The 72,089-nt window shown below is 43.4% G+C and overlaps 2 protein-coding genes across 3 annotated transcripts in view; both read left to right on the top strand.

The window, feature by feature from the left end:
- Positions 1-24,072: 24,072 nt before the first annotated feature.
- LOC148900222 (retinal cone rhodopsin-sensitive cGMP 3',5'-cyclic phosphodiesterase subunit gamma-like) lies at positions 24,073-29,272 on the top strand. Its single transcript, XM_088991799.1, has 4 exons — positions 24,073-24,338; positions 28,626-28,734; positions 28,816-28,850; positions 28,928-29,272. The coding sequence occupies exons 2-4, from the start codon at positions 28,628-28,630 to the stop codon at positions 29,002-29,004; spliced, it is 219 nt and encodes a 72-aa protein (XP_088847925.1). The 5' UTR covers positions 24,073-24,338; positions 28,626-28,627; the 3' UTR covers positions 29,005-29,272.
- A 40,949-nt stretch (positions 29,273-70,221) lies between these two features.
- Positions 70,222-72,089, top strand: part of LOC148900221 (guanylyl cyclase-activating protein 2-like) — a 15,322-nt gene continuing 13,454 nt past the window's right edge. The window contains exons 1-2 of one of the 2 annotated variants that reach the window (XM_088991798.1): positions 70,222-70,719; positions 70,831-70,971. In XM_088991798.1, coding sequence (XP_088847924.1) covers positions 70,501-70,719; positions 70,831-70,971 — 360 coding nt within the window. In that variant the 5' untranslated portion in view covers positions 70,222-70,500. Of the gene's footprint in view, positions 70,720-70,826; positions 70,972-72,089 lie in introns of those variants that run through there. The other variant, XR_016114423.1, reaches the window with a different exon arrangement.

Below are 72,089 nucleotides of genomic sequence, written 5' to 3'. Positions count from 1 at the left end.
GTTGTCAGGGATCTCAGAGATGCCATGGCCAGAGATCACCGGCCTGATCAACCGTGGATCTTTGACGGGCTCTTTGGGGGCTCTTGGTATAAGACTTTGCTCAGAATGTTTATCCCATTCGCAATTGTGATTGTACTTATTTTCTTAGTCATTGGTTGTATTATTCCATGCTTAAGAACAATGCTAATGAATATGATAACTAATTCCCAGGTGAATTACGCAAAGGTTTTGTATCAACAAATGCGTGAAGGGGACCCAGTGTTGTAGCTAGGGATAGTACACCATGGCCAGAGAGTGGTTGCTCCAAAGAACAAAAGCAAAAAAGGAAACGGAGAGCCGAGAAGGAATTTTCCTCATTAAAAACCCTCAAAAATGGAGAGGTTATATATCACAGCAGCAAAATTGTGATAGAGGTTTTTCGCCTTCTCCATGGTAAGTTAAATAATATTAGACGTTGGATAGATGAGATTAGAATGGTTCCCTGTGCAATTAGTATGACGTGCATGCATGAAAACTTTTGGAAATGTATGAACTGATGTTTAAATGTACAACAGGAGGGAATGATAGAGTGTTTATGCACATTAGTAAACATATTACGTTATTTCATGTTTAGATTAAGTAAACATATGTTTTTTCATGTTTAGCTTAGTATATATTATGAATTGTGCACGTTTAATTTCAGTCTAATTTAGTTAAATAAAACTATCAGTCTTATTAGTTCAATAGCCGTTGGAAGGAAAAGGCAGCGGCTCCAACTTCAATCTGAGACCCGCCCAACACTGAGTTGTTCGTAACCGATTGGACGGGAAAGGTCGACTTGTTCGCAACTGATTGGACAACAGATCGCCACTCTGTATGTTTAAAAACTTGTCAGAGCGGGAGCTCGCTCTCTTTTGCTCTTTTGCTCTTTGTCTCTTTGTTCTCTGTGCTCATGTCTTCGTCCCACCGAGACGAGAAGTGCTTTCTCTGTCTCATTAGAATAAAGTAGTTTTTTGTTCACCATCTATTGTACTTGCTGATATTTTTATCAAGTGAACTCCAGACAATACGCGAACCAGGAAAGACAAACGAAGTTTTAACAGAACAGAGTCTGTCTTGTGAGGCCTCAATTTTGTGTGTGTCTATCTCAATGACATTCTAGTGGCCAGCCTTTCACCAGAGGAACACCTGTCGCACTTAACGAGGGTTTTAAAGCGTCTTGATTGCCGTCGAGTGCCGTCGCCGAATTTTTAATTCTATTCATTCCCTCTCACACCCTGGCGTCCGGGCGTCAGTCAAGCTACTTGGGGCCAAGTTTTTCTGGCCCAGGTTACGAAAGGACGTCAGGAGGTGGGCAGCTGCATGTGTGGCATGTGAGCGCGCCAAAGTCCACAGGCACACCAGGATATTTGACCATGTCCATGTAGATCTGGTCGGGTCCCACCCTCCTTCGCAGGGTGGCTCGCATCTCCTCACTATGGTCGATCTGACCACTCGGTGGCCGGAAGCAGTCGCCGTCTTCCCTGACCTCGGCAGATATATAGCCCATGCGTTTTTGACGTCCTGGGTCGCATGTTTCGGCACGCCATCCGAAATCACTGTGGACAGTGGCCCCCAGTTTTTGTCCAAGCTCTGTTTGGCCATGGCACAGTCCCTGGGTGTGCAGGTACACCGCACTATGGCCTACCACCCATAGGCTAACGGGATCTGCGAACTTTTTCGCCGTTCGCTGAAATCTATCTATCGGACGGTAACTGGGTCGACCGTCTTCCGTGGGTCCTGCTCGGGCAACGTTCGGCCCCAAAAGAAGACCTTAACACCGCTCCGGCAGAGTTTGTGCTCAGTCAGCCACTTCGCGTTCCTGGTGAATTTCTGCCTGAAGCTTCAGGTGCACCTTCTTTCCCTTTTTTGCCAAGAGAGCCCCTGATTCCGGCACTATTTCACCATTGTGTCCCCAAAGTATTTGTTCTGTCTGCTCTCTTAGGTCAGCCCGGTTTGTCTTCGTGTGTCACGATGTCCACCGCGGTCCCCTCCAGCCGCCGTACGATGGACCGTTTAGAGTGCCTGAACACGGTGAAAAGAGTTTTGTGCTTGATTTGGGTGGGCAAAGGGAGGGCATTTCATTAGACAGGCTCAAACCAGCTCATTTAGTTGCGGCTGAGGACATTGTGCCGGCCCAGGTCCCACATTGCGGATGCCCTCCGAAACCTCCAGCCTCACTGCAGCATTCCAGGGTTGGGTGTCGTTCCCCCACTCGGGTCTCACCTGGGTTGCCTGCCAAAATAAATGAATGACTGACTCGTCGTTGTGCCAGGGTGGTCAAGCCCCCTGCAAAGTTTTTTATTTGTTGCTTTGTGTTGGTCTTCGAGTTCTTTCAATTGTCCTGTTAAGGTTTTATATAGTTTTTCTCTTGTCTTTTTACGATGTATTGCATGTGCTATAAATTTCCCTCTTATAAGTGCTTTCAGCGCACCCTACACCATATTTGGATTCACTTCTCCATTGCCATTTTCTTCCTTATATTTGATTATATCCCCTTTAGTTCCTTGTCATTCAATAACCCTGTGTTAAATCCAAATTGTGTTTTTCCTTCTCCTGTTCAATTTAACTCTCATATAAACGGTACTGTGGTCTGATAAATCTGTGACAGCAATCCTACATTCTTCCACTCTGTGTTTGTCTTTGATCTTCATCACAAAATAGTCTATTCTAGCATAGATTGCGTGTGGATGGGGGTAATGTGTGTAATCTCTATGCAACATGTGTGAGTCCCTCCATACATCTATTATCCCGAGTTGTTTTATTTCTGTGTTAATGTATTTGGTTATGTGTAATCTAGATTTATTTGTGCTTGTTGTATCGAAGTCATGGTTGAGCACCACGTTGAAGTCTCCTCCACATATCACGATCCCTATTCTATTTAGGGTGCAGAGTGCTAATCTGACACTTATATTAAGTGAAAACATGAAAATTCAGCCTTTTGTTTAGCTGTGAGGATCAGATGAACTTTTTATTGCCTTAAACGCATTTTCAGAGCATGAGAAACACGTTGTCTGAAAAAAATGTTTTCTTCATGGTTGTAAGTTTTATGATGAAATTAGAGTCTATTTAGGCTGCAGGGTGCTAATATGACACTTATACAAGTGAAAACATAAAGATTCAGCCTTTTGTTTAGCTGTGAGGATCATATGAACTTTTTATTGCCTGAAATGCATTTTCAGAGCAAGAGAAACACGTTTTCTGAACTTAATGTTTTCTTTTATGGTTTTAAGTTTTATGATGAAATTAGAGTGTATTCAGGCAGCAGAGTGCTAATTTGACACTCATACAAGTGAAAACATAAAGACTCAGCCTTTTGTTTAGCCGTGAGGATCATAGGAAGTTTTTATTGCCTTAAACGCATTTTTAGAGCAAGAGAAACACGTTTTCTGAACTTAATGTTTTCTGTCATGGGTTTAAGTTTTATGATGAAATTAGAGTGTATTCAGGCAGCAGAGTGCTAATGTGACACTTATACAAGTGAAAAGATAAAGATTCAGCCTTTTGTTTTGTTGTGAGGATCAGATGAACTTTTTATTGCCTTAAACGCATTTTCAGAGCAAGAGAAACACGTTTTCTGAATTTAATGTTTTCTTCTTGGTTTCAACTTTTATGATTAAATTAGTGTTTATTTAGGCTGCAGAGTTCTAATCTGATATTTATATAAGTGAAAACATGATGATTCAGCCTTTTGTTAGCCGTAAGGATCATATGAACTTTTTATTGCCTTAAACGCATTTTCAGAGCAAGAGAAAAACGTTTTAAATGTGTTCTTCATGGTTTTAAGTTTTATGATGAAATTAGACTATTTATTCTCCAGAGTGCTAATATGACACTTATACAAATGAAAACATAAAGACTCTGCCTTTTGTTTAGCCGTGAGGATCATAGGAACTTTTTATTGCCTTAAACGCATTTTCAGAGCAAGAGAAACACGTCTTCTGAAAAAAATGTTTTCTTATGGTTTTAACTTTTATGATGAAATTAGTGTCTATTTAGGCTGCAGGGAGCTAATATGACACTTATCCAAGTGAAAACATAAAGATTCAGTCTTTTGTTTAGCCGTGAGGATTGTAGCATATGTCACACTGCTACAGAATGTTGCGACAGGTCGTAAAGCAGCGGTGACGTCACGACCGCAGGTAGACTAAGATGGTGGCACAATAAACACGTTGACAAAGCAACTCTCCTCCTCTCATTCCTCCGGACACAACATTGGCGACGAAGATGGACTTCTACACAGCTCCCCTCCCCTCGTTTCTCGCGCTCCCCGGTGAGCCACCAGTCCCGTGGTCCCGCTGGTATGACTCGTTTACGACGTATCTGACGGCGACCGGACTAAACGAGGCAAGCGAAGCACGCCGAACGGCTGTGCTAATACACAGCTTAGGTAGTGAGGGGCAGCGCATTTGTCGCTCTCTTGGACCCGCGCAGACATACGGGGATTGTGTCAGTTTATTGGCCCGACATTTCGCCCCACCCCAGAGCGTCATTGTCCGCCGGATTGCCTTTCGTCAAAGACGGCAACGCACGGGCGAGCCAGTGCACCACTACGTGGCCGATTTGAGGTGTTTAGGGGCCCTCTGTAAATTCGGCCGCTTGGAGGAGGAAATGATAAGGGATCAACTAGCGGAGCACACAATTGATCCCAAGCTACGGGAAAAACTACTATTGTTGCCTGATGACCTCCCACTATCAAAGGCTGTGGAGATGGCGTTCCAATTGGAGAACGCAGCACAACTAACGGCTCGGCTTGTGAACCCACCCACACCTTCACACTCTCCCGCGTTGGCACAGATTGTTTCTCCAACCTCGCCACTCCCAGAAGCCACCGCCACCTACGACTCCACCTCTGCATACGACGGTGCAGAGATAAATGTGGCCAGACGTCAAGGGGCCGATGCACGCACGCCTTGTGCCAACTGTGGGTCAGCCTTGCACCCCACACGTGCGCCCACTTGCAGAGCCACCGGACAACGATGCCAACGCTGCGGGAAGATGAATCATTTTGCAAGGATGTGCCGCTCTGCTCCCACTTTCACTTACGACCGTACCGAGATAAATGTCGTCAGACATCAACGGGCCAACACACGCAGACCTTGTGCCAACTGTGGGTCTGCCTGGCACCCCACACACGCGCCAACTTGCAAAGCCATTGGACAGAGATGCCAGCACTGCGGAAGGAGGAACCACTTCGCCAGGATGTGCCGCTCTGCTCCCACGTCAACATACCCGCCACGCCGCTCACCAGACCAGCCGAGGCGAACCACCATCCACTGCGTGGGCGCGCGCCAAGCCATTCAAGTGGTGCACAGTGGAACTGGATGGAGTGAGCTTACCACTCCTGCTCGACACGGCAGCCTCCAGGTCACTGTTGAACGTGTCCACAGTTTGACGGCTATTTCCTCATCTCCAGATCGAGGCCAACGCTGAAGACTTGTTTGGCTATGGCCAAACTAAGATTGGTATGGTGGGCACTGCCACCTTCACAGTGCGCTATGGCTCGAGGACTCTCCCCCCCTTCACCTTCCAAATATCCCGTCATGGCGCCAACCTCTTGGGCTTGGACTTGTTTTGTGCACTCGGCTTTTCCATCTCTGACAATGCGGGTGCCACAATTCACCCCCAGGCCAACGGGGGTGGAGAAAGCTCCAACCAAGCAGACGGCCTGCCCTACTCTTCCTCAGCCAGCAGAGGGCCCAACGAGAAGCGCCGGACGAAGCAACGCACACTTACTGTGTCGGACTGGGTCCGCATTCGCCGGCCGTGCTGCTCTCACAAATTGGACTCATTCTGGACAGCACCAGTCCAGATTACCGCCCAAAGCGGACCGACCACCTTCTGTCTGGCTGACGGGTCGCGTTGGCATGCCAGCCGCCTAAGGAGAGTGGCGGCACCGACCCCCTCGAACGACTTCTCAGGCAAAAACTACTGACGCCTCGAAGAGCGTCGTGAACCAGCCGTGCCCGTGGGGCCATAGCCTCGGCCAGCTCGCTTTCGCCTTTGCCCTCGGTATTTGGACAATTATCACCGATTTTGAATGTCCCTAGCCAGTGCTTAGCCTATCGCGTGGCAGAATAACCCACACGGCTAAGCAGGGAAACCGGCAGTCTACCTGGTTTCCCTTGTTACAGAGTGTTTTTGGTTCCTTCAGGGAGGGGGGGTAAATGTAGCATATGTCACACTGCTACAGAATGTTGCGACAGGTCGTAAAGCAGCGGTGACGTCACGACCGCAGGTAGACTAAGATGGTGGCACAATAAACACGTTGACAAAGCAACTCTCCTCCTCTCATTCCTCCGGACACAACAAGGATCATATGAACTTTTTATTGCCTGAAATGCATTTTCAGAGCAAGAGAAACACGTTTTCTGAACTTAATGTTTTATTTCATGGGTTCAAGTTTTATGATGAAGAGTGTATTCAGTGTATGATAGAGTGTATTCAGGCTGCAGAGTGCTAATTTGACACTTATACAAGTGAAAAGATGGAGATTCAGCCTACTGTTTAGCTGTGAGGATCATATGAACTTAAACGCATTTTCAGAGCAAGAGAAACACGTTTTCTGAAGAAAAAAAATATCCTGGTTTTAAGTTTTATGATGAAATTAGTGTCTATTTAGGCTGCAGAGTGCTAATCTGACACTTATACCAGTGAAAACATGAAGATTCAGCCTTTTGTTTAGCTGTGAGGATCATATGAACTTTTTATTGCCTTAAACGCATTTTCAGAGCAAGAGAAACACGTTTTCTGAATTTAATGTTTTCTTCGTGGTTTCAACTTTTTTTTGTAACTTGCATCTTTATTATTTTACATTTAAAACCATTTGCAATTGAACATTTGAATACAGAAGGCCTTATGGCCAAATTGTATAACAACATCCTTTTGCAACTGAAAATTATTCAACAATGAAAACTAATTATTCAACAACGAAAACAAATTATTCGACAATGAAAACAACCAATCAACAAAATTAAAGCACAGCAATAACAATAAAGCAAAGAAAAAAAAGTGATCGATAATGACAAGTTTCCCCTATTTTGGATTTATATTCGTAAGCTGTCTTGCCTGTATGGTTTGTGGTGTCGTTCGTTCATTTGTTCAAACAATCATTTGTTTGACTGTTTTTATATTCATCCCATTGTTCCCCATCTTGTTTTATACTTCCCCGCTTGCACCCTCAATATGTGTGTGAACCTATCCAACTCAAATATCTCTTCCACTATTCCGATCCATTGGTTCTTTGTTGGTGGGTCAGCTTTGAACCATTTTCTTGTTATGGCTTTCTTGCTGGCTATCAGCAACACTTTTATCAAGTACTCGTCTCTTGTTTGCATGTTTTCTTGATTTAGGTCAGCTAGGTACATCACGTAGTCGGTTTTTGGTATTTCGTAACCAATTATCTTTTTCAGTTTCCTCCAGACTTCTTCCCAATAACCTTTAATCTTTTGACATTTCCAGAATATATGTGCGTGATCTACATTTTTTTCCTGTCCACAAAGCCGCCAGCACTCGTTCTGTCCCGATTTATATTTCCCGGTCATCACCGGGGTCGTAAAAAATCTTATGATATTCTTCCAACCAAATTCTCTCCAATGTCTTAAAGTTGTTGTTGATTGTTGTATTTTGCACATATTTGACCATTCTTCCTCTGTTATGTTGGTCTCAAGTTCCTTTTCCCATTTCTTTTTTATGGAAAGAGTGGAGTTGCCTCTGTTCTTCAGAAGCCCTTTGTAAAGGGACGAGATTACTTTATTTTTCCCTCCTTTATACGCATCCATCATTATCTGTATTATGTCATTTCTTTTAGCTGATGTATCCATTTTTATTACTTTTGTACAGTAATCCCTTATTTGTAGATATCGGTGGTGGTCGTTCCTTTCCAAATTAAACCTGTTTTATTTTTTGGAAGGTCGGAATTTCTCCTTTTTCTATTATCGTACTCATTGCTGTGATACCTCTCCTTTCCCATCTCTTGAAGCCCTAGTTTTTTCCTGGTTGAAAGTCCTCGTCATATTTTAGACACCTCAGAATTTTTGTCTCCTTTTCTAGTTTATTTTCTTTTATTATAGTATACCAAATATTCTCGGTGAATTTTGTTGAGTCCATTGAGTCCTCTATTTTCCGGAACAGTCGTCTGTCTCCCAGCAGCGTTTGAATTGGGTAACCCTCTTTTGTTTCTTCAATTGTTTTCCATTTGGCTTGATACTCGCCATTACACCATGTCACTGCTCTGAGCTGTGCTGCCCGGTACTAATCTCTAACATTTGGTATCCCCAATCCACCCTTTTCCTTTGGTAACTGTAGTGTCGTCAGTATAATCCTTGGTCGCTTACCTCCCCAGATAAATCTTGTGATCAGTTTGTCCCATTCCACAAATTGTTTTTGTGGTATGGGTATTGGTAGCGACTGGTAGAGATAGCAACCTCGGAAGAATATTCATTTTCACTATTTCAATCCTGGATCTTAAATCTAGAATGGGTGTTGACGATCTCCCCACGTCTGCCTTGATGACTTAGTTAATCTTTGATTCAAACAGTTTGTCTATGTGCTTTGTGATGTACACGCCGAGATACTTTACTCTTTCAGCATCCCACCTTAATTTGTATTTTCCCTTAATTGACTTTGATGGAGTGTAATTTAGTGCTAGGATTTGTGTTTTAGTCACATTCACTCTATTGATCATATTCCTCTAATTGTTGCATCAGTATCGGGAGGCTATCTTCCGGTTGTGTCAAATATATTATCAGATCATCAGCAAACAGGCTGAGTCTATGTTCCGAGTCTCTTCTTTCCACGCCCTTGATGTTGTGGTTGTCACAAAACTCGAGGCCATCTGGCCACTGTGGGTTTTCACTTGGCTCAAAAACCAATGTAATATCTTCCTTAAAGGGCTTAGCCCAGGGGTGGGCAAACTTTTTGACTCGCGGGCCGCATTGGGTTCTAAAATTTGACAGAGGGGCCGGAAATACTAAACCTAAAGCATTAAAGGACAACCGATGCCTCCGGACAAGTTATGTCCATAATTTATAAAATCACTTCAAATGACTTTGACTGAGCGTATTTTACAAAGATTCCACAGCATATAGCTATAGTTTACGTTTTAAGACTTGCGCTGAATATTCATGAAGTCTTGTTTTCGAGTTGATGACGATCCCCATGTGACGTCACGTTTGGACCGCCCCTGACCGAGAAAGCGACACACAATGCATTTTGGGTACAATGTTTGGTCTGAAAACTTCGTGTTGATCCGTGTCATTGACGGCTCGAATTGATATGGGAGGACTCCTTGAATCAATTGCAAACATTTATGATTTCCTCTTCAGCACTATTTGAATCATATTCATAACTGGATGAGTAAGAAGAAAACATCTTTTCCGAATCTGAAGCCATTGTTTTGATTCTCGAGCAAGGCGTGACGTCACGAACAAGGGGGTGAGACCTTCTGAAACTGGCCATTTCCGGATTCATTTTGAAGTCATTTTTATTGGTGTTTTTCATTTAACTAAAAATATCAGCCTGCCTGATTTGGGTATTTTAGATGCTATAAAACGTTTTTCTGATGTCAATGGGAAACAAAAAAAAATGGTGCAGGTTGTCCTTTAAATGCGTGTTTACAAACCTCATAGCACAGTAAGAACACTACAACCCAATTTATTAACTGTCTTTCAAATGTGAAAAATATCCTTAATCAGTTAATAAATTTGTCTCAAGGAATATGGCGTTTACATACTATTTCGCAGATACTTGGAGGAGGAAATGGAAATAGATTAAAATAACATATGCACTGTGATTTATCAAGATTGTGTCGGTTTTAAATAAGTTTTCATTGAAGGGGCAAAGTTAAAGAAATCAACATTTATTGAAAAATGGAATCACTTTCAACATTCAAAACATATTACACAACAAAATTTTCAAGCTCAAAAATACCTACTTGTGTTAAATTCCGCCAAATCATAGATGGTTTGTCCTGACGCGCGCTCAACAAACTCTCCACTAACGCCCTCGCCTTCACGCGCAAACAATACACGTGTACCGTCGCCGAGCACACAGACATAGGCTACCTGCAGTTGAAATTTGCATACACGGCGGCCAATCAGAAGCCTGTTTCTTTCTTCCGGACTTTCGCAAGCGTTATAAAGTCGTGCAATTGCATGTCATTTTCCAAAATAGATGCACAGAACCTCAGCCCAGAATAAAGATTCAAAGAAGCTAACAACATATGTGACGCTACAAAATGTAAATTTACATTAAACCGTGACTGTAAAGTGTACGTGAGTCTTATGAAAGGGGCTTAGTGGCTCGTATGAAGCATTGCGCACCTCAATGACAATTGACTACTGCAGCAAAATCTACAGCCATGCACATTTACCGTAAATTAAGTAGGTACATTCTTGATTTAAAACAACGTAATACTTTGTGCCAATGTTTTTTAATGTGGTATGTTGTCTCATTGTGCTTCAAGTTGTGAAAAATGGGGCAGGCAACGTTTCAGTTATCTGCCCTGTTGTCCGCTAACTTTTTGTCTTGAGTTTCAGACACTGTTTTTACTATAACTTGGGCAAATTTGGCGGGATTAAAAAGCCTAACGGGCTATATGTGGCCCGCGGGCCGTAGTTTGCCCATGTCTGATTTAGACATTACACCCCAATCACGCTGATGACCCGCTTGAGTTTTTTTTTTTTTTTTTTTTTTTTTTAACGTGGCGATATGGCTAACAATCTGAATCAAAATCAGAAACCCTTTAATTGTCCCACAATGGGGAAATTTGCAGTCCACAGCAGCAATTAGAAAGGGGATGGGGTGGGGGAGCTGAAAGGATAGAAAAACAAGATGTCAGCAAAAATGTCAGCAGACTGAGATGTATAATGTAAATGTGCAAAACCGTTTCATAAAAAAACATCATTCTACTCTGTGACTGCTACTTGAAACCATTAATCCAGACATCATCTCTCAGCACAAAAATCCGCACAAATTATTTTCAGTTTTTGTTTAGCAGGTGAACATTTTTTTCATATTGAGCTCCAGAGTTAATGTCGGTAATCAGTTTGATTGCATTATTATTTTTGATTTTATGTAGTTTTATTTTTTAGTAATGTATGGTTTGACATAGTCAAAAATGTTTAGAGTTTAATTAACAACTTAATTTCATTTTAGAATTTCAGTTGCACTTTATATCTCTTCTGTTATGATTGCTGACAATATTTTTTGTTAATTGGTCCATATATCTTTCTTTTTTATTCTCTTAGGTGTTTATAAGGATACAGTGTGATGCAAAGGTTTATAACAACAGGCAATTGATACTATTTATAGTCGTGAGGCGTGAGGCAAGTTTTCTTCTTGAGGTTGTCCAACTTTCATTTTAGGTTTGCTGCATGTTTTGCAGAGCAGACCTTTCTCACTCAAAAAAGAAAATGACCGGGTTTCACCACTCGTCCTGCTATTCGCACATGGGCCGACAGCCACTTCAACTTAAAGAATCTCAGTTCATTCTTATTTTGGTAGTCCACGTGTCACGTTCACTGCCCGGTCGTTTGGCAATCATAGAGGATGAGCATTAGCGCCACTTGTCTCCATGCAGAGAAGCAGAGAATATGCGCATGTACTGTCAGTGCCGTGATTGGCTGCAAAATGTCATTGCATTGTATCGTGTGATTGGCTGGACACCTTGCACTCACCGAATTATAGAGAAGAAAAAATATTATATCTAATTCATTTGCAGTGCTCTCACTGTGCTGGATAGTGTTTTTTTGTGCACTTAGAGTGTGAGACAGCAGTTGCGCAGTTGCGAATTTGAATCTTCAGTAAAAGTGAATCTAGATGAAAGATACTGGTAGGTTAGAATATTACAAGCTAATATTAGCGATAACAGTTACATTTAGTCTTGTAACAATTTTGAACGGAATTAAATATTTACCTCATTGCGCAATAAGCGCAATTAACCTAAGAATTGGCATGTTTGTTGTGAGAGGGATGACCAAAAACTTACTCACAGATAATTTATTCCTACCAATTTGATCTAATACAGATTTCTGGGTCTCAGCTACCTGACACAGAAAATATTTGTGTCCCCCAAATCAGTAAGAGACACGAAAGATTTAGATTGAGCAGCCCAGATTTAAAGGGGTACCACATGCATATTCAAATTTGGCCCACACAAAGAAATCAAGTTCCCATTTGTTACTTCCTGGGATCTGGTTCACGTCTCTGTCCCCAAGTTATTTCCTGACCTCGAGGCGGGATGGAAGGTGGATCAAAAGTTGTGTCCTGCTGAGTCAGTGTTTGGTCAGGTCCTTTCATCTGCATTGTCCAACTTTTGGCCATCAGAATCAGAATCAGAATCATCTTTATTGCCAAGTATGTAGAACACACAAGGAATTTGTTTCCGGTAGAACACGCTGCACTAGTATCGTCGTCAAAAAAACTGCTAAGTGGCACTATACAGTTCCATTTTGGCTACTGTTGAAAGAGTTCAAAGAGTTCAAAGAGTTAATGGCTTAGGGGAAGAAGCTGTTTAAATGTCTGCTGGATTTGGTGCGCATGGATCGGTAGCGCCTGCCTGAGGGGAGTAGCTGGAAAAGGTGGTGGGCAGGGTGCGGAGGGTCCAGTAGGATTTTCCGCGCCCTAGTTTGGATTCTTGCAGTGTGCAAGTACTCCAGAGTGGGTAGGACGGTGCCAATGATTTTTTTCCGCCGTCCTAACTGTCCGTTGAAGTCGGATTTTGTCCATTTTTGTGGCGGCCCCGAACCAAACGGTGATGGAAGAACACAGGATGGATTCGATGACAGCCGTGTAGAAATGTCGCAGCACCTCCTGTGGCAGGCCATGTTGTCATTTCACACTTCATTTGTGTCTGCCAGCCCTTAGATCTCCTGGCATCTGAAACATGTGTCTTCAACATTGTCACGGTTTGCGAGGTGGTGATGGGGGGTGCGGATCCCAAAAAGCAACAGGAGGGAGCAGGAGGTTGTTTGACAAATTGTATTAAAATAAAGACAGCAGGATCAAAATGTGAAACATCAAAATCATCTAAATGGAAAAAATACAAAGTAGCAAAAGACCAAAAGTAAAAGTCTGCCAAGGTTAAACAAACACATACACAATGCATGCAGCAAACAAGCAGCAAACAATGAACCGACAACGGATGGTCGTGCCGGGTGTCCTTTTAAGTGTCAGTGATTATAACGACCAGCACCTGTGCAGGTGCAGGCGGGGCCGACAGCGCCCCCCGTTGGTCGCCAACCAGATCATGACACACGGGAAGCAGACAAATCAAAAAGGACAATTGGAAAAAAAAATGACAATTTTTGGTCAATAATTAATCACGTTCAATGCAATAATTTGACACCTCTATGAATATTAGACATTTTATAAAACTTAACCGTGCCTTTTCTTGAAATCGAAGAGTTAAGAAAGAATTTACTGCAAATGTATGATTTTAATTCATGCAAATGTAAAAATCCAATGTTCTGTAGCCGTAGAAGAAGGAACACACACGACTGACTATAAACACATCCTTCTTCCTACTGCTAACAAGTGGATCTTAACCCTTTACAGTCGATGGGGTCATATTTGGTACACTAAAGATAAGTGCTTATAGATCGAAAAAATTAAAGGTAGTAGTTCAAGTTTCGATTGGAACTGATGCAGCACAAGTTACATGTCCCTTTAACACAGGTTATGTGCAGCTATGCCTTTAAGAGCGTCAGTGACATCATCTCCTTCTTGCGCAACACAACGTGCGCTCCTGCATCTTCAAAGCTCCTTCTACTTCTCGTCACGGATCAAATATCACGTAAGTATATGTTGTGACGATTTTATGAGCTATTCAGAAGAGGTTTACCTTGATACTGAAATGCATAAACTAACGCTAACTTATTTATTTACCAAGAAATATTAAAAATAAGTGGTGTCTAAAAGATGGAACATTCGGCGTGCTAACGCTAGTTTCATGATGATATTGTTGATCCTGACTGGGTACCCAATGCGTATAATTGTAAGTGAATGGTGCGTTTTACACTAATAGCTGTACCTCATAGCTTTGCATTCTCAATATAATTATTGAAACGGAGGTCCATATGTTTTTTTTGTTATATCCTAAACAGAAATTAGAAAACTTAAAACATTTTCATCATAATGTCTGGTACAAATTTAACACTTCCTATTTCCAAAAGACCGTGAAACAGGGTAGGAGCAGGTACAACACTTACAAGTTTCTGTGAAAAAAAAATACAGGAAAAGCTAAAAGTCTATATTTTATTTGGGACAAATCAAAGACAGCAAAATTACTTCTGAAGGTCTTGAGGACATTAGATTGGCATGTCAAGTAAAATCATCTGAGAGAAAGAATTTGTAATCAGAAAATGTAGAAATGATTGTTTTGAAGAACGTAATAGGTTGCATTTCCACTTGTGTTATGTAAGGTTTTGTTCCCACCTAGTGGACAAAATAGTCCCCACTACCGTATGTGTATTTCACATTCTCAAATACAGTACTTTGACTTGAAGATAAGGCATCTGAAAGGACTGAAATTCTGTTTGTGATGTAATGTAAGGAAAGAGATGCCCATTTCACGGTAAGATCAGAGCATTGAGATCAAATGGTTAGTTTTGTATAGTTTAGTTTTTGCTTTTTTGAATGTTGCTGTGCCCATATGTTTTTTCTAAAATACCCATGTACTGTATATCTTTCCAGATCCTGATGAGAATGAAATAGATGACCATGTTGATGAAGACATTTTGGCATCGAACACAGTCGTGACTGTTGCATTGATGAACTTCTATCACTATTCAAATATTTTCAAAGGATTTTCGATGAAAAAAATGATGGATATTATTGTTGAACAGTTGAAATTCTATGCAATGCAAAATAACATCAATAAGCCCCTGTGTCTCGCCAAAGAAGAGCTTGAGAAGTGGCTGGGATTGATATATTGTTTCTCAATCTCAAAATGACCAAACACTCGGATGCTTTGGGCTTGAAAGCTATCTCCACTAACTGATTATGCTGCAGAATGTACTGTATGTCAAGGGATCGCTTCGAAATTATTAAAAGGAACTTGCATATAGCAGACAACACAAAACAAGGAACTCGGGGAAACCCAAATTATAATCCCTTGCACCAAGTAAGGCCAATGATAAAAGTTTCAAGAATTACCCAAGTCACAGCGTTTGTCAATTGATGAACAAATTGTACTCTATGAAGGTAGATTTACACTCAAGCAGTATCTACCAAATAAACCAATGAACTGGGGGTTCAAGTTGTTTGTGCTGGCAGGTTATGATGGCTACATGTATGCATTCCATATACAGGAACGATAGATCCAGTCAGTGACTCCAAGGTTCCCGATCTGAAAGTGACCTCAAATGTTGTGCTCCATTTGGCTCAAAACATCCAACCAGGAAACAATCATCGATTGTATTTTGATAATTGGTTTACAACTATCCCCTTACTCCAACATTTGGCAACAAGAAAAATCTGGTGTTGTGGCACAGTGAGGCTCAATCGATTGTTCAGCTGAACCACAGCTAAAAGACATTGAGGTTCTTTTCCCGCTGATGATACAGTATTCGGTTTGACAACATAGCTCATGTTCCATATATTGCAAAGAACTGCAACAGGTGCAAGCATGGCACATGCTCGGTGAAAACTACTATTTACAGCAAAAAAAATGCAATGTAAATCTTTGTTTGAATCATCACAAGAACTGCTTTGCATTATTCCATGGTTATTAGCTAGTTTTCTATATGTTAAAAAACTCAAGGACATTTTAAAGGAACTATGTATTTTTATGTAAACATTTTATGTCAATATTTTATGTAAATTATGTATGTATTTTATGTAAATTATGTATGTATTTTATGTAAATATTTTATGTATTTTATTATTTTAATAAAAATATGTCATATGGGTAAAAGTCTAGTCTTTGAAGTTGCACTTGACATATGTTCCAAAAAGGCACCCTCTCAACATAGGCCTTTCATGATGATTGGGCCAAATTAGGAACACATTTTCTTAGGCTCAAATTTTCTACATTATTGAAAAATAATAAAAAGGGAAGCTACTAGTATGTTATTATATCCATCGGTGACCATAAACCTGAACAGATTTTTTTTTTCTAATTAGAACATAATTCAGGCAGTAAAGGGTTAACAAGCATTGGAAAGTGCTCTAAAACAAGCTTAACTTAAAGACGCCCCCTTCTGTATGCCTGCTGGGTGAGAGGCATGGTCCTAGTGCCAGCCACTAGCACTTGATCTGCTTCTTCTGCCAAACCTCGATCGTTGCTCCTTGGCCAACACATTGAGGGTGGGAGCTGGCAGGGGAAATGTGCGAGAAAAGGAATCCGCCTTCATCTGAGCCTAACAGAGACAGCATTTTGTCCATGACATCCACGGCCATGCCATCGCCTGGTCTGGAAAGGAAAAGGGGCCTGTCTGATATCTCAGAGTCCGATGAAGTGAACCTTCTGAGCAGCAGCTGTTTGAGCGTTTCGTATTTCCCGCTTTGTGGAGGTGCGCGACAAGCTGCATCAAATGTGGTCGGTTGGTTGATGGACGCCACGACCGTGTAGTACTTCGGCTCATCCGTCGTGATTCTCGGTATGTGGAAAACCACTTCCACATGCTGAAACCACTAAGGTGGCTCGGTGTGCCAGAACTCGGGCAGCCTTGCGGCGGAGGCGGCGGCTGCAAGTTGCGAAGGTCAGGGAGACATGGCGCCTTTTTGTCTGTTGCCAGGAATATTTCGAACGTCAGTGTCACCAGTGTAGCAGTACAGGAAGGAGCATACACATGACTGACTATAGACATCTCTGGACAACTGCTAACAACTGGATCTGAACAAGCATTGAAAAGTGTTGTAAAAAAACCTTAACTTAAAAACGCCCCCTGCTGTATGCCTGCTGGTGAGAGGCACGGTGCTAGTGCCCGCCACGATTCCCTTTTATTTAGAATGTACTGGAAATCGTACACACAATTAAAATCTAGTGAGGAAACAGCACACAATTACTGTCATTGCTAACTTTTTCAAGTGACTGTTTTTAAAGCATTTAAATATAGGTAATGCTGTATGTACAGTATGGGTTTAATTAAGTATGTAACTATGCAGAATACTTTCATACTACACCTTGTGTAATCCAATTAAAGACTTAGCAACATGTTCCATATTTACTGCTGTTCGTGATGCTGAAAATAGTCTGTCTTGCCATCTGTCATCGCCTACAATATGTTTACAAAGTGTCCTTGAGAGTTTTGAAAGGCGCTTAGAAATGAAATGGATTATTATTATTACAATCTTTAAGAATATTTTTTACACATCTGTTATTTAAATTTGGAAATTTTCATTTAAAAATTCATGAAAACTGTGCATTTATGGTTGAAAACATTCAGATGTTGTTTGATCGAATGATCTGTAATATAATACAATTATAATGCGTCAGGATAGTTTTTAGGGAAGTTGATGGCATTGAAAAATAGGGAAATTGAGGAATGAAAACATATTTTTCTTTTCCTTTAGCATTCAGAATTGTCACATCTCTTCGCCGTCCTGGGCGCGCCCTGCCCCTCCTGTCACCTCCTCCGCTGCTCCCTGGAGACGGCCCCTCCCATCATCACTCACCTGGGTTCCCACAGCTTGTCATTCATTTGATTGTGCCTTCTGACTATATTTGCCGATCGCACACTACCCTCTCCGTCGGAGTATTCTGGAAGTTACCCACGCCATTACCTTGCCGTCAGGTCTGCCATTATTTTGTTGTCTTCACTCGCCATTCCGTTTGTTATTTTTTGCTCGCATGTCTCAGTAAAGACTCTTGCTCCTCAACACCTGTCTTGCCGTGTATTTCGGATCCTACCTTCTCACCTTCTCCCCCGTCACTCGAGTCCTGCCTTTTAGTCCTGGAGTCCTGGAGGCGGCCCTCCGGTGCGTGTGCCTCCACAATCCGGCGTCATGGGCCCTTCACTTACCCTGGGTGGAGTACGCCCACAACTCCCTGGTCTCCACAGCCACAGGTCGGTCCCCGTTCATGTCCGCCTGTGGCTTTCAGCCCCCTCTGTTCCCCACCCAGGAGGGCCAGGTGGAAATCCCGTCTATCGAACATCATCTCAGATGGGCCCACCGAGTCTGGAAGGAGACCAGCGATGCCCTGTCATGCACGGCATCCCGGAACCAGCGGATTGCGGACCGTCATCGGCGACAGGCACCCAGCTACCAGGTCAGGCAGGAGGTTTGGCTGTCCACGAGGGACCTTCGGCTAGCAGGGACTCCAGCCAAACTGGGCCCACGCTTCACGGGTCCCTTCCCCATCGAGGCCATCCTCAGCCCGGTCTCGGTGAGGCTCCGGCTGCCACCCACCATGCGGATCCACCCCGTATTCCACGTTTCCCTCCTCAAGCCAGTGGAAATCAGCTCCTTAGCCCCCACGCCCCCCCCCCCCCCGGATGTTGGCCGACAGACCGGTCTACACCGTGCGGGAGATACTGGACTCCAGGCGCATGGGCAGGGGAGTGCAGTACCTGGTCCACTGGGAGGGCTATGGACCGGAGGAACGACAGTGGGTCCCACGTGCCTGGATCCTCGACCCGTCTCTCATCCGGGCGTTCCATGCGGCTCACCCATCCAAACCTGGTTGGTCGCTAAGAGCCGTCCGTTGAGGGGGGGGCACTGTCACATCTCGTCGCCGTCCTGGGCGCGCCCCGCCCCTCCTGTCACCTCCTCCGCTGCTCACTGTAGACGGCCCCTCCCATCATCACTCACCCGGGTTCCCACAGCTGTTTGTCATTCATTTGATTGTGCCTTCTGACTATATTTGCCGATCGCACACTACCGTCTCCGTCGGAGTATTCTGGAAGTTACCCACGCCATTACCTTGCCATCAGGTCTGCCATCAGATCAGAATACCTTTATTCGTCCCGCAATGGGGAAATTTGCAGTCCACAGCAGCAATTGAAGAGGGATGGGGTTGCGGTGGGAGTGAAAGGATAGAAAACAAGATATTCTAAGCATAACAAAATAAATAGCCTCAACTGTATACTGTGCAAATGTAGATGTGCAAAAACCGTTCTATAAACAAGACTGTACATAGTGCAGAATCAAGAAATGCATTTAGATATATTGCAACAACCCATATTTACAAGTGTCCAGTTTTTTTTTTTTTTTTTTTTTTTTTCACATGTGATCATTGGGAATTGTGAAGCCTGACAGCAGTCGGTAGGAACGAGCGGCGGTACCTCTCCTTCTTGCAGCGCGGGTGTAATAGTCTCTGGCTAAAGGAGCTACCCAGAGCTGTCAGGATGGGCAGGAGGGGGTGGGAGGGGCTGTCCGTCATAGCTTTTAGTTTAGCTAGCGTCCGTCTGTTGCCCACCTCCTCTAGAGAGTCCAGTGAGCAGCCCACGACAGAACTCCAGTCTTTTTCTGTCCCGGGTGGTGATGCTGCCTGACCAGCAGACAATGCCATAGTGGATGGCTGATGCCACCACAGAGTCATAGAAAGTCTTTAGGAGTGACCCCTGAACTCCAAAAGACCTCAGTTTCCTGAGGAGGAAGAGGCGACTCTGTCCCTTTTTGATTAGGGCATCCGTGTTTGTTGTCCAGTCCAGTTTATTGTTGAGAGTAACACCCAGGTACTTGTAGGAGGTCACCCTCTCAATGTCCGAACCCTGGATGTTCAATGGTGCAGGTGACGATTGTTTCCTGCAGAAATCCACCACCAGCTCCTTGGTTTTGCCGGTGTTGATCTGGAGGTGATTCTGCTGGCACCAGTCCACAAAGTCCTTTGTCAGTCCCCTGTACTCCCTATCGTCTCCCTCTGTAATGAGGCCGACAATAGCTGAGTCGTCAGAGAACTTCTGAAGGTGGCAGGTTGGGGTGTTGTAGTTGAAGTCCGAGGTGTAGAGGGTGAAGAGGAATGGAGCCAGGACTGTTCCCTGCGGCGCTCCGGTGCTGCAGAGAAGCCTGCCCGACTCACAGTTCTTTACTCTCACGTACTGTGGCCTGTTTGTGAGGTAATCTGTAATCTAGGATGTGAGGTGATGGTCGACTCCGGCATGCTGCAGCTTGTCCCCCAGTAGACTTGGCTGGATGGTGTTGAAGGCACTGGAGAAATCGAAGAATGTGATCCTCACCGTGCTCCCAGCATTCTCCAGGTGCAGCAACGCCGTATGGAGGAGGTAGATGATGGCATCCTCCACACCGATGCTGGGCTGGTAGGCAAACTGCAGCGGGTCCAGCGATGAGCTTGCCAGCGGTCGCAGGTGGGCGAGGACGAGTCTCTCCAGCGTCTTAATCAGGTGAGACGTCAGCGCCACCGGTCTGTAGCTGTTGAGCTCTTTGGGGTTGGCAATCTTGGGCACTGAGACCAGGCATGACGTTTTCCACAACTGTGGAACTCTGCCCAGCTTCAGGCTCAGGTTGAACAAGTGCTGGACAATGTCACACAGCTGGTCGGAGCAGGTCTTGAGGAGTCGGGAACTGATGTCATCCGGACCTGCTGCCTTCCTCACCTGCATCCTCCTCAGTTGGTTCCTCACCTGCGCAGTTGTGACAGACAGGCAGGAACCAGGAGGCAGAGTGGCGGCTGAGGGTGTGGCAACGGTTGGGAGGGCAGATGTCGGTTGTGGAAAGCTGGTCGTGAGAGGGGGCAGGGAGGGTAAGGCCACAGTGAGAGTTGGTGCAGTTGCAGCTACAGGTGAAGTTGACGGTGGGCCGGGGGCGGCTGGCGTCTTGTCAAACCGATTGAAAAAGCGGTTGAGTTCATCTGCCCAGTCCTTGTCTTTTTCGTTCAATGTCACTGGGCTTTTGTGGCCTGAGATGTTTTTCAGGCCCTTCCAGACACCAGCGACATTGCTGGCTTGCAGCTGCTCCTCCATTTTCATCCTGTAGGCCTTCTTCCCCTCTCTGATCTTCCTCCTCAGTTGGATCTGCACGGCCTTCAGTTCCTCTCTGTTGCCCGACACAAAAGCCCTTTTCTTCTCCTTCAGGAGGACTTTTATGTCGGGATTAATCCATGGTTTGTTGTTGGCAAAACACTGCACAGTCCTGGTGGGTACGGTGTTTTGTTCACAAAAGTTAATGTAGTCTGTGATGGTGTTGGTGAGTGAGTCAATGTCTTCCCCATGAATCTCAGTAAAGAGCTCCCACCTGGTTGAATCAAAACAGTCCCGCAGAGCTTCTTCAGCTTCTGTGGACCATCTTTTGATCGTGCGGGTCACAGCTGGTTGCCTTCGCACAAGGGGTTTGTACACAGGCTGGAGATAAACCATATTGTGGTCTGCTCTTCCGAGAGGGGGGAGGGGGAGGGTTTGTATGCATCCTTGGCGTTTGAATAAAATAGGTCCAATATGTTATTGCCTCTGGTGGCACAAGTTACATACTGTGTGAATGTTGGGAGGGAGAATTTCAGAGAAATGTGATTGAAGTCCCCTGAGATGATAAACAAGGCGTTGGGGGACTGGATTTGCAGCTTGTTTACAACAGATATGAGGGCATCGGAGGCAGCGCCGCCATTTGCCGTAGGGGGAATGTACGTCGTCACGGCTATGACGTGTGAGAATTCCCGTGGCAGGTAATGCGGCCGGAGGCTAACGGCTAGCAGCTCGATGTCCCGAGTGCAAAGTTTTTCCTTCACCGTGATGTGCCGCTGCACATTTGTCATTCACAAATACAGCAATCCCCCCTCCTTTCTGCTTACCGCTGCCTTCATTTCTGTCCGCTCGTACGAGTTGGAAGCCCTCCAACTCTGCGTGGGCGTCCGGAGTGATTGCCGAAAGCCATGTCTCCGTGACGAGTAGCAAGCTGGCTTCCCGGTACTCCCTCTGATGTCGCGTTAGCGCCGCCAGCTCGTCCATTTTATTTGGGAGCGATCTCACGTTCCCCATGATGACGGAATGGAGAACGTGTCGGTATTTCCTCGTTCTTTTGCGGCGATCTTTCCCGGCCCGACATCCTCGTTTCCTCCTCTTCAGTTCATCGGGGATGTCTGGTGCGGCGGCCGCTAGTCCGCTATTAGCCCGCCACGCTAGTAGCTGGTCTCGACTGTAAACAATGGGATTCCGCGTGCGCGTGGATTCCCCGTTCACAGGAGCGATGAAAAAGTAAAAAATAACGGCGATGAGCAAAAGAAAAGATGCCCATCTCCTCTCCGTAGGTTTATGGAACGAGATTAGGCAAAACAAAAACGGAAAAGTAAAGAAGTGAAAAAGTAGACAAGAAAGGGAAAGAGCTGCTGTGGAGGCAGCCACACAGGGGGGCGCCATCTTAGTAAAGATGTTTTGTTGTCTTCACTCGCCAACCCCAGTTTGTTATTTTTTGCTCGCATGTCTCAATAAAGACTCTTGCTCCTCAACACCTGTCTTGCCGTGTATTTCGGATCCTACCTTCAACCTTCCCCCCCATCACTCGAGTCCTGCCTTTTAGCCTCGAGCGACGTGATAAGAATGGGAGGAATCGACCAACCAATATATCCATGCGTTTTTTTTCTCTATATCGTTTCCTCACTTATGTCTGGAGCCTGGACTCGTCACCAGCCAATTGCAGGGTCTCCACCCTCAGAAAGATGAGGCAGGTGTGCTATTCCAAAACAATATAAACAATGAAAAGCAACATTTTTATGTTGCCAGAACCGAAATATAGCTAAAGACCACAGATGGGAAATTTAAATACTGGAGGAGGGCACCAGTTTCAATCAGTGCTGCTGGGGGCCACATCAAACCATTTTAAATGTGGACACAAATTAAAAATTGAGCAGCATTTCAAATAAGACATCTTGATCGATTTAATATGAGAGTTGTCAATTTACATTCCACCCCATTTACCCATAAACAATGGGATTGAAGAAAACTACAAAATAACCACATACCATGTACACATGCAAAGCACAAAGGGCTTCCTTGCAAAAAAATAAAATAAAATAAAATAAAAAAATACAAGAAGAAAAGAAAACATTCAAATATGGCACAAGATTGTAGACCGGCAAACCAACATTCGGAGTGCCATGGCTCAGTGTCAAAGTGTTCATCTCCCAATCTCGATGCTGGGGCTTCAATCCATGACCATTGTGGCATTGTTGATGTTGGGGTAATTCACTATACAAACATCTCTAAACATCGCTTCTTAATCTTTGTTTACGTTTGGACTTCCTGATACGTCATATCCTGCCTTCCTTTACATGATGTTGCATTTACATTACGTCACATCCTATCGCGTCACACACTGTGCGCCGTATCAATGCTCTCCCATTCTAGTTCATCTCTCCTCTCTCTTCCTCCTTCGCTGACCTCCCACAATGTCTCCGCTATCTTCATGATTAAACCAACTTTCTGTTCAACACCTGGCTTCCAGATGATTTAACCATCCTCTGCCATCAACGCCCGCAGAAGCAGTGAACCAGGGACGAACGATCAAAATAAACCCATCAGTTGATTTGTCCTTGAGTTGCGTACTGAAACCCCCATTTGCTCTTGATGAATAATAATTAATAATAATTAATAATACTAATACTAATACTAATACTAATACTAATACTAATACTAATACTACTACTACTACTACTACTACTACTACTACTACTAATAATAATAATAATAATAATAATAATAATAATAATAATAATAAGCATCTTTCAAACCTGTCAATGACACTTTACAGTCACAGACAAGCATAGGTACTATAGTAAATAAAATACAATCACAAAATAATATAAATAAAATACAGATATAAATAGAAACAAGAGAAAGAGCTATACAGAAAATGCAATTTTAAATAGGTGGGTTTTGAGATGGGATTTGAAGGTGAGAAGAGAATCGATGTTACGAATGTTGGGAGGAAGTGAGTTCCAGAGTTTGGGGGCAGAGCAGCTGAAAGCTCTGTCCCCCATCATGCTGAGACGGGCGGGGTCGGGGCGGTTGGGCATTGTCACGTTTTTGCAAGGTGGTGATGGCGGGTGTGGATCCCAAAAAGCAGGCAGGAGGGAGCAGGAGGTTGTATTTGAGATATTTTATTCAAAAAAAAGTCAGCAGGCTGCATTAACACATATACTGGTACATGAAGAAAAACACGATTGAACACATGAGCCACATGATGCAACACGGGCACATACTGTCCTCAAATTTTGAGATAAAGGTAATCCGGTTTGATAATTTCCTGCCTCAGATATATTAACGGCTTTGTCGATGACCAGTATATAAGGGGGCCGGCATAGTGAAGCACAGAACAGGAAGTGCAAAAAGAAAGAGAAACTTCTCTTTGTTTTTCATCTTTTTCTTCTGAGGGCTTCCAGACTGCGTACTCTTCTGTATTCAACCAAACCCCAAACTGACATACAGGTTAGGCTCCTGCTGGCACCACATATTATTTTATGAGCTGTATTGGAGTTTGTATCAGAATCAGAAAGCCTTTAATTGTCCCACAACGGGGAAATTTGCAATATTCAGCAGCAAACATATAAGGCGTGGATAATGCATAATAGAAATGTGAGAAGACTGACATGTCTAATAGTATAAACGTTGTGATTTTAAAACGTAATCACAGATCAATAACTGTCCTATCTGTCGTGCTCCAAATGAGGCGACGAGAGTCATGCCTTGTTCGGAGCAAAATAATTAGCTGGATCCCCAAAGTACCAGACAGAGACAGGCGTACCACACCAATGATTTAAAGTGGTATGTAAACACGCACAAAACAAAAATATAAACTACAGGCGCTGGTCAAATACGGACCAGGAGAATATGAATAAATTAAATACCAACTAAAACTAGAGCAAGGGGAGAAAATACAAGGGGAGAAACAAGCAAGGGGAGAAAAAAAGATACAAATGATTTAAGTTACTCAACAAGAGAGTGGAACAAGTAATACTCCAATGAGAGAATAAATCTCGTGGAGGGGCCTCGGACCGGGACACACAAGTAAAGCTGAGACGAAATAGTCAAACCCGTCAATGGCAGTGGTGAGGCAACATGAATTCACCGGCAATGCCATGACCGAATGATGCCCCTTAATTCCCTAGTGACATAATAAGGTGATTGGCAGCGAACCCGCCACATGCTGCCGAATCCGAATATGACACTATCCCAGTTGATTCATAGTGGAGGAGTGTCTGACTTATTTATGAATGGTCAATTCAACACTTTCGAAAATGCTAGGTTGTTTTCCTAACCCACAGATTGGATTATCTTTGTAAATGGTTGCATTTGTTATTTTTACACATTAGATAGAGTTGAAGATTGCATTTGGGCACCCTAAAGATGTGAAAGTGGTCGACCCTTTGGACAGGTTTGTAGAGTGAAGTATGTGCATTTAAGATTCTGATATCATTAAGAGCACACGTGTCCTTGGAATAAAAACGGGTGCTTCTAGATTTTTGTGGCAGGGAAAGTCGAGTTTAGTGTGTTTGAAAATGGCGGACAATGTTTTATTTCATATATATTGGAGATGTTTGGTGGTGAGGAGTTCCGGGATGATGGTGAAGAGTTGAGGTCCACAAATAGGATCATTGCGTAGGTTCATGTGTTCTCGCGGTGCTCGAGGATGTGGTGCAGCCCGACATTGAGTGCATCCTCCACAGACCTGTTTGCCCGGTAGGCAAACTGAAGAGGGTCCAGGGGAGGTCCGGTGATGTTCTTTAGGTGGTTCAGTACGAGGCGTTCAAAGGACTTCATGACCACAGATATCAGAACAACAAACGTCTATAGTCATTCAATCCCGATGTCCGTTTCTTTGGAACTGGGATGATGGTAGACTGTTTGAAGCAGGATGGGACTTCACAGCCTTCCAGGGATCTGTTCGAGATTTGCGTGAAGACTGGAGCCAGCTGGTCAGCGCAGACTTTCAGGCAGGAGGGGGACTCTGCTGCTTGAAGAGCCGTTTAACGTCCAGTTTGTGGATCTGTGGGGCAGAGGGCGGAGATACAGTAGTTTCTGAACGTTTGTATCTGTGCAGCGGTGGTTTGGTTCTGTGTATTTTAAGATCAGCTTTTTACTGGAATATACTGCAATAGTGGCCATACATGGGCATCAACTGTAAACATTTACTAATGTGTATTTACTTCGTCATATTTTAAGATAAGATAACCTCTATTAGTCTCATAGTGGAGAAATTCCTAATTCACAGCAGCAAAATTATGAAAGGAAGAGGAAAGGACAAAGAAGAAGTAGGAGAACAAATTATAGGAGCTGTTGTAAAGGCAGCCACTCTTGTGGTGCCATCTTTGTCTCGGTTTGCAAAGTGGTGGATGGTTGTGGATCCCAAAAATGCAGGAAGGAGTTGAGGAGCAGGGTGCATTTGACAAACTGTATAAAAATAAAGTCAGCAGGAACAAAATCTCAAACAACAAAGTAGCAAACAAAACTATGAGTAATGTTTGGCAAGATGAAACAAACTTGACAAGGTGAAACAAATACTTGACCCAACACCGAATGGTCGTGCCGGGAGTCCTTTTAACTGCCACTGAAACGACCAACACCTGTGCAGCTGCATATGGGGGGGGGGGGGGGGGGGGCGAAAGCTCCACCCGTTGGTTGCCAACCAGAACGTGACAGTATCCCCCATCAAGGGACTGATTCCAGAAGTCCTGACAGTCTGCAAAAAGGCCCGTCTCACCATGGAACGAGAAGGAGACGGCAACCCTTGCCTCTCCAAGAAATAAAAGGTGACGGCGTCCTTCGCGTCGCTGGGTAACGAGAATGAGACGGCAACCCTTGCCTCTCCATGACATAAAAGGCGACGGCATCCTTCAACTCGCCGCGGAACAGAAAGGAAACGGCAACCCTTGCCTTTTCAGGGAACATGAAATAAAAGGCAGCGGCGTCCTTCGCCTCGCCGGGGAACAGAAAGGTGACGGCCTGATGGGAATAGGACTCGGCCTGACGTGGACGTGGCACAGCATGTCGTGGATGTGAACGTGACTCAATTCATACAAACACACAGCGAAGCATAGCTCAACGTGGACATGATCTGTCAGGCGCAGAGTGGCACCCTGGACGGCCACATGGGAACATGTCTCGGCCTGACGTGGGCGTGGCATGCCTCGTCGTGGACGTGAATGTAACTCCATTCAAATAATAACACGACGATGCATGGCCCAACGTGGACGTGCCCTGCACAGGGTGGAAATGAGACCAGTCCTTTGCATCTGCGGGATCCAGCGGTGAATTGGGTCACGGTGTGACTTGGCCGTGGTACGGCTCGTCGTGGAGGTGAATGTGAATCAATTCAAACAAACACACGACGAAGCATGGCTGGACGTGGACGTGCACTGCCAGGCACCGAGTGGAACCCTGGGCGGCCACGTGGGAACAGGTCTCGGCCTGACGTGAGTGTGACTCCATTCACACAATGATGCGACAAACCATGCCTCCAAGCGGATGTTGTACCTACGGGATCCGGTTGGTGGTTGGGTCATTCTGTCAGGGTTTGCGAGGTGGTGGGTGGTGGGGGATCCCAAAAAAAGCAGGCAAGAGGGAGGATGAGGGTGTATTTGACACATTGTATTAAAGTAAAGTCAGCAGCAACAAAATCTAAAGCATCAAAGTCATCAGAACAGAAAAATCCAAAGTGTCAAAGAAAACCATGAGTAAACCATGACATTGATGAAACAAACCTAACAGGGTGAAACAAACACAATGCCCCGACACCGAATGCTCGTGCCGGGAGTCTTTTTAACTGCCACTGATTGATACAACCAACACCTGCGCCGCTGCAGGCGGGGCCGACAGCGCCACACATTGGTCGCCTACCAGAACGTGACACTCTTCAAGTCAAAATAACAGAATCACTTGACAACGCAAAAGACAAAGCCATTCAGACATCCATTCGTTCACTCTTCACACTCATCACTCATCCATTCGTTCACACAGCAGTTTCTTTGTTTATGGATCAATTACGGATGAAAGAAGAGAGGATCACATTTTTATTAAAATTGTATTTTTATTTTATATCAATGTTTATGTAATTTTATTTTATGACAAAACATGTTTCATTAGTGATGGAAAACATTTGACTGTATTTGTTGGAAATAATACAGTAATTTAATTGATTTATAGAAATGAATGTGACCGCAGAACCAGTTTCTGAACATTTGTATCTGTGCAGCGGTGGTCTGGTTCTGTGTATTTTAAGATCAGCTTTTTACTGGAATATACTGCAATAGTGGCGATACATGGGCATCGACTGTAAACATTTATTAATGTGTATTTACTTTGTCCTATTTTAAGATAAAATAACCTTTGTTAGTCTCATAGTGGAGAAATCGGGTCACGGCCTGAAACCGGTCACGCCGGGTGAAACAAATACTTGACCCAAATGGTCGTGCCGGGAGTCCTTTTAACTGCCACTGATTGAAACGCACCTGTGCAGCTGCAAGGGGGGGGGGGGGGGGGGGCGAAAGCGCCACCCGTTGTTTGCCAACCAGAACGTGACAGTACCCCCGCTCAAGGGACTGATTCCAGAAGTCTTAACAGTCTGCCCAAAGGCCCGCATCACCATGGAACGACAAGAAGAGGGCAACCCTGCCCTCTCCAGGAAATAAAAGGTGATGGTCAAATGTTTGCCATTAGTGATGGCAAACATTTGACTGTATTTGTCGGAAATAATGCTGTAATTTAATGTATTTATAGAAATGAATGTGACAGCAAAACCAGAGGGTGCCAATGCCAATCCACCCAATTCAAAGGAGAAGGAGACAAGACTGTTTAAAAGCAAAGCTCCCAAAGCTGGACAGAAGGAGTAAGTTGACCGTCAACACAAGTCACGTGTCATTAGTCATGTGCCATTATATCAAATAACATCATGACATCTTCTTGTTAGATTTGATGATATTCCTGGGATGGATGGCATCAGGGGTACGCATCACTGAAATAAGTAAGTAATGAGAAAGCCCGAACACTGTTTTAACATGTGTTTTCTTGTTTTGCTTTAGATACAGAAGTCATCTGCCCATGGGAGGCTTTTGGGGACATGGAGCTGAGTGATCTCGCCCAGTTTGGCACTGTCTAAACCAGGCATGGGCAAACTACAGCCCACGGGCCACATACGGCCCGTTAGGCTTTTTAATCCGGCCCGCCGAACCTGCCCAAATTATAGTAAAAACAGTGTCTGAAACTCATGACAAAAAATTAGCGGACAACAGGGCAGATAACTGAAAAGTTGCCTGCCTCATTTTTCACAATTTGAAGCACAATGAGACAACTAATCATATTAAAAAACATTGGCACAAAGTATAAAGTTTTTTTTTAATCTAGAAAGTACCTACGAGAAATGCTACCTTGCTTAATTTACACGAGAAATGCTACCTTGCTTAATTTACACGGTAAATGGACATGTTTTTAGATTTTGCTGCAGGAGTCGATTGTCATTGTGGTGCACAATGCAACGTTTACATTGCTTCCTACGAGCCACTAAGCCCCTTTCATATGTCTCAAGTACACTTTACAGTCACGGTTTAATGTAAATTTACGTTTTGTAGCGTCACATATGTTGTCAGCTTCTTTTGAATCTTTCTTCTGGGCTGAGGTTCTGTGCATTTATTTTGGAAAATTATATTCAATTGCACGACTTTATAACGCTTGCAAAAGTCCGGAAGAAAGAAGCAGGCTTCTGATTGGCTGCCGTGCCGACTATGCAAATTTCACTGCAGGTAGCCTATGTCTGTGTGCTCGGCGACGGTAAACGTATATTGTTTGCTTGTGAAGGCGAGGGCGTCAGTGAGGAGTTTGTTGAGCGCGCGGTCAGGACAAACCATCTATGATTTGGCGGAATTTAACACAAGTAGGTATTATTGAGCTTGACTATTTCGTTGTGGAATAATATGTTTTGAATGATGAAAGTGATTCCATTTTTCAATAAATGTTGATTTCTTTAACTTTGCCCCTTCAATGAAAACTTATTAAAACAGACGCAATCTTGATGAATCACAGTGCATATGTTATTTTAATCTATTTCCATTTCCTCCTCCAAGTATCTGCGAAATAGTATGTAAACGCCATATTCCTTGAGACAAATTTATTAACTGATCAGGGATATTTTTCACATTTGAAAGACAGTAAATAAATTGGGTTCTTACTGTGCTATGAGGATTGTACACACTACATTTAAAGGACAACAGGGACCATTTTTTTGGTGTTTCCCACTGACATCAGAAAAACGTTTTATAGCATCTAAAATACCCAAAACAGGCAGGCTGATATTTTTAGGTAAATGAAAAACACCAATAAAAATGACTTCAAAATGAATTATTTATTTACCTTGGTGATGGTAGTTGATGTAGTTGCCTCTTGATGATATCCAAGTGAATTTGTCGTCCTTTCTCGGCGATACTAACCTCACTCACACGGTGGTCAGTTTCAGAAGGTCCCACCCCCTTGTTCGTGACGTCACGCCAAGACATCTTGCCTTGCTCGAGAATCAAAACAATGGCTTCAGATTCGGAGATGTTTTCTTGTTACTCATCCAGTTATGAATATGATCCAAATAGTTCTGAAGAGGAAAGCATAAATGTTTGCAATTGATTCAAGGAGTCCTCCCATATCAATTCGAGTCGTCAATGACAGCAATGTAGCACCCAGAAAATGCAGAAGATTGCGCCCAAGCTCCGTTGGAAATGGGCTGATTTGTCAACTGGGAATTTGCGTTATATCATATTTGCGAATATCAAATAGTTGTCTTGGTGCAACACACAACGATTCACCATGGCGTTATTTATGTGTTTTCCTTCTAATTTCGCCATCAACACGGATCAACACAAAGTTTTCAGACCAAACAAAGTACCCAAAATGCATTGTGTGTCGCTTTCTCGGTCAGGGGCGGTCTAAACGTGATGTCACATGGGGATCGTCATCAACTCGAAAACAAGACTTCGTGAATATTCAGCGCAAGTCTTAGAACGTAAACTATAGCTATATGCTGTGAAATCTTTGTAAAATATGCTCAGCCAAAGTCATTTGAAGTGATTTTATAAATTATGGACATAACTTGTCCGGAGGCGTCGGTTGTCCTTTAATGCTTTAGATTTAGTATTCCCGGCCCTAACACTCCCTCCAAATGCTCCTCTGTCAAATTTTAGAACCCAATGCGGCCCGCGAGTCAAAAAGTTTGCCCACCCCTGGTCTAAACACTGTGCCACCAAAACACAATTAATTCTGATTTATTATTCACCTGAATGTTAGCCGTTAAACTGGTTTGGTTGTAAATGGAAAAAGCGGATGTTGTGAAATGGAGGAAGGTCTTGAGGCATATCATTTCACATTCTGGGCTGCTTGCTTCAGTGTCAACATTAAGCACCACTTTTTTTTCTAGAGTTAGTCTTAAGAAGTACAGTACAGTGATACCTCGGCTTACGAACTTAATTGGTTCCCAGAAAGTGTGTGTAAGGTGAAAAGTTCATCTGCCAAACATTTATTTCCCGTAAGAGACCATTAAAATGAGAATAATCCGTTCCTAGGTCCCCATAAAACATAATTTTCTACTAAATAAGCATTAAACGTACACATAATATACCTTATTTCATGTATAATGAATGTGCTATTGTATTGTAATTAAAGAAATAAACTGTACTGTATGATAAAGTCATTTTATTTACCTTTGTGATGGTAGTTGATGTAGTTGCCTCTTGATGATATCCAAGTGAATTTGTCGTCCTTTCTCGGCGATACTACCCTCACTCACACGGTCCACTGCTAGCTGATTTGCATTAATCCAAATCAACAGAAGTTTTTCAACCTCTTCTATTGCCTGAGAGCGTTGCTTGGACAACACAGAAACACCCTTAGCCACACGTAGCAATGGTCGACTTTGCATACTGGTACTGGGACGCGAAGTCATGCAAACGACGTGCTCTCCATCCAGTTCCACTGTATACCACTTGAATGGCCTGGCGCAGGAGCCCACGGAGTGTATGGTGTCCGCCACGGCCGGACAGGTGTGTGGGGTGAAACGTATGTTGACATGGTAGCAGAGTGGCACATCCTGACAAAGTAGTTTATCTTGCCGCAGTGCTGGCATTTTTGTCCGGTGGCTTTGCAAGTGGGTGCACGTGTGGGGTGCCAGACAGACCTGCAGTTTGCACAAGGCCTCCGTGTGTCTGCCCCTTGACGTCTGTCCACATTTATCTTGTCACCGTCGTAGGTGGAGGTGGAGTCTGGGAATTCAGGAGTCGGAGCAACGAACTGTGCCAATGCAGGAGAGTGTGAACGGGTGGGTGGGTTCGTGAGCCGAGCTGCGAATTGTGCTGCGTTCTCCAGTTGGAACACCAATTCCACAGCCTTTGGGAGTGGGAGGTCGTCAGACGAAAGTAACAGTGTCTCTCTTAGTTTGGGATCAATCCTGTGCTCCGCTAATTGATCCCAAATCATCTCATCTTCTAAACGGGCGAATTTACAGAGGCCTGCTGAACACCGCAGGTCGGCAATGAGGTGGTGTAGCAACTCGCCCGTGCGTTGCCATCACGCTCTGCGGGGGGGGGGGGGGGGGGGGGGGGGGATGTCTGGCCAATAAGGCCAGACATCTACCGGAAACAAATTCCTTGTGTGTTCTACATACTTGGCAATAAAGATGATTCTGATTCTGATTCTGACAATCCCCGTATGTCAGCGCAGGTCCGAGGGTATGAAAAATGCGCTGCCCCTCACTGCCCCAGCTGTCACGTCCGCACAAGGAGAGAGCAAACGACCTCGTCGGACAAAAGGGAGCTGGATCCAAAATACACGATGGAGACTGTAATGGGTTCAAAAGAGGCTTTTACTGAGACACGCAGGGGGAAAAGAAAATAACAAGACAAACGACGGTGCAGCAAATACCGAGCGATACCAACCTAGCGTACGGTGGTTGCCATAAGTCACAACGGGAAATATACCGTTGAATACCGAGACGAACCGGGTGACTTTTATAGTCAGAAAGCACATAAGTGAATGGAAATCAGGTGTGCGAGCCGGAGGAACAGGGAGGGGAGGGGCGCGCACCTGACGGCAATCAGGATGTGACATCAGCTGTGCACGAGCATAGCCGAACATAGTAGTTAGTTCAACGCAGAGCATAGTTCAACAGTAGCCAAAATGGAACTGGACAGTGCCACTTAGCAGTTTTTTTGACAACGATACTAGTGCAGCGTGTTCTACCGGAAACAAATTCCTTGTGTGTTCTACATACTTGGCAATAAAGATGATTGTGATTCTGATTCTGATTCTGATTCTGATTCTGATAGCCGCTTGCTTTGTTTGGTCCGATCTATGTCAGATATGTCGTGAAAGAGTCATACCAGCGGGACCACGGCACTGGCTGCTGACCGGGGGGAGCGTGATGTACTTCGTCGCCAATGTTATGTCCGAAGGAACAAGAGGACATTGCTTTGTCAACGTCTTTATTGTTCCGCTACCTGTTCATCTACCTGCGGGTGTGTCGTCACTGCCGCTTTACGACACTGTCACAATGTTACATAGCACTGTGACATATGCTACACCCGGTAGTCGAGTGGTTAGCGCACTGACTTCACAGTGCAGATGTATCTCCCACATTACAATAAACACGCATGGCAGGCTGATTGAACACTCCAAAGTGACCCTAGGTGTGGGTTGTTGTTGGGAGTCGCTGGCAGACGGTTCAGGGTGTTCCCTGCCGAGTGCCTCAAAACAGGTGGGATATGCTCCGCGACCCCAGTGAGGATAACGCACGCCAAAATATGACTACATGATTGAATGAATGCATGACAACAGTGAATCAATTTATGAAATTTCATAATCTACCATAAGTACTCCTGAGTTGGACCAAAAAATCTGTCCAAGGCCTCAAAAAATTAAATGGCGTATGTTGGATTGGATTAGCCTTTATTGGTCTCGCCTCATAAGCCTCAATATGAAGTCAGCACATGTGGTATGTACAGTATATCAGTTATATTAGCCTACTATCAAAATGACCAAGTGGTTTACAAATACTGTACATAATGAGCCTTCATGGTTAAATTAGATAATTAAATACACCACTCTGTTTTAGCCACCTCAAGTTTAACTTCATTTCAATATGAATGAATTACAGTATTTTCATTGCCTTGATATGATAAAAAAGCAATAAAGAAAACTGGGTTTGAATGTAATGTATCTATGTTATGAGGATTCGAGAAAAAAAAAACAACAACATGGAACTTGCAAAACGTGCGTGTGCATCTTCGAGCCAGATGACACTCGCTTTTGAGTCGTATTAGTCTTGTGCCGTGGGGTGTCAGAATAGAAAGACCATACACAGAGATCTAGTCTTTGGAATTACTGCTGGGAAACACCACGTTCAGAAAAGACAAACAGCAAAAATAATGGTGACAAGCTTTATGACGTGAGAATTGGGCGAAGGGTTGAATGCTTTTGTCGTTGCAAAGAACAGTGAGGTCAATATCTTGGAGCAATAGACGTATTGCTGCCAACTTTGGGAGAGGCATACTTCTGCTGGTACGTACCTTAGAAAAGGCCATTTTTAAATTAGCTGACTTCAAGAACCATGTCAGATTCAATCTTAGATGTAGACGGAGCCGGTTAATTCCTAAATGCTTGAAGCAAGCACCCCTGGAACTCGGATACTTAGCCGATAAAATGCAACAAAATTATACTAGGAAAATACTAAATTTGTGAATTAGGAGACTTAACATAGTGATAAAAAAACAAACAGTCAGAAATAGAAACTTATCAACGATTACAAAATGAACTTACCCACAAAATCTATCAGTAATTGTGCCAAATTTACCAAATCTGGATACATGAGGCACCACTGCAAAACCAAAGAGAGATAAAAGGGTAAATTTGAAAAAATATTTTTACACAAACAATCACAGCTACTTGTAAACACGGGAAAAATTAGGTATGAGCAGATTATTTTATTATTAAAAAATTGTCAGAGATCTCTCAGAGACAGAAAAGGTGGTACCAACAAAAGGTTTAAATTTCTCATTAACTCCTAAAACAATACCTACAATAGACTACATCACAGGTACTGAATCGGCTATTAAAAAAATTACAAACTTTCCTATGCAGAGGCAGGTGATCTGCACATTAAAATTCTTCTTCTTCTTCTGAGAAGTGCCAAACCACCTCCGCCCAACATAACATTAGAAGAGAGAAAGGCGTTAACTACTCTACAAAAAGATAAAAATATTACTATTTTGCCAGCAGACAAGGGTAGGTGTACAGTGCTTCTCAACACATCGGATTATGAAGACAAAATAAATAGGTCAATGAGTGATTCTTCCACTTATGAGCAACTAAAAAGGGACCCTTCCAATAGATACAAGAAAGAACTAATAGACTCCAAAAGTTAGAGAAAGATAAACATATAGACAAACAGATGCATTTTAGATTATACCCGGGAGAGGCCACGCCATGTATCTATGGCCTGCCAAAAGTACATATAGAAGGGTTCCCCCTCAGACCCATTTTTTGTAGCATTGACTCCTCTACATACAATGTAGCCAAATATTTAAAGACTGTCTTTAGAGGCGAGAGGCGGGGGGCTGCCCCGGGCAGGCGCCACAACCCCCCTCCTACCACTCCTTCTCTTCCCCCTCCTCCTTCTACCCCTCCTCCGCAGGGCTGAAGAAAGGGGAGGACGCCATTTGTTCAACCCCTGTGGGGCGGGTGGGCCCCCCTGTGTGGGCCCCCCCGGTGATGACTCCAAATGTCTGTTGGGCAGACCAGCAGAATGGAGCGCTTATGACCCCTACTGGAGGAATACGAGGATTACAACCTGATATGGCAAATCAGATTGCTGCTGATTGTGTCTCTTCGCGTACAAGGAGCAAAGCAAATTGTTCTGGACAATTGTATCCGTTTGAAGAGTTGAATGGAATTGAAATGAACAATGGAAGCGACTGTGACGCCTTACCACTTATTCAGGTAGCAAATCCTAATTCTTCAAGCATACATGATCAAACTATCTTGGTTTATCGGCCATGGGGCGACAGTGATGTCGCAGAGGTGTGTAAAGGACTAGGTAATGTTGTTGAAAATGCAGAAAGTTGGACTGAGAATTTTGAGGAATTGTGTGCTTCTTACCAGTTGAATGGACAAGAAACACTTAAGGTTCTCAGGAGATGCTTGGGACACCATTGGAATCGGGTGAAAGGTGACTTTACTGGGAAAACATCGACGGGAACGAACATGACGTACGAGGAAGCAACAACCCAACGGAGATTGATTTGTGAAAACATCCGAACATTATGGAAAAAAACACCAAACTTTGGCTTGATTCAGAATTGTAGACAGTTACGTGGGGAAGATATTAACATTTTTCGGGGACGCTTGGAAAATGTTTTTCGAAACCACTGCTGTATTCCTGAATCTGCTGATGAGAATTCCATATATGTCAACCAATTCAAGCAAACATTTTTGCAGAATTTGACGCCGGAAATTGGAGATTTCATTCGCAAACATTATGTCCAACACCGGACTGGAAGGTTGGTTGATCTCATGGAGTGGGCAATACACGCCCAAGAAGTGGTGAGAAAAAAGTGGGGAAATGGTGCAAATTCGCCGATGGAACATGTGATGGCATCTACCATGGGTAACATAATGGAGAACGTGTTATACCAGGATCGGATGAAGAGATGGATGCCGCACAATGATCGATGCTACAGTTGTGGCAGTGTAGGGCATATTGCTCGCCACTGCAAAAAGAAACCTATACCGAGAAGGAAACATGGGGAATCTTACAGACCTCCACCATATAATATGCGATATGGTGAAGGACAAAAAACAAAACATTCAGATTGACGCGAGGAACCCCATTTCAACACTGATGATAACAAGCACAACAGTGGGAAATGGGAATCAATAAAACCAGTTGAAATCTTGGATTTGACGTATTTGACGATTTGATGTATTTGCCTTGACCTTACCGGAAAACGAAAAACCTTATTATTGGCTAAAAATCGGGAAAAAGGATGTCAAATTTATTTGCGATAGTGGTGCATGCAGATCAGTGTTAAGAGACACCATTCCAGGTGTCACTCCGAGTCGACAACAAATTTCTGTGGTATCTGCAGATGGGAAAGTGACATTGTTACCGATTTCCAAACCAATAAAAATTTTAGATGAGGGACTAACTCCATACAAGGTCACTATGGTCTTGAGTGGAGAGTGTCCTATAAATTTGTTGGGGAGGGACCTGTTACAAAAATTACAAATAGCTTTAATACCAACAGAAGAAGGGTATAAACCCAAAAAAGTGAATTTTCTGGAGTCCTTCGTAGTTGACGCTATGGGGGATCCAGTAAAGGTCGATTCACTAGAATTATGACTGATGGCCACTTTAGGGGCGGAGGACTTTCCAGACGTCCCTGCCACCCTTTGGTCATCGGGAAAAACTGATGTGGGCTTACTTAAAACAGCAAAACCAGTTGAAGTATTGCCTAAAACGACTTATCGACCAAGACTTAAACAATATCCATTAAAACAGGATGCTATTATTGGCATCACCCCTGTAATACGGGATATGGTGAAAGCTGGTATTTTGATTGAAGACCCAACTTGTGAATGTAATACACCGATATTTCCTGTTAAAAAAGTGGAATCTGGAGTTTGGAGAATGGTGCATGATTTACGACAGATAAATAAATCCATACAATCACGTGCTCCGTGTGTGCCAGACCCGCACACATTATTGAACAGTTTAAAACCTGACAAAAAATGGTTTACAGTAATTGATTTGAGCAATGCCTTTTTCTCCATTCCGTTACACAAAAATTCACGTCATTGGTTCGGATTTACATTTAATGGGAAAAAATATACATATACAAGATTACCACAAGGGTTTACAGATAGTCCTACAATTTTTTCAAAGGAAATGTCTTCGTGTATTGCTGATTTTAAACATCCTGAATCTTCTCAGATTCTTTTGTATGTTGACGACATCTCAATTGCTTCACCGACTGAAGATGAGAACAAGACTGTATCAATAGCTTTGTTCCAATATTTAGCGAATACAGGTAACAAAGCTTCTTTGGATAAATTGCAGTTCTGTCAAGAAGAAGTAGTTTTCTTAGGACATCTTTTGTCAAGAAAGGGAAGAGAGTTGACAACTAAGAGAAAACAGACAATTTTGCAGGTTCCTCGACCTAAGACGAAAAAACAGATGATGACGTTTTTGGGACTGTGCAATTATTGCAGAACTTGGATTCCGCATTATGCACAAGTGACCCAACCATTATTGACACTTATATACCAAGACGAAATGGCACTGAAAGACTCTATTCAGTGGACCGAAGAGGGCAGTAAAGCATTTACAGAATTAAAAAATTTGATAGCAAACACTAGCGTCTTAGCCTTACCTGACTATGACAAACCTTTTGTTCAAACAGTTGACTGCAAAGACAAATACATGACTTCAGTCCTGTTACAAAAGCATGGACAAAAGCTGAGACCAGTTGCATTTTATTCTAAAAGACTGGATCCAGTAGCTGCAGCTATTCCAGCATGTGTTAGAGCAGTGTGTGCCGCAGCGTTGGCAGTTCAGTCGTCAGCTGAACTAGTACTTTTTCATCCCACAACGCTGATGGTACCACACTCAGTTGACTTATTGATTACAGGCACGAAAATGACCTTCTTGTCACCAGCACGACATTTGTCTATCATGACAACCCTGCTGGAACAACCACATATAACTGTTGAGAGGTGCAATAGCATTAACCCAGCGACACTTATACCTCTACCTGTGGACGGAGAACCACATTCATGCGTTGACAGAATAAATGAGAACTGCAAACCACGACCAGACTTAAAAGACATACCTTTACCTGACAGCATCTACCTGTACGTTGATGGCTCTGCGTCTAGGTCAGACGCAGGGGCTAACAGGGTAGGCTATGATGTTGTGACCGATGTTGAAATTGTTGCTGATGGCTCATTACCAAACACGTATTCAGCACAAGCAGCAGAAATTGTTGCATTGACTGAAGCGTGTAAATGGGCGGAAGGGAGAACGGTGACGATTTTTACGGACAGTCAATATGCGTTTTCCACACTTCACTGCTTTGCAGCTCAGTGGAACCGCAGAGGAATGACTACATCGAACGGAAAATCTGTCGAACATGCAGATTTATTGAGAGGCTTATTGAAAGCTATCCTCCTTCCAAAAAGTGTAGCTGTATGCAAATGTGCAGCGCACACGAGAGCTAAAGACAGAATTACCTCAGGCAATGCGAGAGCGGACACAGCAGCCAAGAACGCCGCTCAGATCTGGTCAATTTGGTCAATCAAGAAATGCGTGAATTAGTGCCTACACAAGTTTTAAAGGACATGCAAGCGTTAGCTACAAAATCCGAAAAAGATTTGTGGCTTGCCGATGGTGCTAAGCTCGTTGATGAGTTGTATAAAATAGACAACAAACCATGTTTACCGAGAAACATGTTCCCTATGGTGGCTCGATTGAGCCATGGTAGTTCACATATATCAACAGCGGGCATGGTGTTTATAGCAGGGAAAGTATTCCATTTAAGCAGAGGTTTCAATTCGTATGCAAAAAACTTTTGTCGGAGTTGTTTGATTTGCTGTAAACACAATCCACAAGGTAACATGCGACCAAAAAGAGGAACATTTCCACAAGGGTCACACCCCTTTGAAGTGGTCCACATGGATTTCATTGAACTAAGCACAAGTAATTCTTATAAATACTGTCTGGTGTTAATTGATTCATTCACCAAATGGGTGGAAATGGTGCCTTCAAAGAAATCCGATGCATTATCCGTTGCAAAAGCATTATGCAAACATATTATTCCAGAACATGGCATACCAAGAATAATTTGGAGTGATAATGGACCACATTTTGTTAATGACGTAATCACCAAAATCTCTGAACATTTAGGTATTAAATTAAAAAACCACTGTGCATATCATCCACAGAGTGCAGGATTGGTTGAAAGAACGAATGGCACAATAAAAAATCGACTCAGAAAAACCATGGAGGCAACAGGCAAACCATGGCCTGAATGTCTGTTTTTGGTTAAATTATATATGAGAATAACACCCACTAATAACGGCTTAAGGCCTTTTGAGATCTTGCATGGCAGACCTTTCATCCTCCCATTATGGGAAGGTGTGCCCTGGCAAGAAAATGAATCAGATCCAGGCGCTTTGTTGGCAAAATGGTTGTGTGAAATGTTTACAACAAAAGAGGTTCAGTCAGCCTGTGTACTGCCGCAGTCTGCCCTGTTGTCTCCACAGGAGCAAAAACTGCTTCGGCCCGGAGACCACGTGCTGATCAAATCAATTAAGAGGAAGTCCTGGTCGGCGCCAAAGTGGGAGGGGCCATTCACCGTGCTGATAACCACGCCAACTGCCATCAAGATCGCCGAGAGGTCCACCTGGGTGCATCAAAGCCACTGCAAAATCGTTCACCAACCAGATCCGGAGCAGGTGGAAGAGAGACGGAGCCAAACTACTCAATAGCCATGGGTTTGGTCCACATCATCTTGCTGTATGAATTAGTGGAGGCAATCCAGATGACGCACGTAAAGCCTCCCATTCCATCAGCCTGCCAAACTCCACCATTGCAACCAACGATGGCAGAAAAGTGCCCTAGCATGGCACATCCTGTAGCCTGCTTGCCACTACAAGATGCAGGAATCATCTCATTTCCCCTTAACATCCTCATGAACGAAGCACGACAAAATGGAAGTGATTACCCTCATGGTTCTTGGTACGCTCGTATCAAGTCAGGGAAGACTTGGACCACTGGTTGGGACTCCGTTGTGGTCCATTCTGAGCCCAAAACAGAATGGGTCCAAAATAGCTGTGCCCAAGAAGCAAAACGAATTGTCAGAAAGATAACTCGAGGGAACTGGTTAGGAACTGGAACTGGCACAATGACAGATATCCAACTCGTTATCGTAACCCACAAGGTTGCAGGATGCATGGACTTGAGACTCTGTCCTGATTTTCGTGAACATCACATTGGTTTTCCCGTAACTATATGCATGATGTCATCTGTGACATCACCAGTCGTAACATCGCCTTTCCAGCGCAAACCACACATCAAACTGACAGCCTGGATGGAAACACCTGACAAAAAAGCCCAAAATTCAGGTGTCATGGACGCATTATATCAACCATTTGCAGGAGAAAAACATGACAGGAATCCGTTGTTATCAAACACGTGGTATCGTTATGCTACATTAATTGCTAAACAAAATAGGAAAAGTAATTGCTTTGTTTGTTCTTTTATGCCACATTCTGTAACGCAACAAAGAGTGCATTCAAAGGTATTTGGAGATAAAATGGCTCGAGCTGCGTATATGTTAATATCTTCGCATAAACCTGATCAACATTTTCCAGTTCTTCGCAATGCTTCGAGAGGAGAGATTGTTCCAAGTTTGGATACCATTTTGGAAACTGAAAATCAGGTTATGACCGAGAGCGGATTGAGATTACCAGTATGCGTTGCAATGTACGGTACAGGTCAAAATTTAGGTTTTATAGATGAGAATAGATGTTTATACGTGCTACCGTTAAACACCAATGTCACCATTTTACCTGTATCTTCACATCTTTGGTGGTTATGTGGTTGGAAAGTGTATTCTTTTATTCCTCCGAAAGCCTACGGTATGTGCGCACCTGTTACTGTGACTGACAATACTTTCATCGTTACCAGTCGTCCAGCACACCATCATGTGAAAAGAAGAGTGTCGTTTAAGCCCCACGATTCGATCTGGGGAACTGATGTTCCAGAACAATTCAAACACCGTAGCACGGGAAGTAAGGTAATGTTAGCTCTTTTTCCACAAATTGGAGTAGCTAAAAACATGCTACGAATTGAAACAACTGACTACAGGTTTCAAGTGTTTGTAAACACCAGTTTGGAAGTAGATGAAATGCAAAAGACTGAAATTGCAGCAATTAGACAAATGGTGCTGCAAAATAGAATGGTTTTGGACCTTTTGACAGCCCCACAAGGGGGGCGTCTGTGCTATGGTGGGTGTATGGTGGGTGATACTTACTACGTACATACCCGAAGAAGCGAATTCCATAAACATGACTGATGCTCTGTCTGTTGTCAGGGATCTCAGAGATGCCATGGCCAAAGATCACCGGCCTGATCAACCGTGGATCTTTGACGGGCTCTTTGGCGGCTCTTGGTATAAGACTTTGCTCAGAATGTTTATCCCATTCGCAATTGTGATTGTACTTATTTTCTTAGTCATTGGTTGTATTATTCCATGCTTAAGAACAATGCTAATGAATATGATAACTAATTCCCAGGTGAATTACGCAAAGGTTTTGTATCAACAAATGCGTGAAGGGGACCCAGTGTTGTAGCTAGGGATAGTACACCATGGCCAGAGAGTGGTTGCTCCAAAGAACAAAAGCAAAAAAAGGAAACGGAGAGCCGAGAAGGAGTTTTCCTCATTAAAAACCCTCAAAAATGGAGAGGTTATATATCACAGCAGCAAAATTGTGATAGAGGTTTTTCGCCTTCTCCATGGTAAGTTAAATAATATTAGATGTTGGATAGATGAGATTAGTATGGTTCCCTGTGCAATTAGTATGACGTGCATGCATGAAAACTTCTGGAAATGTATGAACTGATGTTTAAATGTACAACAGGAGGGAATGATAGAGTGTTTATGCACATTAGTAAACATATTACGTTATTTCATGTTTAGATTAAGTAAACATATGTTTTTTCATGTTTAGCTTAGTATATATTATGAATTGTGCACGTTTAATTTCAGTCTAATTTAGTTAAATAAAACAATCAGTCTTATTAGTTCAATAGTCGTTGGAAAAAAAACAACAGCTCCAACTCCAATCTGAGACCCGCCCAACACTGAGTTGTTCGTAACCGATTGGACGGGAAAGGTCAACTTGTCCGCAACTGATTGGACAACAGATCGCCACTGTGTATGTTTAAAAACTTGTCAGAGCGGGAGCTCTGTCTCTTTGTCTTTTTGTTCTCTCTTTGCTCGTGTGCTCATATCTTCGTCCCACCGAGACGAGAAGTGCCTTTTCTGTCTCATTAGAATAAAGTAGTTTTTTGTTCACCATCTATCGTACTTGCTGATATTTTTATCAAGTGAACTCCCGACAATACCCGAACCAGGAAAGACAGACAATAAGTTTTAACCGAACAATTATTATTATTATTATTATTATTATTATTATTATTATTATTATTATTATTATAAGCCTGTTTCGTGCTTTGGACTATACCATGACTGTAAAGTGTACTTGAAAGGTTTGAAAGGCGCTTAGAAAGAGAAGTCCACGTGGCTTGTAAAGGTTTGCTCGTAGCTTTTGCTTTATTGAATGAAACAAACGTTTGATTTGAAAAAAAAACTTTTTTTTTTTTTTTTTTTTTTTAAGAAGTTGTCGGCCACCCGGGTCGAGACATTTTGAAAATTGTACGCCCAACGTAAAAGTTGTGCGCCCCGGGCCTCCAGGCAGACGTTATTTCAAACACTGCATATGCTCTTGCAATATTCTGATATTCAAGGGTTGAAATTCTGCATTGATTTGAAATAAAACCACCATGAGGAGGAAATTGTTGTTCATACAGTATTGTTCTGTCGACCAGTCAATTAGAATCAGAATCAGAATAATAAAAGCTTAAACCGTCACACAATGGGGAAAATTTGCAATCAAAGGACTTTCTCAATATGACGTTATGAAATCAGAAGCTTTTTTTGAACTGAAGTAATTTTTGTGCTTGTATCACACAGGTCAGATATCGTTTGCAGAGTTCATGGAAGGAGCTCAGAAGGATGAATGGGTAATGAACCTCTTCAAGTTGGATGTCAACGTCGCGAGCTGGGTGATCCAAAATTGTGGAAAACTTCCATGATGTGAACGATAGGATCATTAACTTTGGTTCAAGAGGGACAAAGGTGCTGTCCTCATACTTGGACTTTGTCTGCATTCTTTATTATTGAGCTTCTTGTCTTTTGAAGAAGAAGGGTAGTGCAGCTTTTTTTGGGGCTCAGTATTGTGGTAATTTGGGCTGCTGGTTTGAAGGTTACAATCTTTGCTCTCGTCTTGACCTTGCGGGGAGCTCTGCAGGCTGTTTTCTCAGAAGATATTTGCAGATGAATGTTGAGCAATGACCTGTCAGGTTTTGGAATTATAAATAATATGATTACGCCTACACGGACTTCAAAGTTGGTAAAAAGAAATCAACACTTGCTAAGGCACAGGAATTAGAAACCTAGTTACAGTCATCGTTATCTTATTTTAGTTTGCAAAATTAATTTAAAGTATGCTGTACTGTGAACTGCTTTAATTATTTTAATTACACAGTTACACATTTTTTTAACTATTGTATTACCGGGTTGCTCTGTGTTATTACACAAGGAGTTCAATTTTAACCCTTGCCCGTTGTTGTTTTCTTTGCACAATTTATTTTATTACAATTTATTGGATATGATTGCCTATTTTTTGTTTGGTTGTGTTGTCACTGTTTGGTTGACTTGGCACGTTCATTTTCCATTTTCCCAGCATACAGTATGTGTGCACTTTTTAAGGACTAGTACCTCCAATTGTAATTAGAACCAAATTACTTGGCACAATCTGTAGAGAAATTATTGCAGATAATATTGTGATTTCCTCATATTGTCAGCTGCACAGCTAAAAAGCAACGACAGAACATTGTTTCTTAAAGGACAACGGACACATTTTTTGTTTCCTAAGTGACATCAGAAAAAACGTTTTATAGCATCTAAAATGCCCAAAACACACAGGCTGATATTTTTAGTCAAATGCAAAATAATGGGTTTATTTTGATCGTTCGTCCCTGGTTCATTGCTTCTACGGGTGTTGATGGCAGATGATGGTTAAATCAGCAGGAAGCCAGGTGTGGGACAGAATAAGTTAGTTTAATCTTGATGACGGCAGAGACATCGCAGTGTCGGCTAACGAGGAAGCATGAAGAGAGAGAGAGAGAGAGAGAGAGAGAGAGAGAGAGAGAGAGAGAGAGAGAGAGAGAGAGAGAGAGAGAGAGAGAGAGAGAGAGAGAGAGACGGAATGGGAGAGCATTTATATGGCGCACAGGGTGTGACGCGATAGGATGTGATGTAATGTCGATGCGACATCATGTAAGGGAAGGCAGGATATGACGTATCAGGAAGTCCAAAACTTAAACAAAGATTAGAAAGCGATGTTTAAAGATGTTCATATAGCGAATTACCCCAACATGTCGCCCCTGACGAACATATCTAACATCAGTGGAGGTGAAGAGAAAGAAGAAAGGAAAAAGAAAAGAAAGTCACAAAATCGAACAATCACAATGGAAACAATCTCAAATTAAAGTCATGTCATTCGCTACAACAGTCAAATCTTCATGGCATCCTGTATGGTGATCACCAGGACGACGAGAAGGAACGAAATTGTTTGTAGCATTTGTCGCAAGCAGGCCCCAGGGTGCGATACGGATGACCCGGTAACTGGGAAAGAGGGTGTGATCTGTTGGCTCCAGTGACGTGCATCGAGAATCTTCTTGACGAACGATGTCCTCGCGAATCCAGACGAAGCTTGTGGCTGCTAAGACAGCTAGCAGCTCTGCAACCGGTCCATCCCACGTTGGTGTGGTCCACGTCATTCCATTAGAACGCAGCTCAATCCTGTGAAGAACAAAAGAAGACTTGTGCCAGGCATAGAAATAGATAGGTTTAGAAGTGGCGTTGATGGCAAACCCGGAAGTGACGGCACGAGTTGTAGCGTCCATAGTAACGTGGCTTGGTTTGGCATAGAAATAGGATAGTTTTGAGCGTATTTAGGTCTATTTAACGTATGGATGCTGTAAAAAGGAACAACAGTTGGGGGCCGCAATGTTTCGCTTACGGATGCTTTAACTACAAGCTCAAAGTCAAAGGAATTTCGTTCTTCAAGTGAGTGAAAATGAAATTTCTATAAAAAGAAAAAAAATAATTCGTTTTGCGATGTTTTAGCGACTAATTTTCGTCCTGTTTTCGATCTTCGACCGTGTATAAGTACGTTCTAGCTGTTCTTCATTCGTATGAAATTGAATTGGCTCTGCCTCCTCAAGCATGTAACTAATTCGACACTAAATTTGAACTGCAGGGGTGTGCGTTTCACTAAACATTACTAACTTAGCAATATTGCTAATATATTGCTAAGTTCATTGTTAACGCTAAAAACGTGTCTCACTAAACATCATTTAGCAATATTGTTAACGCTTAGCAATATTGCTAAATAGCAAAGTTTAGTGAAACGCGCCCCAGGTTAGCCGACTCTGCTCATACAACATACTAATAATTACTTCTTGATCTTTTTGATCCGTTGTAGATTTCACACATATATACACTATACACAGTGTTACCTAATCCTCTACAATTTCTGATTTAGTCCAATTCCGATCACCAATTAAGTATGATCATTCTTTATGAATGTTATTTTTTTCACGTTTGAAGATTGGTTACAATCACACTCAAAAGATAATTATACTATGTATTTGAATTTTCAATCTTAAAGAGCTGTCATTTCTATTATTCATAACATTTTTAGACTCTGAATAAATATACATCAATAGTAGTGTATTTAATTGCAATTGTATGTTTTGGATTATAAAAAAATTATAATCCAAAGCATATCTGATCTTGAAAGTTGAGGTTTTTGGACTTGTCCGACTTCACATCGCGCCGAAAGACGACATGAGAGTGAAGTAGTTGTCTTCTAAAACATATTTAGCCACAAAGAATTTCGTCGAATACCAGAAGAAAATCGATGAAAAACGAGCAAAAATTATTCATATGGTACGGAACTGTGTCAGAGGCTACAACTCGTGACGTCACCAGTGACATCACGACCTGGTGACCGCGGGCGCAATGCTATTGCCTCCTTTGGGCACTTCTAAACCTATCTATTTCTATGGTGCCAGGTCACATGTCGAAAGGATGGTTTCATTCTACACATCACACTTTCTTGGCGTTTCTTTCCCTATCAAAGTCTGTCTCATCGTTTAGGCTTTGCAATGCATTCTCTTACAGAAATGGCAGGAAATCATTGTTAGATGTTAGTTGGTTAGTACATGTTAGTGGATAGTGAGTCTGCATTTCTGGAGGGCACAACTTTCTTGGGGAATGACGTTGCAGCCAACATCATTCATTAGCAAAAGTGAACATTTTGGTAATGATGATCTGAGCTATCGTCACTCTCCCTGTTGAGACAAGAAAAGTCTCAATTTGCCAACTGGGAACGTGTTTGCGTGGAAAACACTGCTTGGACGCTGCTTTGAAATGTAAATTTCTCCACTGTGAGACTAATAAAGGCATATCCAATCCAATCCAATCCAATCCAAAACACGATCCATCTTTGACATTGCACAGATTATCAATTTGTATAATAATAATAAATTGACACTGTTCCAAAATTTGGAGGCCAAATCTTGGCATGTCTCTCAACACCTGAAAGGGAACCAATTCATGTGGCCTGTACCACGGAAATTTTGTACGTTGAGCACGGCTTTTCCTGCTGTTACTCCTCTGCTGGCACCCAAGCAAATCATATCTGGATTTTTTTTGTGGGGTAGACATTTGCATGTCACCACATTGTTTGGGTGGAGGACAGCCTTCTACAATGCTTTAGCACGAGTTGACATGGTCAGCAACATTATGGCAAACGGCGTAAATGGTCATCATACTCGCCTTTTGTCATTCAGTTGGAGGGCACCAGTTGACAGGCAGTTTCGCTTCTGCATTGGACATCCCTCCGCACAACCCAGCTTCATCTCCGGTCACCCTCGCACTGGTTCCCCAGGATTTCTCCCCTTCTGAAGAATCTCCTTCTCCCAATTCTGAAAGAAGCTGGTTAGCGTGGAATCCCTATACAATATAATATCTGATTCCGCCTGAATCTCTGACTGACATTGGTACCCACTGAACTTATCCGTCATTTTCACTCTTAACGGTGAGAAATTCCCTTAATGTGCACTGCATTCAATTCATAATAATAATGGTAATTCGTAATCAAATTAATCTCAACAGGTTACCCTGCCTTTTTAGTCGTAACTATAAACTGCTTTTTAACTGACAAATCATCACTGTACGCAAAGGCAGCTAGAAAATAAACTAGCATTTGCGGCTGTCTTAATAAACGTTGGATTTCCGCCATCGCATCTCCAACGTTGAATATTTTTCGTCTGATAAAACCCAATTGTCACAATTCGTTGCTGGCTAGATGGTTGGATGAGAAATATTTTAACAGCATCAAAAAATGTCTCTGAAAAATTAAGCGGAAAAAATATGTGCAAAATAAAAAAATTTAATAAATGCCAAAAACTATACTTTTGGAAATCAAAACTATTATCAACAGGGACTTTGTCATTGATCCCAAATCATCAGTTGGGTGTGCCAAACTCTTGATGTGTAAGTGAAGATATTTAGAAACCGTTGCGGCTTTCCTTTGTCGGATCTCCTCTGACAATTGAAACAGGGATTACATTTTCTTTCCAAAGACATCAAGAATCAAAATGCAGTTTGGATGCTACAATTGTGATTGAGCAGCGTCTGTGCCGAGTAAATCACAGGATGGGTGGATGCAAGTGGCTTGTGCATCTCACTGTTCATCAATTCGTCCTGCAAATTGAATAATTTCTCAACCACCATTGTAGCTCTGTTTGGACAAAGCATGAAGAGAGAGAGAGTGAGATAGACGGAATGGGAGAGCATTTATATGGCACACAGGGTGCGACGTGATAGGATGTGACGTAATGTAGATGCGACATCATGTAAGGGAAGGCAGGATATGACGTAGCACGAAGTCCAAAATGTAAACAAAGATTAGAAAGCGATGTTTAAAGATGTTCGTATAGTGAATTACCCCAACACAAAACACCAGTAAAAATGAGTTAAAGTGTCCCAAAACTACTTCAAAATGACCTCGGAAATTGTGGGTTTCAGAAGGTCCCGCCCCCTTGTTCGTGACATCACGCCAGGATCCTAGAATCAAAACAATGCCTAGAATCAAAACAATGGCTTCAGATTCCGAGAAGATGCTTTCTTGTTACTCATTCAGCTATGAATATGATTCAAATAGTTCTGAAGAGGAAAGCATACATGTTTGCAATCGATTAAAGAAGTACTTGTGTATCAATTCGAGCCATCAGGACTCCAATGTAGCGTCCCAGAAAATGTACAAGATGGCGCCCAAGCTCCATTGGAAATGGGCTGATTTTTCTGCTGGGAATTTGTGTAAACTAAAATCATATAGTCTTCGTGCAACACACAACGATTCCCCATCACATTATTTATGTGTTTTCCTTCTAATTTCACCATCAACACGGATCAACACAAAGTTTTCAGACCAAAAAAAGTACCCAAAATGCATTGTGTGTCGCTTTCTTGTTCAGATGCGTTCCAGACGTGACATCATGTCAGGCATCGTCATCAACTCGAAAACAAGCGTGATATTCAGCGCGAGTCTTAAAACGTAAAATATAGCTATATGCCATGAAATTTGTGTAAAGTACGCTCAGTAGAGGTCATTTGAAGTGATTTTACAAATTATGGACCAACTTGTTTGCAGGCGTTGGTTGTACTTTAAGTAACAACATTGTCACGGATTTGACAGTGTGAAATCCCCAAAAGATCATAATTTAAGGGTGATAAGAATTCATGCCTCACAGGTAAATGGTATAGCATAATGGTTAGGACTTCAGGCATCCTCTCACAGCTCTGAATCATACATTGAATGGTTGAGTCATTCTCAAGGCTCTAAAATTACCCCGAGGAGGAAATGGTCGTTCATATTGTTCTGTCAACCAGTCAATCACAGTACTCTCACCTTCAACCAGCTAACCTGCCCTGACTACACTGAACAGGACGGGTTGTATTGAAAGTGGAAAATGATGACCTGAATCTTGAACCTAGCAACAAAATGACATGAACTACTTGTACTTTGGAAACTACCTCAACAAAAATGTTTATTTTCTATTCTCAAGCAGTGTGATGACTGAAAATGTTGATTTTCCAAACAATCTAAACTTATTCCACATTTTGCATCATTATTTATTTATTTTTTAAATATCTGCAAGGTTAATCCTCCAAGCTGCCTCTGCGTTCTTCCTTCTGTAGACATGATATAAATGTTATAAATGACTTGTGACAAACTATAATATGATAACTCGTGTTCCTTTCTGTTGTTGTACACAACAAGTTAAGTGTAATGCATTCACATATCAATAAATATGTTCAACTGTTCACATATGCAAAGGTTGGAAAAAACTGAGATGGTTTGTTCAAGTAAAGGGTAACATTTGAAAATGTTTCAGTTCAAGAGTAAAACCAGGTGTTTTAAACACGGAATCACATTTTTGTGCTGCACATACAGTGTTTGCAATAAATATGCACGCCAACAAGAATATTTGTGCAAACATATGTTCAGTGGCAAAAACTCATATGGTAGTTTTGTGACAATTTGTATTTTAAGTTGTAGTCAATTTATAAATGTGTTGCATAATTGGATATACTATATGATATTAATAATAATAAACCATTTTTGTGTGTGTGTGAATAAATTAGTGAAAAAAAAGTTATCAAAGAAATGAAAGTAGAAAAGCAAAATACAGAAGCTGCTGGAAAGGCAGCCACTCTCGCGGCACCGTCTTGAAGTCAAAAGAACAAAAAAACTAAATAACAAATAACATGACAATTATAAAATAGATTGAAGAGAATCAAGTAAATTAACACTGCTCACGTTCCAATTTCAATGGCAGCTTGCGATTTTTTGAATAATTGAAATACATCAACCTGAAATTTCAAACATTCAATACATTGTGGGAAGAAAATAAATACAAATTGCTTTCATACAAATGTGTGAAAAACTTTCAAGACTGAAATAAATGTGCCGGATAAAATTGGTGTGTCCAGAAATTTAGTCGACAAATATTCAAGAAAAAAAAAAACACTCAATATGTTGACATAAAAGCTATTGTCTCTGTGTTGTATTGAAATGTGCCAGAAACAAGTGCACACGACACATATAACATACATAAAAACAATGCATTGTTCCAGGTGCCAAACCTAACCTTTCCTTAGTTTCAAACCTAACCTTAACTGTGTTTTGCAGACATTCTCATTAATTTATCAATGCGGTTTTTTCACGAAATATTTAGCTCCCTTCCAAGTTCTCCCTTTCAATTCTTCTGGTCAAGCCTTAATGCAGTTCATGCATTCGTCTTTGCCTGGAACCTTGAGAGACCTGATGTAGTCCATCAAGGTTTTCTCCACAACGTGGATTTCTTCTTCTTCATGTTTACTTCTTCCTTCCCTATATAAAATGTAAATTAATTCATTAATTCATTAATATTCCTCCAAAAGTTAAGACACAGGCCATTGCTGTCTAAAGTCATCATTGGTCTGTTTTGTAACAGTTTTGTAGATTTATACATAAAATGATAACACATTCACAAGCCACGAGATAACAGTTTACCTTCAGAGATATATTAGTACAAAACACAGAATAAATATATTGAGTTCAACAAACTCAGGAATATGTACTTCATTGCTATGTTCACGGAGCAGGTCTGAATGCAATCCAGATTTTTTTTTGGTGGGATCAATTTATTTTGTAAGGGTTCACATTACATGAAGAAATTCTTATCTATCTACTACTGAGGAAACATGATTTTAAAGATTCCATTCCGATTTCTATACACCCTCGACATTAACTTGAAGTTGTTCAATACTAAATATCCCATAGAATGTTATGAGGAGGAAGTGATATAAAGCAATTTTTTGTAGGGTAACAATACTTTATGGTAATCAAAAACAAAAATAATGTCTCTATAGACCAGACATGTGCAAACTACGGCCCGCGGGCCACATACGGCCAGTTCGGATTTTTAATCCGGCCCGCCGAACTTGTCCAAATTATAGTAAAAACAGTGTCTGAAAGTCTGAAAAAGTTAGCGGACAACAGGGCAAACAACTCTGAAAAGTTGCCTGCCCGGCCATAAAGAAAGACAAGGAATTGCAAAAAAAAAAACAACATTGTCACAAAGTGTATATATATATATATATATATATATATATATATATATATATATATATATATATATATATATATATATATACAGTAAAGTCTCGTAATATCGATATCGGTTATATCGATAGTCCCGCTTATTACGATACTATTTCTATGCACGCACGGAGAAAATTACATGCGCGCAGGGTCGGATATATCGATAGTCCCGGTTATATCGATATTTTTCGGACTCCCTAGAATATCGATATAGCTTGTAGGACAGCTTTATATTATATATATATATATATATAGCCTGCTTCGTGCTTCGGACTTTCCCAAGCGTTATAGGGTCATGCATTTGCATATCATTTTCCAAAGTAGGTGCACAGAAGCTCAGCCCCAGAAGATAAATTCAAAAGAAGCTAACAAAATGTGTGACAATACAAACTGTAAACTTACATTATACCGTGACTGTAAAGTGTAATTGAGAGTTATGAAAGGCGCTCAGTAGCTTGTCGGACAGCTTTAATTTTGCAATGACATGCAATTGCACGACTTTGTAACGCTTGCGAAAGTCCGAAGCATGAAGCAGGCTTCTGATTGGCTGCTGTACTGAGTATGCAAATTTCAACTGCAGGTAGTGTAGGGGGTTAGAAATGACCTCTGTTATTGTATGTTAGTCGATTAGACTACCAAGTCAGGAGAGGGCGCTACGCGCCTGTGAATGGAACAGAGGAAGGCGATGTAGGCTCAGCTCACGCATGTGCAGTTGTCATAAATGCCGTTGTGTGAAGCTGATTAACACGGTTGTCTCGCGTCGTCTTTCCTCGTCGTTCACAGGTATTCAAAATAATAAGTGTTAGACATTCTCAAGATGTTAAAGTAATTGGGGACTTATTGGGCGATGCTATATATGAAACCTTGTTTTGTGGCTTTGATGAATATTTTGTGGCTTTGATGAATTTTGATTTTTGGATGTCAATTGTAGTTCCCAGTACAACACACACGAGCGGGCAGACGTGCATAAGCATGTGCGAATGTGCAAGATATATACAATGTATAGATGTTGAATGTATAGATCTACACATGAATGTATTCTGATATTGAAATTGCTGAATTGATGTTTTGATGAGTAGATGGTCATAAATGCCGTTGTGTGAAGCTGATTAACACGGTTGTCTCGTGTCGTCTTTCCTCGTCGTTCACAGTGCTACCTGCCTGTGACGCATTTGGACCGACCCAGGTATCCCCTAGGCCTGAGGCCGGTTACAGTAGCATATGTCTGTGTGCTTTGCAACGATACACGTCTACTGTTTGCGCGTGACGGCGATGGCGTCCGTGGCGAGTTTGTATAGCGCGCGGTAACGATAATCCATCCATGATTTCGCGGAATTTAACACAAGTAGATATTAGTGAGCTTGAGTATTTTGTTGTGTGATAATATGTTTTGAATGTTGAAAGTGATTCCATTTTTCAATAAATGTTGATTTATTTAAAGGACAAGCGACGTCACTTTTTTTGTTTCTTAACTGACATCAGAAATACGTTTAATAGCATTTAAAATACCCAAAACACGCAGTGTGATATTTTTATTCAAATGCAAAACACCAATAAAAATGACTTAAAGTGTCCAAAATCTGCAAAAAATTTAGCTGTGAATTGGGCATTTTCAGAAAGTCCTGCCCCCAGTTCGTGATGTCACGCCAAGACGTCTTGCATTGCTGCAGAATCAAAACAATGGCTTCAGATTCGGAGAATATGTTTTTTTGTTACTCATCCAGTGATGAATATGATTCAAATAGTTCTGAAGAGGAAAGCATACATGTTTACAATTGATTAAAGAATTTATCCCATGCCATTTTGAGGTATGGGGGGGGGATGTCGCACCCAAATAAAGGCAGAAGATGGTGACAAAGCTCCGTGTGGAAATGGGTCAACATTTTTGTCACAACACAAAAGGATTCACCATTGCATTATTTATGTTTTCCTTCTAATTTCGCCATCAACCCGGATCAACACGAACTTTTCAGACCAAACAAAGTACCGCAAAATACATTGACGTGATCAAAGGAATGCTACAGTGTGTCCTTTCTCGGTCAGAGGCGGTTCAGTGAAGTGACGTGAGAACTCGTCACCAACTCAAAAACAAGACTTCCGGAATATTCAGTGCGAGTCTTCAAATGTAAAATATAGCTATATGACGTGGAATATATGTAAAATACACTCAGTCGAAGTCATTTGAAGCGATTTGACAAATTATGGACACAACTTGTCTGGAGTCATCGGTTGTCCTTTAATGCTTTAGTACAGGGGTTGGGAACCTATGGCTCGCGAGCCATATATGGCTCTTTTGATGATTGCATATGGCTCGCCGATAAAACTAAATACATATTCTAGTTTTTTTCACCGTTCATTTCCCGTTGGGGCTGCAGTTGGCGGAAAGCGCAATTTTGATTGGATGACACTGACCTAGGTTGGCCGAAAGCGCCATTTTGATTGGATGATATTGGCCGTTATGTTGAAACAGGTAAACCCCCCTATAAATGAGCCCAACGAGTGCACTTCAGCTTGAAAGCACCGGAGCATTAGCCTTTGAGGAGAGAAAATGTTCTGATTCTAATTTGTCATGAAACAATACCATCGATGAAACAGTTGAATATCAGTGACATTTTAACAAGCCCCATGTTAACGTTAGCATCAACATACTTCTGCGAGAAGTATATTGCAGATAGTAAGTGTGGAAGCTTATGAGCCGTGTGTAGGCTAGCTAGCAGTAACTTCCCCTCTGGACCGGCAAGTTGAATTTCATTCCAATCGTTTGCCTGGATTTTTACCAATCGCGAGGAACGGAAAACCATTCATGTTAACGGTGAGTACTTTCACAAAGTGATTGTAAGTACAGTGCTCCCCTCCCTCGCGTACGCACTCACGCGTCGTATTGGCGTGCGAAGCGATTTGTTCGAACTGTGAGGCGTTCGACAACCGAAGTACCACTGTAATACATTCTGATATTTTGTTGAAAAGTGGCCGCGCGTGCGTGCGTGTTTGCATGCGTGTGCGCGCACGCACGCGCGCGTTTGTATGTATGTGCACGCCCGTGTTTGTGCGTGCGTGCGTGCGCGTGCGGATCATTGAAAAACAAATATTTTACTTTTATGGCTCTCTTAGTCAAAAAGGTTCCCGACCCCTGCTCTAGTATATCCGGCCCAAACACTCTGTCAAATTTTAGAACCCATAATGGCCCGCGAGTCAAAAAGTTTGCCCACCCCTGATATAGACCCATACCACTGTTGCTTGTCAGATGATAACTCAGTTACGAACCAAGAGAAAACAGTTTACCTTTTGTTTGCTGTGGTGGAACAGGCACCTTCTTGACGAGCAGCATCATCCCATCTGACCTACCTGCACAAAAAACAGGTCTCTTGTTTCTATTTATAATTGTATTTTATTTATTGCATTCTATTTGTGATTGTATTTTATTTATTATAGTACCTATGCTTGTCTGTGACTGTAAAGCGTACTTGAGAGCTTTGAAAGGCGCTTAAAATGTAATGTATTATTATCATTATCATTATCATTATCATTATCATTATCATTATTATTATTATTATTATTATTATTATTGTTGTAAATACAAATAAAACACTACATATGTGTACCGTCTGTCATATACCCGACACCAAACACATAACTGGATTTCGGGTGGGTACGTTGATGTCTCAGCATCAGTGACTGCTTGTAACTCCTCCCACTCTCCTGGTGCAAGATTAGATTAGATCACATTACATTACATTACCCTTTATTAATCTCACAGTGGAGAAATTATAAGTATTCTGAATTTACAATTATTTTCTGTGTCAACATTAATATATACTGACATGTATGACACCAATGGTCTACATTTTTGGGAAGGCATTGAACAACACATATGTTGACCTGAAAAAAAAATAAAGCCAGAAACATACCAGATGATTGTGGCGATGATGTTGATGTAGGAGTACATTTTGTCATATCTTCATCGTCCTCATCATCAGTGCCTGACATATCAGTGTCAACACATAGTTTTTCAGAGGAACAGAGGAAACACGGATAAAACGTCAGCTGTCAATTATTTGTGCAATTATTTCCTAAAATATGCAGATGTGTTCTTGTTGGGGTAATTCGCCATACAAACATCTCTAAACATCGCTCCGTAGTCTTTGTTTACATTTTGAACTTCCTCATACGTCATATCCTGCCTTCCTTTACACGATGTCGCATTTTCATTATGTCAAATCCTGTCGCGTCATTACTATGCGCCACATAAATACTCCTGCAGCCCGTTCGTCTTGCTCTCTCTCTCTCGCCATGCTCTCTCCTCCGTCCACACCGCAATGTCTCCGAGCTCTCCCAATTAAATAAACTTTCTGTTCAAGACCTGGCTCCCTGATGATTTAACCATCGATCTCCATCAACACCCGTCGAAGCAATGAACCAAGTGCGAACGATAAAAATAATCCAACATTTTGGCGCCGAAAGCCCGGCTCATAGCTGATGGCTGCTGGAGGGGAGGGGGTGTGGGCCCTGTGTGTCTCTTTGTCCTTCGAGAGTGTTCGAGCGGGCAGCCTCTCCCTTCTGGTGTGCGTCTCTCAGGAATGATTCACGGGTGAGTGCCGCTAGCATGCTGCTGTGTTGGGTGAATGAATGTGGAATCCTTTGTGGCCAGAAGGATTTCTATGCGCGTAATCCATGTATTGTGAAGGGCTTGTGACGCGGGATCTGGATATCACCTGGTTCTGATTCCAGCTTGATTCTGGTTTTAGATGGGTGGTTCGACCCAGCGGGTCTCCAATCCTGGGCCCGGGTGTATTACAAATACACGCGACTGATAATATTTATCGAGATATGTCTGGTTTGCCGCACCCTGGCTATCGTACTGTAAGACCAGAATAATTCTAATTATATTATTCACAAGGGGTGGATTTTTGGAATTCACTGTGCGCGAGGGCCGGAAGTGAATTTGGGAAATTGAGAGATTTTTTAATTTCACTCCGGAGGTTTATTGTTTTAAATAGCTGCAGCTAGAATGGTTGTCGACAAGAGACAAAAGCTCCTAGCTTTTGGTGCGCTTCTGCTTGCCACAAGAGACGAGGGGTCGTTCCCTCGGCGAGGCCTGCTTGTTGACTGACGATATTGTGGATTACCGTAATTTTAATTCATTCACCAACACTAGCACGTGGTCAACAATGCTAGCCATTTCTCAAGGAGTTTCATTGTCCAGGGGGCAGAGGGTGGTCGGCTGGAGGAGGGGGGCGTTTGGGGGAGCAGTCTTTGTGTGTGTGTTCTTGTCTTCCCTTTTCGTGTTTTGTCTTTCGTCTTTTTATGCATGCGTTGTGTGTTTTTATGTATTGTTGTGTATGTACGCGCGTTGTGTAAATTTCGCTGAGAAAAAAAAAGAGGGAATGGGTGGTTTGCCAGCAAAGAATGCAGACAGACCCCCCATCCTTCTTTCTCTACCTGTAAGAGAGGGGTAGGGGGTGAATTCACAGCCACATTCTGAGATCGGCAAATTGATTCATTCGCGAATAAGTTAATAAACAAAAATAAAATTAATAAATGGCTGCGTTAACATTCACAAACATGTTGTGTATAAAAGACATTCTTCCTGCCGAATTTGATTCTGCCGTGAGGCCTCTCTTCTCCACAGCCTTGTCATCACAAGAGAACTCGACCGGGTGCCATGGAGTGGGCTATCCTGTTTCATCGGGAGACCCGTCCAACCATGCAGCGAGGAGACTTTCGTCTCCGCTCAACGTCCTCATGAATGACATAACACTGTTTCTTCTTTCCATAGCTTTTTGACGAATGCCGTTTACTTGAAACAAAAAACTGAATTAAATAATTAATTAGACTGAGTGAGCAAATAAATAAAGACAGCGGACAAATGAATAGACAGAAGCCGAACTACAGTGAATTTGTAAAATTATCAGCGTTGAAATTGTGCCACATTGTTCTCAAGAGCGATTTGCGTTTAGGAGTTATTTCTGACTGCTGGGATTTGGCCCGCTGTGTCTCAAAAAACTGGGGGATGGTGTTTAAGCAGTGAGACCATTGCATTCCTTAGGATAACAATCATGTATGTTTTTTGCTCAAGTTTTTCCTCTATCACGGTTCAATTGAGGAAATAAGGATGTTTATCTCAAATTGAAATGAAATCAGCAAGATAGATGTTGCTAGATTCAATGATAAATGATTATGATTAATTCACTCTTTTGAAGCTACATGCCCTTTTCCATGAAAGACAAATCATTTTGAAATCCTGATTTAGGCAAATGCGAAATGAAATGGAAATTGTATAAAATGACAGAATCAAAGAGTGACTTTATAAAATTATAAGTTTAGTTTTGTCAAACAGAGCTGAACCTTGTTCTGTCCACAGCTTGTTCAAGATATTTGAAACAAGCCAGAGTTATTTACGATGCCTCTTATCAAGGGTTTTTGTCAGCACAGAGCTTCAAAGACGGGTTTAAAACACCCAGAGACAATTCTGGGGCCCCACTGTGCTGGCTGTAAACGACGGTTCAATTGGAAAAAGTAAATAAAATGGTCAGTAAATTAGGCTGAATAGCAGGAACATTTATCTTGAATTGGATGGAATTGGCAAGGTAAATGTAACTAAATTTGCTGGTGATTAAGTCCTTACAGAGATTCACCAGTTGATATTGTTGGACATTTCATAGAAGGAAAGTTTATAGATTTATTAAGATAATGATTGTGACGTGATCATTACACTGGTTTTGACCTGACAATTGTCATCCCCTGAAATCAAAGAGCAGATGATTTGATTCATAAAAACGATAAATTGAATTTGATCGGCTGCACCTTTATTAGTTTCTGAACAGAGAAATTAATTTCAAAAGGAAAAGATGTAGTTGCAAAATTTGATGACTGAACTTTTTTTCATTATGCTTTTTGTGCAGATGATGTGTAAAGCAACAATTCACAAACAGAGCTGGGATGATGGTTGAGAAATTGTTCCATTTGCAGGATGAATTGATGAACTGTGGGGTGCACAATCCATTTGCATCCACCCATCCTGTGATTTTCATCCGGAGTATCATCCGAACCGAATTTGCATTCTTGGTGTTTTTGGAAACAAAGTTTAATCTCTGCTTCAATTGTCATAGGAGATCCAACAAAGGAGAGGCCGCAATGGCTGGTGGGATGCACCTGCAGAACTAGAGTTGGCACACCCACCTGATGATTTGGGATCGATGACAAAGCCCATATTGAGAATAGTTTTTTTTTCCAAAAGCATAATGTGTGGGATTTATTGTAATGCATGACCATTTTTATTGCACATATTTCTCATCCAACCATCTAGCGAGCAACGAATTGTTACAATTAGGCTTGATTGAATGAAAAGTATTCAACGTTGGAGATGCAATGGAGGAAATCCAATGTTTATTAAGACAGCATGCAGATGCTAATTTATATTCTGGCTGCCTTTGCGTACAGCGATGACATTTGTCAGTTCAAAAGTAGTTTATAGTTACGACAAAAAGTGCAGGATAACCTGTCAAGATTGCAAATTATTATTATTATTATGAATGCGGTGCACATTGAAGTAATTGACTGCAGTGCACATTAAAGGAATTTCTCGCCGGTAAGAATGAAATTGGCAAATGAGTTGAGTGGGCACCGATGTCAGCCAGAGATTCAGGCGAAATCAGATATATTGTGTAGGGCTTCCACGGTAACCAGCTTCTTTCAGAATTGAGAGAAGGAGATCCTTCAGAAGGGGAGGACTCCTGTGGAATCCGTGCCAGGGTGGCCGCAGATGAAGCTGGGTTGCGCAAATGGATGTCCTACACAGAAGCGAAACTGACTGTCAACTGGTGCCCTCCAACTGAATGACAAAAGGCGAGTACGAGATGACCATTTACACAGATCGCCATAATGTTGACGACCATGTCAACTTGTGCAAATTGTAGAAGGCTGTCCTCCACCCACACAATTTGGCGACATGCAAATGTCCACCAAAAACACATTTTTACAGAGATGATTTGCTTGGGTGCCAGAAAAGGAGTAACAGCAGGAGAAGCTGTGCTCAATGTACAAAATTTTCGTGGTACACGCTACATGAATTGGTTCTCATGCAGGTGTTGAGAGACATGCCAAAATTTGGCCTCCAAAATTTTTGACCAATGATTGTCAGTTTTATGCAAATTGATGATCCGTGCAATGTCAAAGAAGGATCGTGTTCCGCGCAAACGTTCCCAATTGGCACATTGAGACTTTTCATGTGTCAACAGGGGGGGAAGTGGCAATAGCTTAGATCATCATCTTAGCATTGTAACCGGCCTCAGGCCTAGGGGATACCTGGGTCGGTCCAAATGCGTCACAGGCAGGTAGCACTGTGAACGACGAGGAAAGACGACACGAGACAACCGTGTTAATCAGCTTCACACAACGGCATTTATGACCATTTACTCATCAAAACATCAATTCAGCAATTTCAATATCAGAATATATTCATGTGTAGATCTATACATTCAACATCTATACATTGTATATATCCTCCACATTCGCACATGCGTATGCACGTCTGCCCGCTCGTGTGTGTTGTACTGGGAACTACAATTGACATCCAACAATCCAAATTCATCAAAGCCACAAAATATTCATCAAAGCCACAAAACAAGGTTTCATATATAGCATCGCCCAATAAGTCCCCAATTACTTTAACATCTTGAGAATGTCTAACACTTATTATTTTGAATACCTGTGAACGACGAGGAAAGACGACACGAGACAACCGTGTTAATCAGCTTCACACAACGGCATTTATGACAACTGCGCATGCGTGAGCTGAGCCTACATTGTCTTCCTCTGTTCCATTCACAGGCGCGTAGCGCCCTCTCCTGACTTGGTAGTCTAATCGACTAACATACAATAACAGAGGTCGTTTCTAACCCCCTACACTCTCCCCTGTTTCAAAAGATGTCCCCCGACATCTTGACTATACCAACAAGTAGTCCAGTACCAGTAGAAGCACAGTCATCTGTCTGGTCTCCGTCGGGTGGTGTCAATCACATTCAAATGCAACTACATTCAAGTCCATACCGTCGGGGTAGGGTAGCAATAGTTCAGGTCGCACTAGATAATGAGTCGTGGGGTAAGGCATGCAAGTATACAAATTTGCCCCAGGTCTCCAGGCCTGGTATGATGGATGACCCAAGTGTTCATATGTGAATATCTCTCTGGGTCTTAGAGTACGAGTAGACCTTCGTGGCAGCGATTCCATTCCACTTTGTGACGCGGTGTCCGATTCCACCAACTCCGCCGGCGCTCCTGCATCACCCTCATTATCATCCATTACAAGTTGTTCCGGGCTTCCCTCAGCAGGCAGGCTGTCAGCTGGTGTTGGTTTTGGTAATGATGCTGGTATGACCAATGGAAACGCTTCCTCTAGCTGCTGCCCATCCTCTGTTTCCGTAGTTTGTGCCTGGGGGTGGAATTCTGATGCCACAGCTCTTAAATTGTGCGGTTCAGGTTGAGACACCTGATGACTGCCTGTCTTCCTTGTATACACAGGTAACCGTCAGAGATTGTATGAACATCCCTCCTCTTCATCTGAATATCCAGACTCCTGCCCAACTGCTTCCCTGCTATAAGCCTGTCTGTCTAGCTGTTTTTTCTGCTTATTTGCCTGTCTGTCTAGCTGTTTTTTTCTGCTCAAAGTCGAGCCGCTTCTCCTCCACATCGAGAGGAGCTAGATGAGGTGGCTCGGGCATCTGATTAGGATGCCCCCGGGACGCCTCCCTCGTGAGGTGTTCCGGGCATGCCCCACTGGCAGGAGACCCCGGGGACGACCCAGAACACGCTGGAGAGACTATGTCTCCCAGCTGGCATGGGAACGCCTCGGGATCCGCCAGGACGAGCTAGAAGAAGTGGCTGGGGAGAGGGAAGTCTGGGCTTCCCTACTGAAGCTGCTGCCCCCGCGACCCGACCCCGAATACGCGGCAGAAGATGGATGGATGGATGGATCATTGCCAAAATTTTCACTTTTGGTGTTGAGTGATGTTGGCTGCAACGTCATTCCCCAAGAAAGTGATGCCCTCCAGAAATGCAGACTCACTAACAACTAACATACACTAACCAACTAAAATCTAACAATAACAATGTCTGCCATTTCTGTGAGAGAATGCATTGCAGAGCCTAGGGAAAGAAACACCAAGAAAGGGTGTTGTGCAGAATGAAACCATCCCTTCGACATGTGACCTGGCACAAGTCTTCTTTTAGTCTCCACAGGACGGAGCTGCGGTCTGAAGAAGATGACGTGGGCCACGCCAAAGTGGGATGGACCGGTTGCAGAGCTGCTAGCCGTCTTAGCAGCTACAAGCTTCGTCTGGACTCGCGAGGACACCACACCGTTCGTCAAGAAGATTCCCTACGCACATCATTGGAGCCGACAGATCACACACCTTTTCCCATTCACCAGCTCATCCGTACCACACCCTGGGGCCTGCTTGCGACAAATGCTACAAACAATTTTGTTCCTACTCATCATCCTGGTGATCACCATCCAGGATCCCATGAAGTTTTGACTATTGTAGCTAGCGAATGACATGACTTTGATTTGAGAATGTTTCCATTGTGATTTTCCTTTTTTTCTTCTTTCTGTTCACCTCGACTGATGTTAAAAATGTTCGTCAGGGTGGAGATGTTGGGGTAATTCGCCATACAAACATCTGTAAACATCGCTCCGTAGTCTTTGTTTACATTTCGAACTTCCTCATACGTCATATCCTGCCTTCCTTTACACGATGTCGCATTTTCATTACGTCACATCCGGTCGCGCAATTACTATGCGCCGCATACCAAGGGCGAACGATAAAAACAATCCAACAGTTCTTACCATGGGAATCAATGTTTATTTCATCCAAATTCTTGCCCTTAAACTGGGACAAACTTCCGGTTTTCAGAGCGATGAGTACCTTGCTAATTTTTGCAAGCTGCAATGTCCCCTCCAGAAGCCAATAAAATTGACGGTGCACTCTGATATCATGGCCGAGGAAGTCTGCCAGCTCGTCCATTTCATTGTCTTTTAAATTGAGAACTTTGGACATTGTGGCCATGTGCTTTCTCAATTTTGTGGAAGACAATGCTTCCAGATTTTTTTGCCCCGCAGTTTAGGGCTATCTGACGAATTACATCAGATATTCTGAAGTGACTGGGGGCTTGTGGTCTTGCAAAAAAGAATGCGTTTTCCTCCCACATTCATGACGAGTATTGGCAAGTAACGTCATGGATGTCTGCACTTCAGGTGTCAGGATAATGGGAACCTTTCGCCCTTGTTTACCTTGTATTTCAATTCTTTGGAAGTGCCGACACAGTTTCCGCTCAAGGTCAGACAAAGCCAGCTCCACATCCGGATGTGTCGACGGTGTATCTCTCAAAGTAAACGCAGTAAATGGCATCTTAGAAACTTCCCTTTCTCTTCTCCGGTTGAAAAGGATAATTTTGCCAAGTGTAACTTTTGCAAGTTCTCCCCAATGTTTCCTACTTGTCTTCTTTGAGTTTTTTTTGGTCCACCTGTCTTTGGACCTCAAGATACTCATGCATATTTTTCACATCTTCGGTAAAAGGCAGAAGTTGTGGAACATTCCATTTTGCCTCACGCGGGTTTCTGAGGGATTTTGAGGACACACATTCACTCCATCTGGTGCCGCAGATTTGTTTGAACACCCGAGCATTATTAATGGCATCGTCATCACCTGAGATTAATCCTTCACATTCAACATTATTTGCAATTTTCCTGAGGTTGTGGCCTAACTTGAGTGCTAAGGATGGCATATTGAATGCATTCAATTGCTCATTTAAGCCAGCCACCTTCCTCACTGCTTCGATCACATGAGGGAAATTTACTTGGATGAAGAAATCCACCATGTCTTGAAGCTTTCCATGTTTCTTCCCCTGTAGAAGCAGTCGTCTTGTCTAACGCATCTTCTGTCTGATGTAGTCATGTTTTGAGACATCAGGCCCATGCTTATTGAAGAGGCGTTCCCCAAATTTCAGAATGACCTTTTCATTACGCACAGTATTTGTGATTGCATCTTGATGAATAGCAAGTACCATTTTCCAAAACTGATCATTTACACCATCTGGAACTGGCTGATCATATTCACACAAGGCCTGAGCCTTAGTCTTTCCTGGTATCAAATTTTGCACATGCATGTTTAAGTGACATATGCCTCCACATTGCTCTCCTCATAAAGTAGCCCTGACAATTCACACAATGCATGCAATCTTTGGCTTCCACGGTTTTTTTTGGATTGCTTACGAGGTATCAACATTCCTTGACCTTCACAAAGAACGTCATTGTTATGGGCACGATTCCCTTTATTTCTGAAAAGATCCAGTTGGATTCTTCTCCCTTTGCAGTCAGTTGGAAATTGAAGCACTTTTGCCACTTAATGGGGCATCTTTGTGTTGTGTTATCAAATGGCGTGCAATTTTTCTGGATGAAGCTGTTTGCTGGTGTTCTGAGTCAGATGAGTCGGCAAAAGTCACGCGTCTCTGTGTCTGTGGCTTAGAGGAAATGGCTAGGTGTACACTTTTTGATTCATTAGGTTTATCCGTGTCCAGGGTAGAAGAAGGTGTCACATGTGTCACGCCACTCGAGGCTTGATGACAGGACTCGAGGGGCGATGGAAGGTGGTACGGGTACAATCCGAAATACACGGTGAGACAGATTTCCAACAAAAGGTCTTTATTGAGACACGCATGAAAAATAACAAACAGTGAGAAATGGCAAAGGTAGCTACTAACTGGACCGACCTGACGACGCGGTAGTAGCAGGGGGGAACTTCCAGGAATACTCCGACAGAGATGGTAGAGTGAGAGCGGCTTTTATAGCCATGAGGCACAATCACGGGAATAGCGCACAGGTGTGGGAGCCTGGGTGAGTCAGGAGAGGAGGGGCCATCTCCAGGGAGCAGCGGAGGAGGTGACAGGAGATGAGGGGCGCGCTCCGGACGGCGACGACGATGTGACAGTGTCCCCCCCCTCAACGGACGCCTCTTGGCGGCCCGCCTTGTTTGGAGGGTGAGCCGCATGGAAAGCCCGGGTGAGAGATGGGTCGAGGATCCAGGAACGTGGGACCCACTGACGTTCCTCTGGTCCATAGCCCTCCCAGTCGACCAGGTACTGTACTCCCCTGCCCATGCGCCTTGAGTCCAGTATCTCCCACACGGTGTAGACCGGGCCGTCGTCCAACATCCGGGGAGGAGGTGGGGGGTGGGCGTGGGGGCTAGGGAGCTGGTCTCCACTGGCTTGAGGAGGGACACGTGGACTACTGGATGGATCCGCATGGTGGGTGGCAGCCGGAGCCTCACCGAGACCGGGCTGAGGATGGCCTCGATGGGGAAGGGACCCGTAAAGCGCGGGCCCAGTTTGGCTGAATTCCCCCCCAGCCGAAGGTCCCTCGTGGACAGCCAAACCTCCTGCCCGACCTGGTAGATGGGTGCCTGTCGACGACGACGGTCCACGACTAGCTGGTTCAGGGACGCCGTGCACGACAGGGCGGCCCTGGTCTCCTTCCAGACTCGGTGGGCCCATCTCAGGTGATGTTCAATGGACGGGACCTCCACCTGGCCCTCCTGGGTGGGGAACAGAGGTGGCTGATAGCCACAGGCGGACATGAACGGGGACCGACCTGTGGCTGTGGAGACCAGGGTGTTGTGGGCGTACTCCACCCAGGGTAAGTGGAGGGCCCACAACGCAGGACTGTGGAGGCATACGCACCGGAGGGCTGCCTCCAGGTCCTGGTTCTTCCTCTCCGTCTGGCCGTTGGTCTGGGGATGGTATCCAGACGACAGGCTCGCCGACGCCCCTAGGGACCGACAGAAACGCTTCAATACCTTGGACACGAACTGCGGTCCCCGGTCCGACACGATGTCCGTCGGAATCCCGTGGAGACGGACAACGTGGTTAACCAGGAGTTGAGCCGCCTCGATGGCTGTCGGCAACCTGGTTAACGGGACGAAGTGGGCCGACTTCGAGAAGCGGTCCACCACAGTGAGGACTACCGTCTTGCCACGGGAGGGGGGGGAGACTTGCAACTAAGTCGACGGAGATGTGGGACCAGGGTCGGGAGGGTACCGGTAGTGGCTAGAGGAGTCCTGCAGGGGGTTGGTGGGAGGCCTTCCCATGGGCGCAGGCCGGGCAGGCCTTCACGAACTCCTTAACGTCCCTCCTGTACTCCGGCCACCAGAACCGTTGGGCGATGAGTTGGATCGTCCTGTTGACCCCCGGGTGACAGGCTACCTTTGAGGTGTGTCCCCAGAGTAGCACCTCGGTGCGTAGGGGGGAGGGGATGAACAGGCGATCCACCGGGCAGCCCTTGGGGATGTGGTCGGTCCCCTGGGCTTGCCGAACTTTCCTCTGAACCTCCCACCGCAGGGCGCCCAGGATGCGTTGGGCCGGCAGGATGTTGGTGGTGGTTTCCTCCCTTTCTGCCGGCTCGTGAATACGGGATAGGGCGTCAGGCTTGGTGTTCTGCGACCCTGGGCAGTAGGTGAGAGAAAAGTTAAAACGGGTGAGGAAGAGTGACCATCGGGCCTGTCGAGAGTTGAGTCTCTTGGATGACCGGATGGCCACCAGATTTTTGTGATCGGTGTAAACGGTGAAGGGGTGTTTGGCCCCCTCAACCCAGTGTCTCCATTCTTGCAGCGCCACGACGACCGCCAACAGTTCCCAGTTGCCAACGTCATAGTTGGCAACTGGGAACTGGGAACTAGGGCTGAGCCGGCGGGAGAAAAAGGCGCATGGGCGAATATTCTGGTCAGTGGGGGAGCGCTGGGATAGGACGGCCCCTACTCCAGACTCGGATGCGTCAACCTTGACCATAAACGCAAGGTCTGGGTCAGGATGACGAAGGACAGGGGGATTGGTAAAGGCGTGGCGGAGGCGGTTGAATGCCCCCTCAGCGTCGGGCGTCCACCTGAAGGGGACTTTAGTGGACGTGAGGTTATTAAGGGGGAGTGCCTTCTGACTATAACCGCGAATAAAGCGGCGGTAGAAATTGGCAAACCCCAGAAACCGCTGGAGCTGCTTGCGCATCTTCGGGGTAGGCCCACACTACCACCACTTTGGTTTTGGCGGAGTCGGCCCTGAGCTGCCCCTGCTCCACGACAAACACCAGAAAAGGCAGAGAGCGGACATGGAACTCGCACTTCTCTGCCTTAACGTAGACCCGGTTTTGCAGGATCCGCGCCAGGACCCGTCGGACGTGCTGCCGGTGCTCTTCTGCAGAAAAGATCAGAATGCCATCCAAATAAACAAAAACAAATACGTTGAGGAAGTCCCTGAGCACATCATTTGTAAAATTTTGAAAAATGGCGGGCGCGTTGGTGAGTCCGAACGGCATCACCAGGTACTCAAAATGCCCCAAGGGCGTTTTGAATGCTGTTTTCCATTCGTCCCCCTCTCGGATGCGGACCAGATGGTAAGCACTTCGGAGGTCCAATTTTGAGAAAATAGTAGCTGATTGGAGGGGCGCGAAGGCTGAGTCCATGAGTGGGAGAGGGTATTTGTTACGGATGGTGATGTCGTTCAGACCCCGGTAGTCGACACACGGGCGCAGGGATCCATCTTTCTTATCGATAAAGAAGAACCCTGCGCCAAGCGGAGAACGCGACGGTCGAATAAGGAGTCTATGTAGGTGCTCAGGGCTTCTCGTTCCGGTTTGGAGATGTGGAAGAGTCTGGAGTCCGGTAACGGAGCCCCTGGCTGCAGTTCAATCGCACAGTCATACGGTCGGTGGGGCGCGCAGTCCTTGCTGAACACCTCCCGCAAGTCGTGATAGCACTGCGGCACGCCCTTGAGGCGGGCCACCGCGGGAGGGGTCTCGCCCTGCCGTCGCCGACCGCAGGCAGTTTGCGTAGCAGTAGGGGCTCGAGCCCTGGATGGTGGGCCCCTCCCAGGAGATGGACGGGTCATGGGTACTGGGCCAAGCGAGGCCCAGTACTAACGGCAAGTTCCGGGAGGGCGTAACTAAAAATTGGCGGTGTTCAGTGTGGATCCCCGCTACCCTAAGTTTTAGCGGGGCCGTGATGTGGGTGACCTTGGCTAAAAGTCTGCCGTCCAGCTAGAGGATATCCTTGGGGGGAAGGAGATCGATAAGTTCAGAGCCCAAAGAGTCAGCTAACTGGGGATCAATGAAACACCCATCGGCCCCCGAGTCCACTAGCGCCCGCATGGTTTGGGAGCTGGAAGAGCCAATTACTTCGCCATCCAGCTCCAATCACGTAACGGGGGCCGTGGGCTTCGCCTCCAGAGGTCGCCGTTTCGACGGGGACTTACAGGGACCGGAGGTCTTAGGCTGGGGGCCTTAGGTGCGACGAGCCCTGGGGTTGGTGCGGTCGTCCCCCCACCCATCTGCATGGGCTCGGGGGATCCCTCCAGGCGCCGCACACACTCGCTGCCGGGTGTGGTTGTCCTGGGCTGGCTTCCGGGCTCGTTGGGCCGCTGGTCGCTCTGCTTCCTGCCGCTCCCGAAGACGGTGGTCCAGGCCGATGACGATGTCGACGAGGTCGTCGAAGGTGGTGCCAGCGTCGCGGGTGGCTAACTCGTCCTTGAGATCGGTGTTCAATCCATGGCGAAACACCCCCCTCAACGCTCGGTCACCGTAGCCCAGGGGTGGGCACTCCTGGTCCTGGAGGGCCACCCTCCTGCATGTTTTCCAAGTCTCCCTGTTACAATACACCTGATTAAAATAATCAGATAATCACCAAGCTCTGCGGAAGCCTTACATTGAACCTGCTCATTTGAATCAGGTGTGTTGCAACAGAGAGACTTGGAAAACATGCAGGAGGGTGGCCCTCCAGGCAAAACCGGGCGCTGCGCTCAGTTTTTAATGCAGTGCACGCTCGTGTTTGAGCAGCGGCTACGGCTATTTTCTATCTATTAAATAGATAGAAAATAGCTAGCTATCTAGGTAGATAGCTAATAGATAGCAACACGGAAGTAACTCAAACATATAGAAAGCTAGCTCTCTCGCTAATAGATATCTAATAGTTAGCAAGCAAGCTAGACAGTAAACAGATAGCTAGGTAGATAACTAATAAACACACATTGTTGATATTTTGGGGGTCTTCATGGTCCTCTCCCACGCATGTGAGCAATGTCCCTTAAAGGACAACCAACACCAATTTTTGTTTCCTAACTGACATCAGAAAAACGTTTTACAGTATCTAAAATACCCACAACACGCAGGCTGATATTTTTAGTGAAATGCAAAATACCAATAAAAATGACTTAAAATGTGCTAAAACTGCAACAAAACGAGCCGCGAATTGGGGATTTTCTGAGAGTTTTCTGAGAGTTCAGAGAGTTCAGATTCAGAGGAGATACTTTCTTGCTACTCATCCAGTTATGAATATGATTCAAATAGTTCTGAAGAGGAAAGCAGAAATGTTTGCAATCGATTAAAGAGCCGTCTGGACTCCAATGCGGCGCCCAGATCCATGCAAGATGGATGCATGCAAGATGGTGCCCAAGCTCCATTGGAAATGGGCTGATTTGTCTGCTGGGAATTTGTGTAAACGTACACCTTTATGCGTGTTACCGCAATTGGCTGCGACACACAACGATTCAACATTGCGTTATTTATGTAGTTTTTCTTCTAATTTCGCCATCTACACAGATCAACACGCTGTTTTCAGACAAAATAAAGTACCCAAAATGCATTGTGTGGCGCTTTCTCGGTCACAGGCGTTCCCTCCGCAGCGTCATTTAGGGGATCGTCATCAACTCGAAAACAGGACTTCCTGAATATTCAGCGCAAGTCTTAAAACGTAAAATATAGCTATATGCGGTGGAATCTGTGTAAAATGCACTCAGTAGAAGTCATTTGAAGTTGTTGTCCTTTAACTGTGGTTCGCACTCTGCAAACAAGATTGTAATTTTTATCTGCAAGGGTGTCCGGAAGTGACATCAGAAGAGATAGAGATTCCACTGGCACATGATTGGCTACATTGATTAAGATAACATTTAATCACCTTGATGCAATGTAACATATTTTATTTGTTTATTCCTAGCTAGTCAAAATAATATAGGTGGGAGGGCTAATCTGGGAAGGGAAACTTTCAAGCGGATTGGCGAATTTTTAGTCTATTTTTAGTTGGTTAGTCTCAGTAAATATGGACAGACAAACCTTCAGTGAATTAGTCATTGAACTAAAACCTCCTGACGTAATCCTTAATCCCCTCGAGAGCTCTGTGTACTCTTCTGTACGGAGGCTAATTTGCTCTCCTGTTTATAACAAACTGCCAATTCTTCACTCGTTATTATGAATGTCGTTTTACTTTGTCCAGAACAAGGCATACATATTATTTTTTTAAGACAAATATCCTGGAAGATAATATTTCGGGGGACTTTTTTGAAGCATTTCTATTTATTCTGCACTGGTTAATCTCTGTGCAAATCCCAGGAATAATTGACTATTCATAGTGATGTTGCTTGACAAGTTTTACATTGATACTTTTTTTGGGGCAGGGTGTCTCATTGTTATATGATTTTGTTGAAAATAATGGGTCAAGCACAGAGTGGTACTGATACAGAAGTTACCCTGCAAAACATCCAGGCACTGTACCGTAGGTTTGCAAATGAATGTCCAAGTGGCAATTTACACTTGCATGAATTCAAGAAAATTTTTCGGGTCAACAATGAATCCTCAGATGAAGAATCGTCCTACATGGAAAATGTTTTTCGATCATTTGACACCAATCAGGTAAGGCCATAGCCTGTAGAAATATGTAAAATAAATATTAATTTGTTTCTAGGGGCAAAGTAGAAATGAAATATGACATAAGTATTTTATTTTCTTTTTTCGGATGGAAAGCTAGATTTTATTGAATATGTGGCAGCCGTACATCTCGTGTTGCGGGGGAAATTGGAGGACAAACTAAGATGGTCTTTCAAGGTATATGACAGAGATGGGAATGGCCGTCTGGACAGAGGAGAAGTGAGACATATTATCAAGGTTTGTAATGTAACTTGTTTTTGTCCTTGGGCTTTGCTCAAGTGATTGATTCAAGTTTAATTTGTTGGTAAAAAAAAATAGAACAACGTCATATGGATTGGATTGGATTGGATTGGATTTGCCTTTATTAGTCTCACAGTGGAGAAATTTACATTTCACAGCAGCAAAGTGATGAAAGGAATGAAAGTAGAAAAACAAAATACATGAGCTGCTGGAAAGGCAGCCACTCTCGGGGCGCCGTCTTGAAGTCAAAAGAACAAAAAAAAACTAAATAACAAATAATATGACAGCATAGATGCAATATGACAGCAATATGACAAAACAAAGACACAGAGAGACATTCATATGTACAGCTAAAGTGAAAATGTGGTGGCCTGGTGGACACACAATAATCTGTCTGTCTGTCTGTCTGTCTGTCTGTCTGTCTCTCTCTCTCTCTCTCTCTCTCTCTCTCTCTCTCTCTCTCTCTCTCTCTCTCTCTCTCTCTCTCTCTGTTAGAAATAGTTATATACACATGCTAAAAACATCCCATGTTATTTCATTTCTACTCATTCTTATCAATTAGTAAGTCCATATATGTATGCAGTTTAGTTATTTGTATATGTTAATTAGTACACACGTACACAGCTGGTACTTAGTATCGAAATCTAGTTATCATTGATCATATATACGGGGGAATCGGCGGGGAGGCGGGGCTGCCTCTCCCGCCACCCTCCACCTACTGTCAATTCTCTAATCACGGACACGGGGCATTTATATGATTGTCTCAACTTGCCCCTGGACTCTTCCTTCGATGTGTATGCGTAAATTTATGTTTTCCGGGATTGCATCATTTTGCACCCTTGTGTGCCATTTGCTTTTTGGCATAGTAAGCGGGGTAACAAATCCTTATGAGCCACGTTGACTCCACTTTCTCAGCGGTTTCAAAACTCTGAAGTACACTTTTGAGTCAGGGTGTAGTCCGAAGCATGCTTCTGATTGGCTGCTGATTGGCAAATTGCCAAACGAACGTTCGAACGTTCGTTTGGCAATTTGCATACTCGGCACCGGCGGCCAATCAGAAGCCTGCTTCGGACTACACCCTGACTCAAAAGTGTACTTCAGAGTTTTGAAAGCCG

Source organism: Hippocampus bargibanti, linkage group LG03, assembly GCF_051943395.1.
Source record: "Hippocampus bargibanti isolate YZ-2025 linkage group LG03, ASM5194339v1, whole genome shotgun sequence".
NCBI classification, from domain to species: Eukaryota; Metazoa; Chordata; class Actinopteri; order Syngnathiformes; family Syngnathidae; genus Hippocampus; species Hippocampus bargibanti.
The sequence above is the reverse complement of the archived record's forward strand: the minus strand, read 5'-3'. Positions and strand labels throughout refer to the sequence as shown.

Excerpts from the sequence above, each read along its gene's own strand:
- LOC148900222 (XM_088991799.1), top strand. The coding sequence starts at position 28,628 with ATGAATGTGACAGCAAAACCAGAGGGTGCCAATGCCAATCCACCCAAT. Across the intron at positions 28,735-28,815 it reads CCCAAAGCTGGACAGAAGGA|ATTTGATGATATTCCTGGGA; the intron begins GTAAGTTGACCG and ends TCTTCTTGTTAG. Across the intron at positions 28,851-28,927 it reads TGGGATGGATGGCATCAGGG|ATACAGAAGTCATCTGCCCA; the intron begins GTACGCATCACT and ends GTTTTGCTTTAG.